The 55,888-nt window shown below is 59.2% G+C and overlaps 1 protein-coding gene across 3 annotated transcripts; it reads right to left on the minus strand.

Moving 5' to 3' along the window:
- Positions 1 to 7,569: 7,569 nt before the first annotated feature.
- Positions 7,570 to 36,322, minus strand: SPNS3 (SPNS lysolipid transporter 3, sphingosine-1-phosphate (putative)). 3 transcript variants are annotated; one of them, XM_055306098.1, is made up of 12 exons: positions 36,276 to 36,322; positions 33,453 to 33,518; positions 28,691 to 28,827; positions 28,044 to 28,195; positions 27,401 to 27,467; positions 26,671 to 26,819; positions 25,800 to 25,952; positions 22,018 to 22,207; positions 11,716 to 11,781; positions 8,864 to 8,962; positions 8,608 to 8,779; positions 7,570 to 7,824 (listed from the first exon to the last, which is right to left on the minus strand). In XM_055306098.1, exons 1-12 carry the CDS (start codon positions 36,295 to 36,297, stop codon positions 7,751 to 7,753), a joined length of 1,347 nt encoding a protein of 448 aa, XP_055162073.1. In that variant the 5' UTR covers positions 36,298 to 36,322; the 3' UTR covers positions 7,570 to 7,750. The 3 variants fall into 3 exon arrangements, with proteins under 3 accessions (XP_055162073.1, XP_055162071.1, XP_055162072.1); XM_055306096.1 differs by having other exon boundaries at positions 26,686 to 26,819; positions 36,276 to 36,308; XM_055306097.1 differs by lacking the exons at positions 27,401 to 27,467; positions 28,044 to 28,195 and having other exon boundaries at positions 36,276 to 36,308.
- Between the last annotated feature and the right edge of the window lie 19,566 nt (positions 36,323 to 55,888).

The raw sequence follows: 55,888 nt of genomic DNA on the forward strand, positions 1-55,888 counted from the left end.
AGGGGCTCCGGGGGCGCGCAGGGAGGGCCCGGAGCCAGTGTTCCCCATCGCCCCCCACTGGCTCCCACTGCCAGAGCGCGGAAGGGCTTGGGCGGACGCGGGGAGGGGCGCCGGGAGGGGCGCGGGGAGGGCCCGGCCCAGGGCGGGCGGCGGGCGGCGTCCGGGAGACCGGAGAGGGTCTCTGCGGGCGCGTGGGGTGCCTGCCCTGAGGGCACCCACCCGGAGAGCCTGAAGATGACCGCTGGGGGCTTGCCCAGTCCCCAGGCCTCTGCCCCGGGGAGACCCAGATCCAGCGCTGACTTCTCCCAGGTCCCATTCCTATGTGCGCTCTGAGACCCTCCCCAGGTTCCCGTGGGGGCCCCCAGAAACACTGCGTCCACAGGGGCCTCCCCAATCTTCAGACCTGCGGCTGCATGCCAGGGAAGGGACAAAGCCCTGAAAGGAAGACCCCGGGCAGACCCCTCACTCTCTCTAGGACTCAGTGCCTCTCCTGGGGTTGACAGGAGGCCAGGATTCAGTTGGGAAGCCTATGAGTGGTCACCACCTGCTATGGAGGAGGGCAAGTCTGCGTCTGTGGCTGGTGGTTGAGTAGCTTCTGTGTCAAGGGCCACAGTCCCTGCCCTCCCCCATCTCAGGGGTGCTATGGTCCTGTGTCCCCCTTCATCTGTTTGAGGCTTCGAAATTAAAATCCCATACAAAGGGACATCTCGGTGGCTCAGTGGTTGAGCGTCTGCCTTTGGCTCAGGGCATGACCCCGGGGTCCTGGGAACGAGTCCTGTATCGGGCTCCCCGCAGGGAGCCTGCTTCTCCCTCTGCTTGCATCTCTGCCTTGTTCTCTGAGTTTCTCATGAATAAATAAATAAAATCTTAAAAAAAAATAAACTCCCATACAAAGTGCTGAGGATAAAATGTCAGCACCATGTAGAGCCTGCAAACCCAGGGTTACCCCCATGTTCCACAGACCCATCCCAGGGCCCAGAAGATACCCCGTTGTGGACATGCAGCAGGTTGGCAGGGTTGGTGCTGACCTGGGGCTCTGAAGCTACCCTCCTGGGCTGGGGGTTCAGTTCCCATTGCAGGATGTTCTGTACCCAGAGTCCACAGGCAGGTGTGTCCCATAAAATTGCTGGTCACGGTCTCGGCATAGCCATGGGGGGATGAAGCACGAGGCATCCCTCCCTGCTGAGAGCAGAATTAATCCCCACACTGGTGTTTCTTGGCGCCTTGGAGGTGTGTTGGGTACAGCCAACGGTCATGGGGAGGCCAGGAAACAGATCCCATCCTGAATGTTCCTTGCTGCCTCCTCCCAGATGGCAGCCAGGTGAGGGAAGTTCTCGTGGGTGCCCTGGGACGACAGGTGCTCAGTAGGCCAGCACAGGCCTAGGAGCTCCACAGGCCTGGGGCTGGGCCCTGGCAATGCCCCTCAGAACTGCGGGGTGGTGCCAGCAAGGGGACAGCCCCTGCGGTGGGGCTCTGTCCAGCTGTGGTGGAGACACAGCCATGGCTCTAAGCTCAACCCCAGGGACCCCTTCCCAGTCGCCAAAATTCCTCCTCCATTCAGCCATAGCTCTGCCCAGGGAGACGGTTTCACACTTGGTCAGAAAGGGGGGCACTCCCTTTCCAGCTGCCAGTAGACCCAGAGCAGGGGAAGAGGTCAGAGTTTTCAAATCTGGTGTGTGCAGGGGGGGGGGGTTCTCTGAGCAGCTATTCTTACTGTGTGGGCTCTTCTGGGATTTTAACTCAAGGACAGTCTGTAGAGCAAGTCTCTGGATGGATCCTGGGCCACCGAGGCCGGGATGGCAGCCCTTTGTGACTGTGTGGCCCTGGGCAAGTCACTGTGGTCCCCCAAGAGTTTCTGGCAGTGTCATGGGACCATCAGCCCTAAGACTTGTAGGATCCTTATGTCCATCTCACCGGGGAAGAAGCCAAGGCCCGGGGCAGAGAAGGTCACAGATCTGGTCAATGGCAGGACTCACACAGAACCCTGGTACGCCTGCCCCTGACGCGGCGTGTCCTGTGCCACCCCACGACACTGCCCTGGGCTCTGCTGGGACTCAGCTTCTCAGCAGCCCCATCCGGGTGGCTCTGACCTCAGTGATGGCTAAAGGCCTTCAGTGTTCACTTGTGGCGCCTGGACAGTGGGCACCGGACATTACTGGCTGGTATTCCAAAGGCAAGTGTATTTAGGAAGTGATGGGACAAGCACAGAAGACTAGGCCTTTTGGAGCCTTGGGCCTGAGGGCATACATGGAGCGTCCTGGGAGGAGGCACAGGCTGCTGTGTCCCTGTGTGAACCTGACTGCAGCACATCCTGTGAGGTGTCTGGAGTGTTGCGACCCCCTCAGGAACACCAGCGTCCCCAGGCTGCCGACTGGGAGCTCAGGCCTCGGACTTTGTCCTTCTGGGGCACGCAGCTCTCAGCAACCATACCCGGGCCCTGGATGCCCCGACGTCCACCTCTAGACGTGCCCCCCCCCCCCGCCAAGGCCCATGTGCATGTCTCCCCCGTGGGTTCTCCCACAGCTCCCTAAACTTAGCTCAGTCGGAACTAAGGCCTGCTCCACCCTGCATCATTTATCTCTTGGCAAACAGCACTATCACCCACATGGTCACTGAACATGAGGCCACCTGAGATTCCTCCCCCAACAACCCCATCCAGGGCTTGTCCACTTTTTCGCTTTAGAATCCCAGGGTCCCCGTCACTCACTGACTCGGCTCAAACCTCTGCGGGTCTTAACCTTTGTAAAACTCAACACCAGCTGCCCCAACATCCCCCTCCCCATCTTTTCTCCATATTTCTGGCCAATAACTTCCTAAATCCCACCCATGACCGCATCAATACCTTGCACACAACCTTCCCACAGCCTCCCAGTGCCCACGGGGTAAAAATACCTAAACCTCTTAATGCCATCTGCAGGACCCATCATAGCCCAACCCATGCCAGTCTGCAGCCTCAGATCCACGCCCCTGAAAACAGAGCTCCCTGAACCCACAGGGATCACACTTTCTGGAGCTGGGGGGAGGGTGACGGGAATTGGGGTGCCATGTCTAGAGACCCTGCTCTCCCCACAATGCAGTGATGTTCAGGACCACGGAGAGCAGCACCCAGGAGCCCCCTCCCCTGCGCTTGGCCACCTCTGTCCAGGGGAGGGGGTTGGCCCAGCTCTCGCCTCCCACTGCCCCTCAAACACACAACGCAGCCCTCCTTGATCTACCTGAAAAATTTTCATTTCCTCCTCCGGCCACTTGAGCAAACTGGGCACGCCTCCTTCATGCCAAACTCATTGCGTTGATCATGTTTGTACATCAGCACCCCCACCCACCCTCCCCACCCACCATCCATGAGTCTTGGGGGGGCTGATCTATCTGCACAGCCCAGTGCAGGGGAGGTGCTCAGAGAGTGTTTGTTGATTGAATGAGTAAATGACATTTAGCAGGTGCTCAGGAAGTGTGTGCAGATTTGCATCACGTCCCTGTTGCCCCAGTGACTCAGAAGCCAGCCAGATTCCTCTCCTGGCCCCTCTGGAAAAGGCGTTTTGTCCCTGACTGCCTCCCCACGTTGCTTACCTTCCCCATGGGTCAGCAGGTCAGTGGCTGCTGGCCCTAGGGAGACAGCGCCCCCCTTGGGTCCTGCGCTCACCAAGCATCCCCTGAGCCTGGGTGCACTGTGTCAGTTCTGCTCCAAATGCTCCGTCCCTGCCTCTCCCTCCTGCTCAGAACAGATGGCTCTGGGTGCCCGCGAACACAGAAGTTCCTGTTCTGTCATTCGAACATTTTTTAACGCTTTCTGAATTAGAGAAGTGTCAGTCTCCTCTGATGGTGGACTCAGACTGATGGAAACAAAGGCTCCCTTCAAGGAAACTGAACCCGGTTTCTTCCTGGTCATGCCGCCGGGACCAGCCGCCCGCCCCAGCTCTTGCAGTGGTAACCGTCTTTGTTTTTGTCTGTTTTTCTTCCATTGCTGTTCTGTTTGGATATTCAGAGTCCACCCCCTTCCCAGTAGCACCCTGGCTTTCTGGGCCTGACGGCGCTAAAAATCCAGGCAGGGCCATCGGGTCCAACGGGACCCTCTTGTCCCAGGGTTTAAATCTTGAGGAGGGCGGCAAGAAGATACGGAGAATCACCTGGCACTTTGGTGAAGGTCCCCAGAAGACAGCCCCGGGTCTGGCCCCAAATCGGCATCATCCCCAGCAATTCTGTGAGCTCCCAACATGCTTCCAACAAGTCCCTCTGTTGCCCGAGGTGGCTACTCGGTGTCCTGTGCATGCAACCCCACAACCCCACAGAGTCACACAGGAGGAGTACATGGGGCCGGGCAGCTTCCTGCATGGGCTGAGCTTGGCACCACGGCCTCCCGCCCACTCGGTCCCTAAAGCTTGCGTTAAACCCAAAACTTCACATTCCCACTGTGCAGTGGAGGACAGATGGGCAGACGCTCCAGGGAGTGAGCCGCATCTGGTGCTGCGGGGGGATGAGCCAGGGCTAGAGTGACCCCTCCCCACGAGTGCGCTCCACCTTCCAGGCCTGGGGTCGGAGGAGAGCCCAGCTGTAACCACGGCTGCACACCCTCACACGCGGACTCAGAAGCAAGCACACTCGGGCACACCTGCATGCTGGGATGAATGCTGGGAGCTGGAATGCACGTGGCGTCTGTTGGGGAAGAGCAGTAAACATACTGAATGGGTGGGGTGGGCGTGAGGGCCTGTCCTGCTGAGCCGTGCGCCTGACATGCGGACCCACTAAGAGCATCAGACCTGGGATCCCTGGGTGGCGCAGCGGTTTGGCGCTTGCCTTTGGCCCAGGGCGCGATCCTGGAGATCCGGGATCGAATCCCACGTCGGGCTCCCGGTGCATGGAGCCTGCTTCTCCCTCTGCCTGTGTCTCTGCCTCTCTCTCTCTCTCTCTCTCTCTCTGTCTCTCTCTCTGTCTCTCTGTGACTATCATAAATAAATAAAAATTAAAAAAAAAAAAGAGCATCAGACCTGGGATCGTCGGCCGCCAGGTGTGATGCATGGACCAGCCTCCCCCTGCCACGGGGGCCTGCGCGCTGGGCCCTACAGGATGCACACCTGCTGCCAAGGGCAGGGGCTCAAGGGGCCGCCCAGCGAGGCAGGGGTGCTGGGAGCATGAGCAGAGCCGGGGAGCACCACTCACACAGCAGACCTGGTCTCTCCCTCCCACAGTCCACAGGCCCTGCCCTGGGGGAAGCGCCCTGGGAGTTCCTGGGTGTACACTGTGTCCAGCTGGGCCCAGTGAGCCCCACCCGGCCCGCCCAGCGACCCAAACACCAGGAGGCTGTGACTCAGGAGAAACCACCCTGGTTCCGGATTCCAGCCCCAGCTCCTCAGCCGCTCAAGCCCCTGGTCCCTGCCAGTCTCTCCTGCCCCAGAGCACACTCCCCTCCAGGGGCAAGGACACCTTCTGCCCCCCACACCTGCTCTTTGCTGGCTCCCCCCCACACCTGCTCAGAGGGGGCTCCTGGGGGGCATCAAGGGCTCCTGGGAGGTAGCAGGGACTCCTGGGGGGCAGCAGGGGCTTACTGGAGGCATGGAGGGGGCTCCTGGGGCCATGGGGGCAGGGGGCTCCTGGGAGACAGTGGGGGCTCCTGGGGGCTTGTTGGAGGCACGGAGGGGGCTCCTGGGGGGTAGTGGGGGGGCTCTGGGGGCCAGAACCCCTCCATATGCCCACAGCTGTGCCTCACTCAGCCTGCTGCTCTCTGCCCTGTGTTGGGCTGCGAGGTCCAAGGCCAGGGTCGGAATCAGAGTCGCGGCTCAGCACCTGATTCTGGAACCTGCACGTATGGGGTTTCTGACCTTTCGCCCCCTCCCCCCCCCTGCTGCTGGGCTCTGGGGTGGCAGGGGGAGTGGCTGTTCTGAGTTCTGGGAACCCTCGCCCATCTCCTAGGAACTGAGCCTGTCAGGGGTCCAGGGACCCTGGGGCAGGTTTTCTGAGGGCTGGATCCAGGCTTCGAAAACCCCACAGTGAGGGTTGGGAAGGCCACAGTCATCACCCCTGACACACAGCCAGTGGTGCTGAGTGGGACAAGGCATTCTGGCACCCTGCACAGACCAGGTGTCCCCCCAGGAGGAGCAAGTGTGGTCCTGGGATCTACACGTGTGTTTCATCATCCTTTTTTCATACCGAGCTCCTGAACCCCCAGAATGTCCTAAATCCTGGTACAGAGACCCCAAAAGTGTCTTTTGTTTGTTAGCGAGGTGGCACTGGGACCCCAGTAAGGGGGCTGGTGGCAGGAGAACCACCCCCGGTCTGCCTCCTGACCTCTGGGTACCGACAGGGGGCAGGAGGTCGAATCAATCACCTGCGACCAATGGTTTAATCAATCATCAATCGTGTCTGAGTAATGAAGCCTCAGTAGGAGCCAAGAAGGACAGAGTGAGCCCGGGGGGTGCTGGCCGGGCCCTGGGGAGGGTGTGGCGGCGCTGCCCCTTCCCTGCACCTCGTCCTGGGCATCTCTCCACCCACTGCTCCCAAGTCGTGTCCTCTTATAATAATCCGAGGATGAGGCCTATGATCTGCTCCCACTGACACATCAACCTGGGGATGCGGTCATGGGAACCTCCAATTTGGAGCCATTTGGTCAGAAGAACGGGTAACAGCTGACTTCCTCCTGGGGTCAGACGCAGGGGTGGAGGCGGCCTGTAGGATGGAGCCCTTACCCTGTGGACTCTGACCCTACCTCCACGGACACAGTTGAGGGCTGGAGAGCTAGCTGGTGCCAGAGGCCTGCTGGGGGTGGGTGGGAACCCCATGGTCATGGTTATAGGGCACAGTTCCCTTACCAAGCAGGCCTTTCCTTCTAATTTCAGGGATACATGGCAAACTGTGGGTGGGGGGCTGGTCCTCCTGGGGCAGCCACTCCTGAAGAAGGGCTGAAACAGGTTTAGGGAGCAGGGGGGTGCTGGGCGGGAGAGTCCAGCTCTGGGAGCTTGGCCATTCGCAGTCAGGGCAGGGAGGAGGGACGAAGCAGATAGGGATCCAGAGGTAAGCGTAAGCCTGGTGGCCGCTCAGCCCACAGCTGCAGGGAGGCCCCGGGGTGGGGGTGGGGGGGACACTTGTGCTCACGGCGTAGAGAGAACACGCTTCCCCACTGCTGCCCACCTGGACACTGCTGGGGCCCTGCAGGCCTGCTGCTCTGAACCCAGCAGGCGGCAAGTGTGAGTCCCACAGAGCCAGCTGTCCCCGTGCGCCCAGTGGGATCGGGTGTAAGCAGCGGTGGTGGGGGGCGGTAGGGAGCGAGTACCACCTCCTCCAGGAGCCCGTGTGGAAACCTCTGTCAGAGACTGCCGGGTGGCCCCCACCTGCCCCACCTCTTGTTTGGAGGGTGGCTCAGGCCAAAGGGCGTCCTGCGGCCTCCTGACCTGCAGGAGGAGGGATGGAGGGGCCCAGGGCAGGGCCTCCCAGAGACCCTTGCGGAGGAGCCACCCTGTGCCCCCCGGGGCTGCCCATCGCTTCCCCACCTGCCCCCACTCCCAGCAAAGACACCTTGAGGGGCAGATAACAGGTGGTGAAAGGCCAACACTCTTGCACTTTGCACTGACCACACTTTAATCAGACCCAGGGGCCAGTGGGCCAAGGACCCCAGACAGCGGACAGAAGGGATGGCAGGGACGGAGGGGACAGCTTTAGCCCCAACCCAGCCTCGGCACTGCTGGCTCCCCCAGGGGGCAGCAGGTGCAGCCAAAGGAAGGGGTGCGGCCTGGTGAGCACGGGCTGCGCAGGGGCCGAGGTCTCAGGGTGCCTCTGGGACGACCCGTGGGTGGGAAAGCAGGGCTCGGCTCTCCTCCTTGGTGCTGTCGGGGGTCCCTGTGGAAGGAAAAACACTCGGCCAGCCGCAGGGAATGCGCATGGCACCTTGGCCCCAGGCCCGCACGGTCCTCACCTCCACTCTCAAGACAGACTCCAGGACCGACCACCTCCCCGCACCTCGCTGGCCAGCACCCAGGTCCGCCCCCTACTCCCGGTGATGCCAAGCCTCCCGTGGCCCCACCGCCCTCCCAGCCCCAGTCTGCTCTCCACACAGCAGTCACATTCTAGATAAAATGCCCGGACCGTCTGCAGACACGACACATGGGCTCTGTCTCCAAGCAAGGCCGCAGTCCCTATAAGGCCCCGCGACTCCCTGCTGTGGCCCCATCACCACTGCCCTCGCCCCTCCCTCTGGCCCCACAATCCACCGGCCTCCCTGCCACACCATCACCTCAGGGCCTTTGCATTCACTGTCTGCTGGGAGCCCCTGCCTCACCTCCTCCCAACCTTTACAGCCCCACAGTCGGTCACCTGCATGGAGAGGACCTTTCGAATGCCACAAGCTGCTCCCATGCATTCCTTTTCCCTACGTCACGCCTCTCCAAGACCCTGGTCCCTGTGGACTCCCGTCTCTTGCTTGTCCCATCCCTGCTCTGGAGCACGCACCCCATGAGGGCTTGGACCGGGAGCCCTGTCCCGACACCTGACGCAGAGTGGGGGTGCAATGACGGCTTCCAAGGAACCAACACAGGAGCAGACCTCCAAACCGAGCGGCTGGGGGTGCATGTGCTGCTCCCGTGAGCCTGGGCATGGGGCCTGGTGCAGGTGGGGGCGGAGTACCTGGGCTGGGCCTCCGGGCCTGAGTCTGGTCCCTCTCCAGGTGCAGTGCGGTCAGCAGGAAGCAGCCACCACCCAGGGCGATGACGAAGGCGCAGCACAGGAAGCTATGTTGCAGGCTGAGGAAGCGCTGCAGGTAGGAGTCGGGGCGTCGGGCCCGAAGGGCACTGGACACCTGCGCAGAGAGGCTGTTGTGCCCCTGCTGACCTCACACCCATCCCCGCATCCCTGTGTCCCCGCAGATGAGCGCATCCCTTACAAGTCCAGTGAGATAGGGGCTGCCGGCATCCCCCAGGATGTGGCCCGCCGTGATCTGAAGCGCCTCTGCCGTCCCCCGGCACCGGGGCAGCACCACAGACTGCAAAACACAGGAGCACAGGGCACGAGGGTGCCCCTTCATGCCCCCTCCCTGGGGATCCACCCGCGATGCCTCCTGTATGCATTCTGTAGATCTCACACATACACATCGTGCACTCACTCAACCACTCCCAGGGAGGTATGGTTATCATGCCCATGTCACAGATGAGGAAACTCTATGGGAGGCCACATAACCGCCTGGGGTCACTCGCCAGGAGACAGCAAGGCTGGGATCCCACCCTGGGCCTACCGCTCCAGGATTGACCAACAACCCCTGCCACCATGTGTTACCTGCCCGGGGTGTGTGTGGGGGGGGGCTGCCTGGTGGTTCCCTTGTGTCTGCTCCCGAACACTTGGGAGACCGAGAAGGACCAGGAGGCCACCCTCGCTCCACCCCGCCCCTGGGTCACTGATGCACAGGGAGCCGAAGGGCACTGTGGGCGGGGACCCAGTGAGCAGAGCTGTGGAGGCCAGGGAGTCGCGGGGCAGGCCGCAGGGCCTAGGGACAGGCCTCAGTCCTGTGGCTGCTCAAGGACATGGAGCCACTCTAGCTAGAGGAGCTGGACCGGCCACCAGGCCAGAGCAGGAGCTGATTGTGGCTTCGCACCGTCCCCGGTGCTGGGACTCTGCTGTGAGGGTCCAGGGCAGCCGGCTCCCCAGGACTCTGCGGTGCGGGGACAGGTGGACCCTCCAAGGGCTGAAGAGGCCAGGCTGCAGCTAAGACCCTCGGAGTCAAGTCCCTGGGACCTGGAGCCCCAGAGCAGCCCTTACGGCCAGGGCAGGAAGTGCATCCCCAACCTGCTCATCCTGTGGCCTCACAGAGCCCCGGGTGGAGGCAGGGGTGGGGGCGGCCCAGCAGGTAAGTTTAGAGGGGAGAGGCTCTGGGCTCTATTCTGGGACAAAACACCTCCGTTCCTGACTCTCCTTCCTCACAAGAGCTGCTCCATTTACAGTGGGGAGCACGACCGGCACCACCTAAGGGCCTGCAGTGTGTGGGGCAGCGACGGCAGGTGCGCAGGCCTCCCTATGTGGCCCTCACATCCCACATGCGGGGGTGGGCAGAGCAGGGCCCCGGAGACCAGGGTGGGGGCGCCTTCGGAGGAGGTAGGGGGAGCCAGGTGGCTGGATGCTGGGACCCCACAGGACAAACCCATTTCTGCGCTGTTCCTGGGGGGCACAGGGAGCTCAGCCTGGGGGGACTCCAGCCCAGCCTACTGGGGAGCAGGACCCTCCAGGACCCTCCGGGCAGGGAGGTGTGTGCGAGGGGGGCCTGGGATGTCAGGAGGCAGGTGCTTCTCAGGGCTCAGGGAGCAAGCTCCCCATCAGGGGCACGTGGGGTCAAGTCAGAGTCCTGGGAAGCTAGCTGCCCTGGACCAATGTGTCTAGGAGGCCACCTCTCACCAAGAGGCTTCTGGAAGGTGGGAAGCTGGGGGAAGGGGGGGCAGATGTCCTCTTGGGAGGGAGGGCTCACTAAGCTTTGCTGCTGGAGGCCTGTGAGCAGGGGCAGGACCGCGGGGAGCACCTGCTGTGTGGTTCTGGACAGCTGCCCCACACAGCCAGGTATGTCCAAGCACAGCCAGCAGGCCCGTCCCCCCACTTGCCCTGCCCGGCCCTCAGCACACGGCTCTACCTAGAGCCGGCTTCTGTGGGTTCATCATTCTTGCACACGCAGTCCTCACACATTTGCGGGGTGGCCACGTGTTGAAGGTCCAGGCCGTGAGGGTGCAGGGACTACAGGGGTGGCTCTCCACTCCACCGAGGCCCCGGAGATGTGGGGGTACAGGGTAGCCAGGATCCCCAGGCCTCAACGTGGCAACCCCTGGGGTTGACCTCCTGTGCTCTGGGGCTCCCCTGCCTGCTAGCCTGCCGTGCACCCTGAGGGGCCAGGTGGGATCCCTCCTCCCTACCGACCAGGAAAAAGGACTGAGGCCCTTCATTGGTGTGGGACCCAGTCTGGGCTGGAGCCGGGGTCTCATGTCTGTAGGAAAGAGCAAGGAAGACCCGCCTGCCCTGCCGCTTACCCACTCCCTGGGCATCAAAGGGCAGCTTGTCCACACCCACTGAGCCTGGGCGGTCTACACAGGGAGTGAGCCCCCCATCAATGACAGTATTCAAGCTGCCCTTGATGGCTAAGATGAGGACAGCTCCCCCAGGAGCCAGAGGACAGGACCGAGGAGAGCCCTGGGAGGCGCCCCGACCAAACCCTCGTGCCACTCATTCCACACTCACGATAACCCTCAGGTATGTCCCCCTGTCGTCCACACGGGGAGACCAAGGCCCAGGGACACAGAGTGATTTGCCCACGTCCTGCGCAGCTGGCAGGTGGTGGAAGCCCATGTGAGCCTCCCACTCTGCACAGGCCCCAGGCTCCCCAGGTCCCCTGCGCAGCACTGGCAATGCCAGCCTCCCAGGAGGCAGGAGGAGGGCTCGTGGGTCCCCCAGCCCATCCACACACCCAGAGCACAGGCCAAAGGAAAATGCAGGCGAGAGAGGGGGCGGGCTGGAAGTGGGAGCCCTGGAGTCACAGTGCTTGGGCCTGTAGATGTTGTGTGACCTCGGGGCAGGCATCTGCCCTCTCTGAGCTGCAGACTGTAGGTGGACAGGGGATGTTGGAGCGCATCAGGAAGGTCTGGTCCCAGGTAACTGTTGAGTGAGCCTGGCCTCCTGCCCCCTGGTCTCTGAAGCGCCCCCTAGTCCTGACCTGGATATCCTTGGGTTCCCTCCGCTCCAGGGGAACCAGCCCCACACACCTACCAGCAGGATTTCGGCAACCACGGCCCAGTTGCAGGACAGAAGCAGCTCCCCAAGCGCCAGGAACACCTGTGGACAAGGGCGAGCGTCACCCTCCTTCCTGCGACCTGCTGTCCTGCCTGCAGAGAGGCAAGGGCAGCGTGACTGTGTGGGGGTGAGACCCTCAGGTCACCTCAGTTCCAGCAGCGCCCCAGCTGCGCAGACATCCCCGCCAGGGCGGTGGGGGCGGAGGGGCAGGCTGGCAGCCGTGACCTGAAAGACAGTGCCAGGCCTGACCCGGGAATGGCCCCCTCCCCGATGGACTGCCCCAGGCCCAGGCCTTGAGAGCTCTTGGGGGCCCAGGAGGAGGCGGCCTGACGTCCAGGCCACTGGGAAGCTGGGGAGACAGACTCCAAGGGACAAAGGCCCAGGGGCTGCAGAGCCCCTCCCCCAAAACCCTCCGTGTTCCCTCCAGGCCTGTGCATGCAAATGCTGCACCCGCTCTGTCCAGCCACCTGCCTGGCCTGGGCCCTGTCCCTCCCAGACATGTTTGCCTGAGATCACCAGCCCCGCCCAGGACTTCCAGTCCCCGTCCAGCACCAGCCCCCTGTGCTGCCCCAGTATCCGCTGGGCACTCAAGGCCACCGTGGACCCCTTGTGCCCAGAACCCCCTGCCTCATGCCAGGGGATTAGGACAATCCTCATTCCACTCACTCAGGAAGAGTTTACAGAGTAGCAAGAAGGGGAAAGAGTCACTTCTCAGAGCTTCCAGGAGCTTATTGCTGGAGAGGAATTAATCATTCCCACAGTCACGGGACCATGCCACAGCCCACGCTGGTTCCCCAAGGCCTGCGGACATGGGGGGAGGGAGCAGGGGGGACAGGGGGGGGCTGTCCACTCCTGCCGGTCTCCCCTCTGCGCCATGGGCCAGGCCCTCACACCAGCCATGTCCCATCCCGGGAGCCCTCAGGCCTGCAGCCCACCCTGCGCACCGAGTGAGGCCCGGAGGGAGGTCAGAGGAGAGCCCTGGACCCCCGTCAGGGAGGGCCTGGGGGGCGCTGAGCTGATCCTGGGGAGGGTCCCTCAGGAGGCAGGGAGCTGGACTGCAGGCGCAGGCGCGCTAGGCTGGAGGCAGCCGTGAGCTCCTCCCACGAACCTGCCCCCCCAGGCCCTCGGGCCACACGGACAGACGGAGGGAGGCGCTGTGCGGGCAGCACCAGGCGGGATCAGGAAGCCACCTCAGTTCGGTCCACACAGGCCTGCATTCCAACCCCACCGGGTCTGACAAGCCGCCTGGGGGGCGGGGCGGGGGATTGGGCCTGCCTCCTCCCGGCCCCCTGCACCCCTCTCCCTCCCCTCCCTGCCCTCCTTCCCCCCCTTCCCCACCCCACCACTTCCGCCTCCACCTGGCCCATGGCCCCTCCCTCACACCCGGGCCAGGGGCGGCGGTCAGTCGCAGTTCTGCATCCCCTGCCACCCACGTCCAGCGGACAGACCGGAATACACCTCTTCCTTCCTCCAGCTGCAGAGGGTGGATCCCAACCCGAAATAGAGCCCGCAGGCCCCGGGGATGCTGAGGCCGGAGAGCACCTGGAGACCAGCGCGGGCATCCTCCGCGGCGGCAGGGTGACGGCCCTGTAATTACACTGGCTCCCAAGGCGCCACGGCCCCAGGACGGCGCCCCCCACCCCCGCCCTGCCCCGCGCTGCCCCGTGGCCCTGGCTGGGTCACCCCTCTGGGCCTGGCTTCCCTGAACTGCATGGCTGAGAGCCAGGTGCCTCCCACGGCCTGTGCTTCTGCCCCCACCCTTCCCCGAGTCCCCACCCGAAAGGGCCTTGGTTTGGGGCCCTGTCCCCAGGAGGAGCGGGCTGGGCTGTTCAGAGCTGGGGCAGCCGGGCACTCCTGGATGCCCTCCCATGCCCAGCCAGGCCCCCAGCCCCTCTCCTGTGGGCTGGACCGCTGTGCTCACCCAGGGTGACCCCCACACAGGCAGGGGTCCCCCAAGCTGCCATCCATCCCGCAGCCTAACTGCTCAGATGGCCCCCTCCTCCTGTCCAGCCTGTGGGTGCCTCCCTTCCCTCAGCAGCAGGCTCCCAGGCCCCTCCCGGCCCCCCCCCGGGGGGACTTCCAGCGGGGAACTCTGTCTCTGTCCCCTCATCCCTGCTCCATGGGTGAGAGGGCCTGGGAACGCTGGGCGGGAGCCTGAGAAACATGGAGCCCCTCAGCCCCTGGCCCCCGTGCCTCAGATCTAGAGGATGTCCCCCTGGAGCCAGGGCGGCCACGAGGAATATTCCTGGCCTTAGTCACTCCAGCCACGAACAGTCAGACTGTGACTCATGCCCTCATACTCACATATGCTGCACAAGCATGTGGGCCCCCCACGTGTGCAGGTTCACACAGCACCTCATAACCTGGACACACAGCCCTTGCACACAAGTATATGCATGTGCAGCCAACAGGGGTGCCCCTCAACCTGACCACGTGTGGCAGATGCCAGCCAGCCAGCGGCACACACACTGTACGAGCCTGCAGAGTGAATGGGTGTGTATGCGTGTGCTCTCATGAGTCACACCCTCGTGCTCATGCACACACTCACCTCGCACACACCTCTCCTCAGGTGCACCTGCACACACAGGTGGGCGGGAGGGAGCACGGAGCACCCTCCCCAGAGAAGGCTCAGCCCCAGTGACGGGTGGTGGGAGGGGCCCAGGCACCCAGCCAGCAGGAACTCATCTCTGACCCCCTGGCCTGGCAAACATCCCCCCTGGGCCAGGGGAGCCCCGGACAGAACTCAGACCCCATCCTCCCCTTCCTGGGATCAACCCCATGCCCAGGGTGGCTGAGCCAGTCAGGACAGGCTCTGGCACAGACTGGCCGCCAGCAAGCTGCCATGCTGGCTGGCACACTCGGCCCCTTGGCCTGCCAACCGGTAATTTTAGGGACTGGCTTTAGGGCGTGGGGTACCACTCCAGTCCCTGGGGCTGGCAGCGTGGCGGCGGCCTGGTAGGCAGGCAGGTGGGGAGCGAGGCAGTGAGGAGGCTGGTTCTGGCGTCTGCCTGGAAAACTCAGCAGACTGCGGCCTCCTGGGTGGGCCTTCCTGCCCATCTGAGCAGAGACACCTGCTAGATCCTGGCAGGGAGGTACAGCCCTCAGGAAGGGCGGGTGGGCCTCCCTGGGTCCCTCTGAGGCAGCCCCTGGCAAAGTTAATCACCCCAAGATGTACGAGTTGAAGAAGCCCCCTAGGACCAAGTGGTAGGAGAACCCCCTCCCCCAGAGGCAGAGTGCCTGCGCAGCCCAACCATCTAGGCTACTCCAGGGGTCAGAGAGCAGGTGCCACGGCCACCCCGGGATCCTTCGCTGGCCCTGACCACAGCCATGGTGGGCACATGTCCTGGCCAACCTCTGGCCTCCTCACGAGTCCCCCATGGGCTCAGGGGACCTCTGGGCTGAGGAGAGAAGCATCCACCCCCAGAGACAAAGGCTCTGATGATGGCTGAGCTGGCTCTCTTGGCGGCCGGGGCAGGGGTGGACAGAGACATAGAACTAGGGTCTAGTTTGGGCTGGAGAGGGCCTCACAGGTCATCCAGGGTGACTGCTGTGTGAAGACAGAGGGCGATCGCATTGCAGACTTCCCTTCTCCCCAAAAGTAAAAAATAGTAAGTCAGAAAAAAACGGTTTTTCAGCAAAGAACAGAACAAAACTTAATGAGATGAACATTATGTTTGGCAGCCAAGGGAGGGGCCAAACAATTCAGTACAGACCTCGGCTTGCCTTCCCCACAGCCCCACAGCCAGAGGGATATAAGCTGGGTGAGCCCCATTGGAATGGAGATCCAATGGGATGGCTGCTGTGGAGAGATGGGGGAAAGTGGACACGCTGAGCAGTGACCCTGTCACTGGGGCCGCTTGGGGTCAGAGGGGTTCATCCTGGATCCAAGTAGACAGGGCCCTGTGTGTGCAGAGCCTTTCCTGCCCCAGGGGACCACAGGGCCTGAGGCTCCAACCAGCACTCCTCTCACCCGACCCCAACCCCAGCCAACCCTGACCCCAACCCCAACCTGACCCAGCCCCAGTGAGACCCCAGCCCCAGTGTGCAGCATCATCAAGGGCTGAGCCACCCCACGGTGTCAAACCTAATTCAGCACCGGACCAGAGTGGCCCACACTCCACGCTCAGGCCCAGCTCAGAGGACAGAGCAGGAATGAGAAGGGCAGAGATCGCCGGGACTCCCCTATCCATAGGTCCAGCTGTTGCCTTCCCCACCCACTGAATTGGAGGCCTGAGCTGCCCACAGCAGAGCCCCACATGGCGAGCTCCAGCAGCGAGGAACCAGCCACACACACAGTCTGCGTGACACCCATGGCTACCAGTGAGCTCAGAAGTCGTCCCACCTCATTGGGCCTTCAGATAACACCACAGACCCTGAACCAACACCGACCACGGCCTGGAGAGGCTGTGAAGTGGAAGGTCCACCCAGGCCCAGCCCAGCTCCTGACCCCAGAGGGTGAGACGGTCGTGTGTTGCCTTAAACTGCTAAGTTTGGGGATGACTTGTCTTGAGATAACTCATGCCTGGGACGCGCCATCAAATTTCAAGACTAATAACGAAATCTGTAGGTATCCAGATGGAAAAAAATGAGTCAACGGTAGGGATTTTTTTAAATATTAGGCCAACGTGGGGTGTCTGGGTGGCTCCAGTGGGTAAGTGTCTGACTCTTGCTGTTGTTTCAGGTCGTGATCTCAGGATCATGGGATCGAGTCCCACGTGGGGCTCCGGGCTCCTGCAGAGTCGGCCTCTGCTCCTCCCCCACTCACACTCGTGCATGTACACTCTCTTCCTCAAATAAATAAAATCTTTAAAAAACCAAACAAGGGGCAGCACGGGTGGCTCAGTGGTTTAGCATGGCCTTCGGCCCAGGGCCTGATCCTAGAAACCAGGGTTTGAGTCCCACCACATCAGGCTCCCTGCATGGAGCTTGCTTCTCCCTCTAGCTGTGTCTCTCTCTCTCTCTCTCTCTCTCTCTCTCTCTCTTTGTGTGTCTCTCATGAATAAATAAATAAAATATTTAAAAACAAACAAACAAACAGGGCAGCCCAGGTGGCTCAGCAGTTTAGCACTGCCTTCAGTCCAGGGCGTGATCCTGGAGACCCAGGATCAAGTCCCGCATCGGGCTCCCTGCATGGAGCCTGCTTCTCCCTCTACCTGTGTCTCTGCCTCTCTCTCTCTCTCTCTCTCTCTCTCTCATTCTCTCTCTTTCTCTCTCTCTCTGTATGTGTTTCTATGAATAAATAAATAAAATCTTTAAAAAATTAAAAAAAATTAAAAACAAACAAACAAACATTAGGCTAACTTTACCGTCTAAGGCATGTTTGATGCCAACAGACACCAGAACAAATGCAAAGCAAGGTAAAGAAAATTAGACCACATCAGATATCTTTCAAGGGAAGAGCCGCAGAGAAGACAGGCCATGCTTTCCCCCAGGGCCTCCCGTTGGCTGCTCCCTCCCCACTGCACCCTGACCTCAGCCCCTCAGCCTGAGGCAGATGCTCCACTACATGTTTGATTGATCACATACATATTTTCACCTATTTTGTTCAGTGTTAGATCCCCAGAGCCTGAAACAGTGCCTGGTGCACGGGACATGCTCAGGAAGCATCCGATGTGAGTGTGAATGTTTCTGCTTATCACTCCCGGGACCCTCAGGGCACAGTGGGGGTTTGAGGGTGAAGACCCCCCGCTAGTTCCCCGCTTGTGAGGCCAGAGGCGCAGGTGGGGCTAGCAACCCCTGGGGTGGCCCATAGCTGTGGGGCTTCACGGCCACGTCCCAACTCCTCCCTGTGCTGGAGCCCAGATTTTGTGTTCCCACCCAGCCACTGAGCATCTCCACCTGCTCCTTCAAGAGCCTGGGTCTCCCCTCAATTCTGAGCAGGCAGCCGTGGCTCAATCGAGAGACAGACAACGGCAGAGGGATGGCATGTGATGTTCGAGGCATCACCTTGCGCTCTTGGGACTCTAGTCCCTGGGGGCTGGGTATTGCGCTAGGACGAGGGCTGGGTCACGGGCAGAAGCCACGGGCAGAAGCCACGGGCAGCTCAGCCAAAGACCCAGCCCCCCACCCCCCGCCTTTGATGGGCCCCACCCCATGCTGCCCCATTGAGCTCAGGCAGAAAAGAGATAAGGGACTCACGAGCAAAGCAAATACTTCTGCTGCTTTATAGCACCCTGAGGCCTCACACCCGTGGCAGCGCCCCCGGCCGGGACTCAGAGCAGGAGCATGGCCTGATATGCCCCTCCTATGGCCCCAAAGTCCCCCGCCAGGGGGATGGTGGGCGCTCAGCCCATCCTCCAGCCTCCGTGCCTGAGGCTCAGCCCTCAGAGCCTAGAGCCTTCTCCTCTGAAGGGCGGAGGCTCCGGGAAGGAGGCCAAGGACCCGAGTGCGAGCCAAGGCCTGCTGTGTGTGTCTGGAGCCTAATTAACAGCCGAGAAGCCCACTGCGCCTGCCAAGGAGCCCAAAAGGAGGGAGGAGACGGAGGGCTGGGTGCCGGCAGGTGGGTCTCAGGCACAGTGCCCCAGAGGGCTCCCCAGACCCCACTGCACGGGCCAGGAACCCACTGCCGGTAAACATGCCACACAGCTTGGCTTCTCCAAGAAATGTGGGGGCGGCCCCTCCTCCCTGAGCAGCATGCCCACAGCCACGAGACGCCATGCTCAGCGGCAGACACGTGTGTGCATGCACATCCCACACACCTACCCGTTGCCCTGACACACTCATGTACACAGTCCCGTGTGCAGAGCAGCACACTCAGACACACTGCTACACTCCAGGCACTTATGGAATGAACTCACACGTGCCTACAATCCACGCTCGGCGAGACCACATGGGGATACAGACGTGAGTACACACTGGCACTCACGTGTGCATGCTAGTGTCTCTGGACTGGACCCCATTCGCCCCTGAATGCATGCTCACATGAGCTCACATGCCTGTAGGTCCATGCACCCTTCCTGGAAGTAGTATCTACCTCCCCCGGGCAGTGAGACACGGGGCAGGAAGAGCAAGTCCCTGGAACCTGAGAATGCGCAGAGATATAGACAGACAGACAGAAGGGATGCGACGACGCTTCCTACTGTGAACACCATTCTGTTTCTCACTCTTTCTGACACTGACCCAGACGCCCCCAAGCCTGATGATGGTCCCTCCTGCCCAGGCTGGTGTCTCTGTGTTCCTGCGCCTCCTCTTTCTCTCACACCCCATGTGGAATCATCTGGAAATTCCTCCAAGACACACCTGTGATCCACTCTCCGGCATCCATGCTGCAGCGCTGGCCCACCCCACTGCCCGGACCACCCTGCCCGGATAAGGGTGCCCATGTCCACAGAAGCCAGCCCGACTGCCCTAAATGGGGGCAGTATCAGAAGAATAGAGAAACTCAATAAAATCAAAGTTGGCAGCAAAATGGACAACTCCTTGGCGACACTGACCAGGAGGACAGGACAGGACCCTCGTCCCTGAAGCCAGGATGGAGGAGGCCTCATGGGGACACTAGCACCGCACACCCCGACCAGATTCCCCCATGAAGCCCAAATCCTTAGGAAGCTGCCAACCACTGCAAATGCCAGAGGAAGAAACGAGAAGTCTTCATGGATGCGTGACAAGTAGTGACCGGTTGGAACCATGGACCTTCCCTCAGAGGAGCCCAGACCCAGACGGCGCCACTGCGGATCCTGTTGCTTCTGTAGGGGACTTAACGCATGTCTTTCCCCAGCGTGGGATAGGAAGACAGACTCGTCAGCATGAGCCAGGGGGCGTGGCCCAGGTGCCAAGGCCAACAACTGCAAGGAAACCGCAGCCACGATTCCCCATGGACACAGGTGCCACGTCCCACACGCACCCGCGAGAATGTGAGGCCAGCGAACGACGAGCACACTGTCACCTGGACAGACCCCCGCCCGGGGCAAACCCCTCTCTCAGTAAAACCAGTCCCCATGTGCCCCGGCCCTACCACCTTGTCCCCCTCTCCATCCCTCTATGGGGTCCTGGTGGCTCTCCAGCGCGGTGTGCCTGCTGCTGCCCCGGGACCCATTCCAGCCCTCCTCCATGGGCTCCGGGACGGCCTCCAGGTGTTCACCAACACCTCCTCCTGGGGACCCCATGGCCCATAAATCTGCCCCACACACCCCTGATCCCTGGCACCCCCGTCCTGAGCTCCACATCACCTGAGATACCGTGAAGCATGTCCTGCCCACCCGCTGTCTCCCTCCACCAGGCTGCAGACACTGTAGCCTCTCTCACCCACCGCTGTATCCCTGAAGTTCGAACCAGCCCCCACCCTACGGGTGCGAGTGTTTGTTGAGTGACTGAACGGTGTGGCTTTTCACACAGCTGTCCACTCTGCATGCCGTGACCCCACGTGTCTGGCAGTGTGTCTCAGGCCAAGAGCCAAGCAAGATGGGCCCCACCCCAGGCCCCATCTGGGTCAGAGGAGTCAGAGCACAAGTAAGGGCACAGGCGGTGGACCCTCAGCCCCAGGGCACCGCAGTCAAGAAGGGCCCCAAGGAGGGACTGGGGGGAACAGGAGGGGTGGGGGGAGAAGCCGGGGTGTCAGGATGGGGGGGCAAACAGCTGCAAAGGCCCTGGGGAGGTCCAACAGGGGCTTCGGGTGCCTGCAGGAGGAGCTAGACTGGCCCCAGAAGCACAGGGAGCCCCCTCTGTGTGGGAGACACTGCAGCGGGTGAGGGTAGAGCCAGGCGCCCGCGGGGACACATCCTGGCGCCGGTCCTGGAGGAAGGGGAGACGCGGGTGAGCCCAGGCCTGGGGCTGCAGCCTGGACCTCAAGATGGAATGTTGGTTGGACCTGCGAGCTCCAGAAGCCTGGAAGGCGGGGCCTGGGGGGTCAGTGCAGCCTGACCTCGGCCTGGAGGGAGCCGCTTCCCAGCAGCAGAGGAGGGACGCATCCCAGGCCTGCCCGCTGTCCTGCCTGCCATCCTGCCCCCCTTGCCCCTTGCCCCGACCTGCCCCTCGCCATCGCCCCCTCACCATGTCACTCCTTGCCCCTCACCCCGTCGCAGGCCCCCAGAAGGGTTTCTCTGGCTGCTTTGCCAGCCGGGGCGCAATGTCCTTTCCAGATGAGCCATCCGGCCCTGGAGATGGGCCAGGTGGCAGAGGGGGGACAGCTGTGTGCCCAGCGCGCAGCCAAGGAGCCGCTGCCTGGAGCCAGCGGAGAGTGTGGCAGACGCAGAGCTGGCAGGGGTCGGTGCCCAGACATGGAGGGACAGGCCTCCAGGAGCATCCGCCGCTGCAAGGTCAGGTAGATGCTGCCCTGCAGCCTGGATGCTGTTCCTGCCGTCCTCAGCTCCCCCAGCCAGGATGTCAATGTGCATCCAGGCCTTTATTAGCGCCTACTGTATGCCACGGGGACGACAGGGTCAGGACAGCATGAAGGACACAGACTCGTGTCGGTTTCGTCCGCCCCACAGTCCATGTGGCCCCCTCCAGGCCTCAGTCTTCCAATCTGTGTGCCGGGTGAGATGCACTCCCCCCCGCCCCTGGCGGGGCACTGTGAGGCCTCAGGAGCCATCTGTTTGCTGAGGTCTCTGTAGATGCCCCTACTCAGGCCGAACACCCGGAAGGAGCCCCTGCGCCAGTCCTGCCCTCGGGCCTGAGGGAGACCTGCGGTGACCTGAGCACCCCAATCCCCGCTGCTAGAGGGGCGCCCTAAGGCCAAAGCACAGGCGCCAGAGAAGCCCCACCCACCCCGGTGGCCCCGCGACCCCAATGTGAGAAGAGCCCAGGCCGGTAGGGTGACGTCCCGCGGGAGCGTGGAGTGTTCCAGAAAGGCTGGAGGAGCCGTAGCCTTGGAACCTGGCCGCAGACACGAATTAGGGATGCGGGGCAGAAGGGGCTCCGCGGAGCGCGGGAGGCGCGTGTGACCCCGGCCCTGCCTGGGACGCCTGCCTCTCCTGGGTCGTCACCCTTACGCCGGCCGGACCAGCCCGAGCCCCAGCCCGAGCCTCTAAGCCGGAAAGAACCACCCTCGGCCCCCTGAGCCCCCGGCGCCTCCAGGAACACCCGGTCCCTCGGTCTCCACCCGAAGTGCTAACCGGCCATGCGGAGGACGCACTCAGGGTCACAGAGGCTCGGGCTCAAAACCCCGTTGTGTTCCTTCCCAGCTGTGCTACTCTGGGTAAGCCTCAGTTTACCCGTCTGTAAACCGGGAACGGCAAAGTCCACCTGGAAGGAGTGGTGGACATAATGTGGAGACGGGTGCGGTGTCAGCCAGCATAGATAGGGCCGCCCGCCCGTCCCCCGTAGGGACCCCGCACTTACGTAGGAGACGGTGAAGGTGGTCCGGGCCAGGAGGAGAGCCAGGTAGAGGCAGGGGGCGGCAGCCAGCAGGCTGCAGGCACACACGAGGGGCTCCGCCCGCGGGTTCACTCTCTTGAACCGCCTCGAGGCCTCTGCCCCCAGGACCACCCCAATGATGCCGGTCACCACAGTGAGGATCCCGAAAATCAGGCTGATGTGGGAGATAAGAGGGTGCAGCGGTCAGTGCGGGGCTCAGCTCTGCCTTCCTCGTGACCTCACTCCTGGGTCCTCAGGGCCCCGGAACCCCCTGCTTGCCACGCCGTCTTGCCCACTGTGGGGATGGCCCTGGCTGTGGGGGTGACCAGCCCAGCTAGCCTCAGCTCCAGGGACTATCCCCACACTCAGTGTCCCACAGCCCCACAGAAATCTTAACCATCGCACTGCACCCAGACCTGCTCACCTCCTCGTCCCCCTCACTCACAGGATCGTGGGCAAGTGAACCTCTGGTCACTGAACCCCCACCCCACACCTGGGGTCACCTGGCCGTCACCTGGCCACCTGGCCCTGTGGTTCCCCTCGGCCCTGCACGCCCCTCAGGTGCCCCATCCTCATGCTGCTTTTCCCTCCTGCCCCTGCCCCTGCCCTACCCTGCCCCTGCCCCTGCTCCTGCCCCTGATTCTGCTCCTGACCCAGCCCCTGCCCCTGCCCCTGCACCCTGCCCCTGCCCTGGCCTTGCCCTGCCCTTGACCTTGCCCCTGCTCCATCCCCACCCCTACCTCCACCCCCAGGGAAGGCCGTCTGTCCAGAACAAGACCTAGACAGGCCCCCAGAGGCTGCGTTCTCCAGTACAGACCTGAGCATGCCACTGCCCAACCCCTACCTGGACGCTGCAGCAGCCCTTGGGCCCCCACTTCGGCATCCGTCTAAAGGGCTCAGAGGGACACGGATGGCAGCCAGCATGAAGCCCCAAGTAGTCAGGGCCTCGCCCACCCCAGGCAGCCCCTGCATGATTCAGGCAAGCCCCCTGCCAGCACCGAGAACCAAACCTGCCACCCCCGTGACGTCCATCCCCCCTCCCAGTTTATAGGGGAGAATGTAGGCCCAGAGAGGGCAGGAACCTGCTGCAGGTCCTGCAGCACCTCACTGGCACAGCCCAGCCTTCTAGCCTACGTGGGTACTCCAGGAACCACCCCCACACACAGTGTTGCAAACTGTGCAAGGCTCCGGCTCAGCCTACCATGGGTCCCCAGGTCCTGGATGAATGCTTCCTGCCCTGGAGCCCTGGCAGGCCCTGAGACCCCTGTGACCCTTAGGGCTGGTTGTTCAGACAGGGCCACTGCACTGGCCCCTGAGCAGGAGATGTGGCCAGAGGATGGATCTGGCCACCCAGCCACCCAGCCTGCAAGGCCTTCCCAGAATCCGACTCTCAGAGCCAAGATGATCTATGCTGATCCTCTGCACACCAGACCTGGCAGGCATCTGTCCACCTCCTACTCACGTGCCCCAAGGGGTGGAAAGCTCACTACTGCCTGCGCAGCCCCTTCTGTGTGGGCCAGCTCTGGTGTCAGAGGTTCTCCCAGGGGCTGTGCTGGGATCCTGGGTCCTGGAGCTTCCTGCCTTTGCCGCATCCTCGCCCTGGGGCTCACCCCAACCATGGAGGGTGGGTTAATAGCCAAGGTGGGTATATAACACCAATGCCAGGACCTCCCTCCTACCTTGTGGCAGGCTGAACAACCGCCCCTCCCAGGATGTGTATGTCCTAATCTCCAACACCTGAGACTGCTCCCTGGATGGCAGACTTTTTTTTTTTTTAAAGATTTTATTTATTCAGGAGAGAGACAGAGAGAGAGAGAGGCAGAGACACAGGCAGAGGAAGAAGCAGGCTCCATGCAGGGAGCCTGACATGGGACTCCATCCTGGGTCTCCAGGATCAGGCCCTGGGCTGAAGGCGGCACTAAACCGCTGAGCCATTCGGGCTGCCCTTTTTTTTTTCCTTTAAAAGATTTTATTTATTCATGAGACACACACACACACACACACACACAGAGGGATAGCAGACTTTGTACACATGATTGCGTTCAGGGTCCTGAGGCTGGAGAGGCCCCACTTGTGACCACCATGTCCCGGGAAGAGGGAAACAGAAGGAGGCACCAGAGAACGAGGCAGCTGACCGTGGACACAGCCACAAGCCAAGGAGCAGTGGCAGCCCTGAGGGGAAGGGGCAGGAGAGACAGTCCCCAGAGCCTGGATGGGCGTGCAGCCTCCGGGCCCCTGAGAATACTTGTGTCACTGTGAGCTACACGTCTGTGCTGCCTGCCACCCGGGTTCCGTGGAGGAGCTGAGTGGAGCTTCCAGGCTGCTGTGGTTCTGCAGAACCTCCAGGGCTCTGTCTCACTGGGAGCCCTGGCCAGCAGCACAGCCCCATCAGAGGCATTCCTTCACGCCTTCCCGGCGCCTCCCCTGAGAACCTGCTATATACCAGAGGCTGCTCCCAGCTCTCCTCGGGGTGTCCACATGCACCAGCCATTGTAGGTGGCCCTGGACACACCAGGACGTGGTGTCAGGAGTCAGATGGGTTTGAGTCTGGCTCTGCCACTGGGACAGCTCAGGGACCCTTGCTCATCCTCCCTCTCCTTGTGGGTAATGCAGGAATAATGGAGTTTGTTATCCTAAAACCTCAGAGGGGCATTCAGGTCAAACGCTCTTTGTGGGGCCTGAACTCCCATTAATGTTTCAGAAGTGATGATGGGAAGAGGGAAGGGGCTGCAGGCAGAAGGCCCAGCTCAGGCCAAGGCACAGATGAGTGAGAGGCCATGGGCCACTCCGGAAATCACATGAAGGCTCTCTCTGGGCCAGGGAGAAGGAGGTGGACACCGGTGGATGTAGATGGACTCAGGTGGATGCACGGGTGCAGGTGAATGCTGGTGGAAGCAGGTGGACACAGGTGGATGCAGGTGGACACAGGTGGATGCACAGATGCAGGTAGATGCAGGTGAACACAGGTGGATCCATGGGTGCAGGTGGGTGAAGGTGGATCCAGGTGGACAGACAAAGGTGGATGCATGAATGCAGGTGGATGCAGGTGGAAGTAGGTGGACACAGGTAGGTACAGGTGGACACGGATGCAGGTGGAGACAGGTGAATGCAGGTGGACAAAGGTGGATGTAGGTAGATGCAGGTGGAAGCAGATGGATGCAGGTGGACACAGGCACCTGTGGCGGCACAGACCATGACGCTGAGCCACAGGGCAGGGCAGGAGCCCGGGGGGACCGAAGAGTGAGGTGGAGATAAGGAGGCTGGAGGGTGTGACAGGGTGGGGGTGCAAGGGTGTGGGGCCTGAGCACAGTGCAGGAAGAGGTGGGAGTGGGAGCATGTCGCCTTCTGTGAGGCTCTCTCTCCCTCCCCAACATCTTGGCAGCTTCCCCAGGGCTCCTGGCCCCACAGCAGGCAGAGAACATGTGAGGGCACGTGCGAAAGGCTGAGCCCTGAAAGGAAGAAACATCCCAGAGCCTCGATATAAAATGTAGAACGGGCTGACCTCACACTGCAGGTCCCATCACCCCACAGGCCCCACGAGGCCTCGCTCCTCTCCTGAGCACCTTCTGGACCCCCACAGCAGCCCAGGTGCAGGAGGCCTGGGGCCCAGCGGCAGGAGGATGCTCGCCTATGGCCACCTAGATCCCAGGAGCTCAGCCAGAGCTGGAACCCCAGTCCTGGGTTCTTCAGAGACACGGAGCTGTGGGGCTCAGAGCCACCTAGGACCTGACCTGGGCTCAGGGCCCAGGCACCCGCAGGCCCCTCACCTGTCCTGGTTGCTGCACGGGTCCGTTATGCAGGGGAGCTGCAGTCCATGCACCACACGGGCTTCGAACAAGAACTTGGGAACCCAGAAGCTGAGAGCTCCAGTCACAAAGGCCATGGCAGTCACCCCCAGGGTGGACCACACGAAACTCCAGCTGCAAGAAAAGGCACCCAGCTGAGCAAAGGGCTGGGGCTGCAGAGCCATGGGCTCCCCCCCCACCCCCACTGCTGGACCCTGTCCACTCGGGTGCTCAGATGCTTGGCAGGCTCAGGTCCCAATCCTCCCCGACGCCCCCCCCCCCCGGGCCTCCCCTCTCCTCACTGCAGGGCCAGCTCTCCCCATCCCAGAGGGCCTGACACCAGCAGCACAGGCTCCGGGAAGCTGCCCCGCTGCCCTGCTTCCTCCAGGCACCCTCCAGGGTCTCATGGCTCCATGTCACATCGTGCTGGGTCCTGCCCGCGCCCCATGTTCCCATTAGTCATGAGGTCTGGGAGTGCACGGACCACCCCCCAGCCCATGCCTGGAACAGGATGGATATGCTCCCTAAGGCTGGCAGAGGTGACTGATTAACTCCCAACATCCTCCAGGCAGCCCTGAGAGGATTACATCCATTGAATACATGAGGGGAACAAGGTTCCAAGTCTCAGGTCACTCGGGGATAAGGCAGAGTTGGTGCCGCACTGCCTCCCCCTCCCTCCCCTGCTGCCCCTGTGCTGTCACAGGGTGAGGGCGGAGCACCTATGCAGGTGAGGGGGAGCTCAGGGGAGGAAGACCCTGAACACTGGGGCAGTCAGGATGGGTTCCTTGGAGGTGGGGGAGGCAGGTCAGTGGTGCTGGGGCTCACGGGGTTCTTGGGGGGGGAGGACACTCACTTTGTCCCCAGGTACCTGACATCTTCACACCAGCTGCTCCTCCCAGCCCCCATGGCCGCCTCCTCCTGCTTGTCAGCAGCTCCCCGGGGCGGGTCTGGAACGAGTGTCAGGAGCAGGATCAAGCCTGTGACTTCCAGGCACGGCATGACCTGGGCATGGGGGGTGGGAGGATGGGGGAGGCTCAGGCCACACTGCAGGCCTGTGACTGGGGAGACCTGCGGGCCTGGGGTGGGGCAGGGGCCTCCTTTCTGGGCTGCAGATATCAGAGAGCTTGACCTAGCCTCACCCAGGGGGTTCAGCTCCTCTGAGGAGCAGGGTCCCCTGGGGACTTCCGTTAACATGTCCGGTGGGCACTACTCCTTGGGGCCCGCAGGCTGGCAGCTAAGGACCGGAGCCTGAAGTAGCCACTCAGCAGCACATCCACCCATGGTGCCAGTTCTGCCCTGGGATGTTCTCAGCCCCAGCCACCCTCCTAGATTCCAGAGGAAGCGCGTGCTCCCCTGCCCCACGTTACAAGCCACTTGCTGGAGCTCCCCCAGCTCGGGAGCCCCGAGGCCAGCCTCTGACCAGGGACGCGACCTCCACGGCTCATGTTCTGCCGGGTTTCTGAAGCTGCCAAAGCCTGACCACCCCCCGTGGCGCCAGCTGCCCTGCCAAGTGGCTAAGGTCACCGGAGGCTGGAAAGCCCCTGCTGGCCCCGGCAATGGGGGGGGTGGGAGGCTGGACTCACTCGGAAGGTCCAACGCCAGTCCCCAGTCAGCTGCAACACGGCCGACCCCAGCACATAGCCCAGGCCACTGTGACAGAGGGGCACGGGGCACAGTCAGTGGGGGGGGGGGCAGGCCCAAGGTTATGGGGCCCAGCCCATGCCGGGACATCCCCCCCCCAGGACCCGACTCTTTGCTGCTCACAGTCCCATCACGGGAAAAGTGAGCCACGTGAGGCCCAGATGTCCACTGCCCTTGGTCAAGTCACTGGTGACCTTTGGCTGTGGGCCCACCAGCATTGCCCGTTGCCGCCTTCTGTGAGGACCCAGGGCCCTGGGCCTGAGTCAGGCGGTTCCAGAAAGCCTGGATCAGAGTCAGGGGCCAGGCTCTAAACCCCACGCTGATCCACCCGCCTGCCCCCTGGCCACCTGGCCCTCCGCACACACGTCCCTGCACAGCCCTTCTCAAGGGTCCTCAGGTAGAGGGAGCACCCTGACACAGCCATTGGCTGGTGTCCTCCCCCACCTTTACAGAGAAGGAAACTGAGGCCCAGAGAGCCCAAGGGGGGTGCCGAGGAAGGAGGAGGGCTGGGATTCAAGTCCTATCCCCTGGTTCCTTTGGCCCTCAGGTCTACCAGCTGAGGACATGGGTTCTGGGGATACCAACCTTCCAACAGGGATAAAGATGTAGAAGATGGCCAGCACCCGGGTCCGCTGGTCCCTCACAAAGAGGTCTCCCAGGACGGTGGGCGCGATGGTGGAGTAGCTGGCGGAGCCCATGCCCACCACTCCCCGGGACAGGAAGAAGAGCCAGGAATGCTGGGTACACAGGCACATGACCCCAGTGAGTCCCGAGGTCACCCAGGGGGCATGGACAGGAGGTTGTGTCAGAGGCTGAGCTCCGGATGACACATGCCCCCAGGGGACGAGGTGGGGTCAGGACTAAGGACCCCTGGCCTTCCCCCCAGGCCAGGTCCCTGACATCACAAGGGTGCCCCCTGCTGGTGCCACAGCCACCGCCAGCCCCAGGCCCAGGGGAGCCCTCTTCCTGGGCCTCTCACCTCTGCCAGCCGGGCCAGCTCCTTCAGAGAGTGGAGGTCACTCCCAAGCCCCCCAGGCAGCCACGGGGGTGCAGGAGAGGAAGGTTCCCGATGAGAGCATTTAGGGGGTCCTCTCGGGGCCCTGGAAGGCACCCCTGCAGCCTGCCTGGAGCCCCGAGGGGATGGAAGCAGGCCATGCACCTTCCCCAGGGAGCCAGCAGGGCAGGGGGTGGGGGCAGGTCCCTGGAGGCCTTGCAGGGGTGAGGGCACCTACCTGGGGGGAGATGAAGGAGCCGGAGAGGCCTGCACCTGACCAGAGCAGGATCCCAAAACTCAGCGTGGCTTTGCGGCTGTGCCGGTCACCCAGATAGCCAAACACAGGTGCGGACAGCAGCAGGCAGCAGATGAAGACTGGAGGGGACAGGCAAGACCACATGCATTCCCTGCCCAGGTGGGTGGGCAGGCAGCCTGCAGCCCACACACAGGATGGGCTCCAAAGCCATAGGCTGGCACCCGGTGGTGGGTGGAAGCCAGGGGGAGATCAGGTAAGGTGACCCCCTGCCATGCCCCTAACACATAACCCAATGCCCAGAAGTCCAGAATCAGGGGGACTGGGGAGGGGACTGGGGGGCTGGGCTTGCTCATGTGCCCCCTGGACCTGCGAACTCCACCCCTCTGAGCCTCCCCTGGCTTGTCTGGGAGGCTGTGATGCAGAAGTGAAGGTGGAGGCCAGTCTGGGGCTGTGCGTGGGGTAGAGTGTGGCGCCGACAGTGGGGCAAAACATGTGGTAGAGCATGGGGCAGGCCATGGGGTCGTGCATGGAGCCATGCGTGGAGCAAAGTGTGGGGCCAAGCGTGGGCCCGCTCATGGGGCAGAGCATGGAGTAGAGCATGGCAGCCCATGGGGCCGCGCATGAGGCCGGGCATAGGGCAGGGCCTGGGGCAGAGTGAGGGGCAGCCCATGGGGTCGCACAGGCAGCCGCGCAGGGGCCCTGTCTTCACAGAACGTGTCCCTCCCCACGCCCGGCCCGGTCTGGTTTTGCCGTCACGTCCCTGCTGGGGGCAGAGGGAGGTGGGACGCGGCCCAGCAGGATTTAGAGAGAGGGGATTGGTTCTTCCAAGTAGGTAGAACCTTCCTCCTGCACTGTCAGATGTGTCTCCCGTTTGTACAGTGAGCCCTCGGAAGTGGTGGCTGGATTAAGGAAAACGTCCACGACCCCGTAGGGACAACAGAGCTGCATGTTAGTGCGCGACTCTGCCCCACGCACCAGGCCCGCGGCTCCGGTTCCTCCCGGGAGAGCGTCCACGCCCGCGGCAGGTGGAGGGAGGCGGCCCGGACCCGCCTCCAGCAGAGACCCCGCCCCACGCCAGTGTCCATTCGCTGGGCGCCGATGATGGACACTGCCTGAGCCTATGGGCGCCCAGACTCCTCCCATCTCGGGCCCCAGCCCCGCCCCCTCCCCGCCCCCTCCAGTATTGGGCTGAGCCACATGCGGTGGCAGAAATTAGGCCAGTTTTGACCTACAAAACACTGGCAATTTAATATGGTTCGACCTAATACTCCGCAGAGAATGGTCTTTGGTGTCAGCGGCATTTAGAATTTTAATAGCTACCGCCTAAGTAGGCCTCGAGAAGGCTGTGCCCATTTACACTTGCGCAGAGGTACGTGCCAGCTGCCTTGCTGACATTTGATATGATCAATCATATTATTTTTGTTCACTTAACGGCTGGACAGCAGACGGTGTCTCGCTGATGTTTTAATCTGCATCGCCCTTATGTCCAGCGAGGCTGAGCAGAAGTTCCTGTTCTCACATCCTCTGCCCATTTTCTGTGGGGCCCCTTGTTTGCAAATCGTTTCTCACGGTCCCTTATACTTGTTTTAAGGATTTAAAAATGTAAATCCTGGAACTGAACTCCCTGGGCTCACATCCTGACCCAAAGATTGCCTGGCTGCGTGACCCTGGGGCAAATTCCTTAACTCTTCTGTTCCCCTTAAATCGATGATATCATAAGATAGTAACTGTGTTTCCCACAGAAGGTTATGGAGAAGACAAATGAAATAAAGCATATAAAAGGCAGGGACTAGCTTTATGTAAATGCTTAAATGTAATCCATAGTTGTTACTAACTGCATTTAGAGTTTCAAGCACGGTCATACACAATGTGCTCTAACTGTATCAATCTTCCTCTAGTAGGGGACTGTTTCTTGTCTTTTTTCTTTTTTTAAGATTTTACTTATTTATTAATGAGAGACACAGAGAGAGGCAGAGACACAGGCAGAGGCAGAAGCAGGCTCCCAGAGGGGAGCCCGATGTGGGACTCGATCTCAGGACCCCAGGGTCACGACCTGAGCTGAAGGCAGACGCTTGACCACTGAGCCACCCAGGTGCCCCGTCTTATCTTCTTAACATATATCCTCTACACCCAAAGGTCATAAAAATATTTCCCTAAATCTTCTAATACTTTTATGAGATTTTGGGCAGGAATTCTTTATAGGATGGAAACAACTTAGCCCTCAGACGCCCTGAGATGGAGAAACCTACCCCCAAGGGGAAGGCACACACACGCACATGCACTCCTTTACTCCCGGCAGCTCCAGATTCAGAGGACATCTGTGACACAGTGAGAGGAAGGAAGGAGCAGCAGGTGCAGAGAGGACTCTACAGATAGCTGTGTGACCTTCAGCAAGCCCAGAGCCTCTCTGTGCCTCAAGTGTGTCATGGGTTAAACCGGAACAAGAGTGATCCCTGCCCCGAGAGGTTGTTGTGAAGGGTAAAGGAGTGATTACAGAGCACCTGAGACAGTGTCTGGCACATGGTAAAGGCCACATCAGTGTTGGTTTTAAATATTATCATCAACGGACCGACTGTGGCACCTCCCTGTCCCATTGGAAGGAGGGTTCTGACCACAGCTAACCCTGCGCTCTGCCCCACTCTAAACTTAGCCAAGCCCTTCCCTGTGGACAAACTGCTGGGTCTTAGGGCCATGGCACAGTGACCCAGGAAGGTGAAGCCTCTCCCGAGGTCATCGACACTGGGCAGAGCCGGGTCACCAGGCCTCCAACACCCCCACACTGTCCACACTCCCCTCTGGGCAGCTTCACAGCATCCATTCTCCCTTCGCCCACTCCACACCCAGCCACACACATGCACACGCTGCTCCCTCCACAGCATTTCATTTCCGGGGGCCTTGCAGCAATGATGCAGCTGAGGTGGGAACTGGGGAAGGGGGACCATGACTCAACCACCGTTATCTGTTGGTGGAGATTGGATGGTCAGCACCCACTGCTGGCCTCAGCTCTGAGACAAGAGCAGTTGGGAAAGACCTGTGGTCATTTGGTGCTTTAAAAAGGAAGATTATGGAACTATGTCACCCTTCCCGTGTTTTCAGTCGACATTTAAAAGGTTTTCATCTTGGGGATCCCTGGGTAGCTCAGTGGTTTAGTGCCTGCCTCTGCCTCACATCGTGATCCTGGGGTCCTGGGATCAAGTCCCGCATCGGGCTCCCCACAGGGAGCCTACTTCTCTCTCTGCCTGTGTCTCTGCCTCTCTCTCTGTGTGTGTGTCTCTCATGAATAAATAAAATATTTAAAGAAAAATTTTTTTAAAAGTTTTATCCTAAGTTTAAATAGTTGCAAAGGATGCAATTTCCATCATTATTGTATTTTTTCTAACTATAGTTTCATCCACATCCTTGGGGCTGCAGATCACATTCACTCCATTTATGGAAATGTCTCTAATGAGCAAAACCAATCCTTATTTGCCAAATCAATCCAACAAATCAGACCGATCGCCGGGAAGAAAGATGTTAAAAAGCTGACATCGGGTTTGTTTTGTTTTGTTTTTACTTGAAATAAACCTCTTGACACCCACCCCTGAGACAACATCTCATTTCTGAATTCTAACTCATAGATAAATAGTGGACTGTCACAGCAGCAGGACAGCCCGATAAGGCCTGGCCCATTGCGGAGGGTTTGCGGCCCGGAGGAAACACCCCTTGGGTTTCTATGGACTGTTTCTGCCTGGCTCCCCTACAGATGCCAAGCATCCGCAAGGGATCCCCTCTGACTGGTGCCTGGGCTTTCACGCCCCAGGGCAGGGCAGCAAAGAAGGGGAGGTGGGAAGAACTAAAGGCTTTTTCCCAGGCAGATCCCTTTTAAGAAAGAAAATGCAGGGGATCCCTGGGTGGCTCAGCGGTTTAGCGGCCGCCTTCGGACCAGGGCATGATCCTGGAGTCCTGGGATCTAGTCCCACATTGGGCTCCCTGCATGGAGCCTGCTTCTCCCTCTGCCCCTCTGCCCCTCTCTCTTTCTGTGTCTCTTATGAATAAATAAATAAAATCTTTAAAAAAAAATAAGAAAACACAGGCTGGAGTGTGTGTAAGTGGATTCCCTCAGAACTCTGCTCAAGTGGCTTCTAGAATGCTGTTTGTTTCCCCAGGCCCCGCCCCCCCCAGGATAAGAGGCTCCTTCCGAGGTGCTGGGGGTAGCAGACTGTTGGGGAGACCCGCACAGAGGACCCGCCCACATGCTCAGTACACGTGTGTGTTCACAGGTGCGTGCATGACCTGGGGCAGGAGGGATGGCTGATCTCTACCCCGCTGGACTGTAGGCCCCATGGGTCCCAACCCCGTGTGAACCCATGTGGGAAATACAGGTCTGTCTGTGTTCCGGGGGCCAGGTTTTTCAGGTCAGGGCTTCTTGGCCCCTGCCAGCCACAGGTGCCAGCTGAGCTGAGCAGGGACGAGTGGCCCCCGCCAGCCCCGCTGCCATGATCTGGGGCTCAGAAGCCTCTCCCAGCCCCATGGTCCCTGCTCCTGCCACAGCATCTACACTCCAACCCGAGGGGCCTGCCCAGGGCCGAGCTCTCCCCTCCTCTGACCCCCAGTGGCCCTCACCCCGACAGCATATGCCCTCCGTGCCCCTCCTCCATGCCAGGGGATGCACCTGGCCCCCGGCCCCAGCAGCCCCAACTGGACATGGAGCAGGACCCCAGCATGAGCCTGGGCCCCAGCTCCAGGGTGAGGAGTCTCTCCTTACCCGTTTGAAGCAAACCGGCATTGCTATCACTGATGTGAAAAAAGTTCTGTACATCCAGCAGCATGCCTGCGGACAGACGGACAGCACTCAGGAGATGGGAGGTAGCCTCCTGGGGCTCTAAGAGCAGCTTCCCCCCATTTGGGACAGGGTCCCGCTGACCAGCACAGGGTGTGCCTCTGGGGCCCACATTCTCTGCACCCCCCACTCTCACACGGGGAGCCTGCACACAGACACTGGGACACATCAACACACACAGACACACAGACCCCAGAGGCCCAAACATGTGCCCACCGTCCTGGACAGGCATCACCCCAGGGCCTGCGGATCCACAGACATGCACACAGATGGGCCTGCCCAGGGAACTAGCCTCACAGAGGCACAAATACACCCTCCTGCGAGAGCCCCCACGCCACAGCCTTGCCTGCATATGCACACAAGCCAGGCTCCTGCTCACACCATCACCAGAGCAATATAGTGTGCAGAGCTGCATAGTGTGCAGCTCACTCAGACTACGGTGTTAGTGGAGGTCCCTGGGACAATGCAACACAGCAGCACAGCTCAGAGACACACTCCAGACATTCATGGGTGGATGTTCATGGACTCACAAAGATGTACGTGCCCTGGGCTGCACATGTGCACACAGGCGTGCTCTTCCAGGGTCTTCCACACAGACACCATGGTGCCCACAGGGGCTGCAGAGACAGGTCCCCTGGGGTACAGCCCCAGCCTCGCCTCCCTGAGGGTGGCAGGCTCTTGCTCCACACCAGCTGGGCCTCCAAAGTCCCCCCAGGATCTTCCCAGGCCATAGGCTAAGGTAGCAGGCACTCAGCCTAACACACAGAAGACACAGGCCCAGACACCTGACTCCGCTCCCCAAAGTCCCCCCAGCCCCTGGCAGCACTTCAGAAAGGGTTAGTCAGAGTGAGGCACCTGCTTATCTGCACTGTGGGGCTCAGACCCTGTCATTAAGAGCAGAAGCAACTGTTCAATTATGAGCGAGCAGAGGGCCTCTGAGCTGGGCCCTAGGGTTGTCCCCCTGGGTGGCAGGGACTGTCTGCATTCCCCAACACAGATGAGGAAGCAGAGGCTCCAGCCATACCCACAGGCGTGCTGCTGGGATTGGGGAAACAGGACGGGGGTCCCAGCTTGAGGCAGCGCCCCCCCCCCCCAGCACAGGGGACCTGGGGATATCACAGAGGGGAAGAAGCCCCCACAGCCACACCTCAGAGACCCGCCTGCAGGCCAGGATTGGCCAGGGAATCTGAGAGGCAAAGTAAGAGATTTTTGTTCAGGCGTTTGCTTTGGGCCTGAATGCACAGCATCCAGCAGCCTGTGGGGCTTTCCTTCCCTTTTCACGTTTCTAATGACACGAATAAGACCCATTTGCTGTAGAGAAAAGAAATAAACATAAGCAAAGTAAAGAGCTCCACAGAAATCCTGTAGGCTCACAGGCATCTTCCCTCCTTGGGAGGGAGGACTGGTCGGGTGCTCCCTGTGCCCGGGCTTCCCCTTGCCCGTGGAGCCGGCCTCCTCCGGCCTCCTCTGGCCCCCTTCTCCCCAGAACACTCTAGCCGCTCTGCAAACCGTCTGCCTCCTGCAGCCCCAGGTGCTCGCACCTTTCCAGCCTCATTCATCCAAGCAAGCACCCTTGGCCTGGCTTTCCCCCGGGGAGAGGAAGTCCCAACAGGAGAGGGCCTCCTGGGCCTGCTTGCCTGGCCTCTGTACTGCTTCTCCCTGGGCCCGGGCCTGGTTCGCTGTCTCATCCTGCTTATACTGACTGTGGTCCCCACCCCAGAAACACTGTGTGTGGCTCCCGTTGTCTCAACAGAGAGCCCAGGCCTCAGCCCGGCAGCCACAAAGCCTGGGGTCCACCCCAGAGACCGCTGCTCTCTGCCCGCTGGTCGCCTCTGCCCGGAGCCCACACTTCCACCCATGCCCCTGGGCCTGCACGGAGCCCTCACCTTGAGCCCTCCCCTCACTCCACTTCCCACCTTCCACACCCAACCCCTGCACCCCTGTTCTGAGTTCCTCCAGAACCTCAGCCACCATCCTGGGGCTGCCAGGCTTGCATCCAGCCCACTCCATCCTGTGGCAGAATGTTCCTGGGTCCCCGCGAGCCACCAGGTTGGACTCGAGGCCACAGCTCTGAATCACGGGGGTCCTGCCCCAGGGCTGCTGCACATGCCTGCAGACACCCCCCAGGCCAGCCTGTGCTCCCCTCTGCCCCACCAGCCAGGCATTCCTGAGCTCAGGAAACTGCAGACCGACAAACACCCCCCACCCCCCCACCCCCCGTCTCCAGGCCCACAGGTCACGTTTGTTCAGTCAACCCTGAATGAATCAGCAATGAAGAGAGGGGAGAGTTAAATCTTGAATGAATGAATGAATGAATGAATGAATGAATGAGTTAGTGAATGTGTGAGTAACAAGAATGGGGCATGTTGAGCCCTGGGCCTCCAGGAAGGAAGTCGGAATGTGCAAGGTTTGCACACAGCACTGCCTCAGAAGCACCCGGCGAGCTATTTCTGGGCCAGGCCACCCTGCACACCATGCCTCAGACAGCCGGGCTCGCAGAGCTCCAGCCGCCCCCTACACACACCAAGTCCCCACACCTGCCTGCTCCTGCGGCTGGGGAGGCCCCCGGGGACTGGCTGGAGAACTCCACCTCCCTCTGCGGGGCTTGGCTGGAACTCCCCCAGGGATGAGAAGATGGTTTGCAGGACGGAGGCCACCATCCAGGGTATGCTGTGTGCACATGGGGCTGGTGGCAGCAGGATGGCCCGTGAGGGGAGCAGGTGCTTCCCCAGTGCATCCCCTCCTCACCTGCGACGATGAACCAGTTCATGTAGTTCAGCAGGTTGATGTAGCAGAGCACAGCAGCAGCCACGCTCGCCCTCCAGCGGGGCAGGCTCCAGGGGGTGGATGCGGTGGGAGGGGGACACTGACCTGGCCCCGAGCCCCCCGAGGGCCCACCCAGCCCTGGCTCCCCACACTCTGTTGACATGCCCCAGCCTCGCAGCCCAAGCTCCTGTCCCGGGACAGAGGCACATCGGCTCTGTACCGAGTCATTTCCTGTGGGCTCTCCACCTCCCGACCTCACAGTGGCGGCCCTAACTGCTGAGCGTCTTCTTGCAGGTTCCTCTACGCCCACTGCAGGCTGGCTGCCGAGGTTGCACCACCCCAGGCTCTGGAGCCCACGGGGGGCCCTCTCGGGGTGACCGGACACAAGGGGCCCCTGGACCTCGCCTGCGGCTTCCTCAGTGGCTGCTGTGAGGAAGAGAAGCTTCGGGGGACAGGAAATGAGCTGAGTGTCTCCAAGAGAGGGTCTGGCCGCCCACACAAGAGGCAGGCTGTGGGTGCAGGACGTGAGGCCAGTCAGATCGGGAAGGCTGGGTGCCGGCAGCGAGGGCAGCACCTACCTGCTCGGTCTGGCGCCCCACCTGGGGAGTTGCGGAGGTAGAAGGGTTGCCCACAGGAGGACTCGGATCCAAAATCCAGGGGTTGATCTTGATGAGGGGCAAGATACTGGCCTGGTCTCAAAGCATCTGCTGACAGAATGTTTACTGGCAGTGGCATTGGGGGCAGTAACCACACAGTAGAGCAATCGGGCAACGTCTAGACCAAGGATTAAAATAAACCAGCAAGGGCAGCAGGTGTTGTGCGTCCTCCCGAGGCTCTGAGCTGGCCACATGTCACCTAGGCAGGGTTCCAGTCAGAGATGCACCACCCAGATATGATAGAAAGCACCAGACACACCCAAATTGAGAGATGCTTTTTTTTTTTTTAAGATTTTATGTATTTATTTGGCGGGGGTGGGGGGGGTGGAGAGCACCAGCAGGGGATGGAGGGGATCTCTACACTGAGCAGAGCTTGATCCCAAGACCCTGAGATCATGACCTGAGCTGAAATCGAGTCGGACGCTTCACCTACTAAAACCATCCAGATACCCCTTCAAGAAACTGTATTATTCAGAAATATCAAAGTCCTTTTTTTTAAAATCTTTTTTTTTAATTTTTAAAAAATTTTTATTTATTTATGATAGTCACACACAAAGAGAGAGAGAGAGAGGCAGAGGGAGAAGCAGGCTCCATGCACCGGGAGTCCGATGTGGGATTCGATCCCGGGTTTCCAGGATTGCGCCCTGGGCCAAAGGCAGGCGCTAAACCTCTGTGCCACCCAGGGATCCCAGAAATACCAAAGTCCTAAAAGACTAAGGAAAACCCAGGGATTGTTTCAGAGATGGAAGAGCTGTGATTCTTTAGCTCAATGTGGGCCGCAGACCGGATGGCGAGCTAGAGGGAAACACGTGTTACTAGATCAACTGGTGAGGTTGGAATGCGGATGGTAGACCTGGAAGACTGAGGTTGATGACAGTAACGCGGCTGCGTAGATGAAGCCCTCATACTGAAATATTTAAGGGTCACGGGTCACCGTATTTGCATCTGACCCTCAAGTAGTTCAGGGGAGAAAAAACTAGAGACAGTACAAGAGCAAATGGGGCAAGACATGAAGAGTGGAGGAGAAAGTCTTCAGGTAAAGACTGTGTGGTTGTCCCTCTACCATATTGTCATTTTTCTGTAAGTTGGAAATTATTTCAAAATAAAAAGACAAAGCACAAAACGACAAACCACCCAATTAAAAATAGGCAGCGGCCTTGAGTAGATGTTTCTGTGAAGATGTGCAAATGGCCACCATGTGCTTGAAGGGCTGCTCACCCTCACTGGTCACTAAGGGAACGCAGATCAAAACCACAGCAAAGACAGGCTCCGTGGTGACTTCTCACACATTCTTCCTGGACTAGAACAAGAAGAGATGCTTTGCCTCCCGAAAAAAATAACACGACGAGAAACCAGTTCATCTGCACTAAGATGACTACAATTAAAAACTTTTTAAATTAAAACAAAACAAAACAAAACACAGATAACAAGTTTGTTGAGGATGTGGGGAGACTTTGACACCCTCATACATGCTGGTGGGGACACAATGTTTCAGCCTCCATGCAGAACAGGGCAGGTGTCCCCCGAGAGGTCAAACTCAGAATTACACCCCCACCAGCAATTCCTCTCAGAGGTGTATACCCAGAAGGGCCAAAAACGGGGAGTCAGCAAATACTTGTGTGTGGATGTCAATAGAAGCACATTGGTCATTGCCCAGTGGTGGAAACAACTTGAAAGCCATCAACTGGTAAATAGGCAAAACAGGGCAAACTTGGGTCCCCTTGCTCTTCAGGACTTTTGTACTTTATCATCCTATAAACTCTTATCGCTCAATAAACTGTGCTTTGCTGCCCACCAAAAGCAAAGCAAAACAAAACAACAACAACAAAAACCCGGCAAAGCAAATGCAGGGTGTGCATGCGCAGGATATCATTCAGGCACAGAATGGGTTGGGGTCCATGCTATACCTGCTGACCCTCAAGACATCATGCTACATGACAGACGCCACACACTCTGTATGGTTCCACTTATACAGAATATCTCCAATGGTTAAGTCCGTAGAAACAGGACGCAGATGCGTGGTCACCAGGGGCTGGAGGGAGCAGGAAACCCCATGGTTGGGGTTTCCTCTGGACCAGTGGGAACAAAGCCGGGGCCCAGGAGGGCAATACCATCAGGGATGTTTGGGTAAGCAGCTGGGCACCAATGCTGCATAGGCACCAGCACCACACATCCCTCCCTGGGCCTTAGCCTTCCCTGTTGGAGCATGAGTGGTCACGGTGGTGGGCGATTGGAGGTCACAATGGAGGGCGATTGGACAGCCCTAGAAGGTCCACCTAGCTACCCAGTCAGTGTGCAAGTCTGTCTCTTGGCTGCACTGCAGAGTCCTTCTGGAGTCCCAGAGCTGACCCCAGTCATTTCCGCAGTGGCCACCAGGCAGGTACTATCACCTTCAGGCCTTCCATGCGGGAGCCAGGACCCAAAAGTCCTGCTCCTCAAGAACAGAGGCATTTCCACGCGCCCACTGACAGGAAACACCGCTGTTTGATGTATGGGAGAGAACTGTGTGCCTGACCTGCAGCCCCCAGTCCCAGGGAGAGGCTGCATCGGCACATGCTGGCTGCGCACCTTTGACCACCCCGTGCTGCAGGGCAGTCCCCTCTAGTCTATCTGGCCCTGCACAACTCACACTTTTTATGGATTGAGGTGTAACATGTGCGAAGTCACTTTGCCAGAGAAGTAAGCATGCACTTCAGGGCGTGAACCCAGAAGTCTTGAAAGCAGGGCCTCAGGCACATGTGTGCACGCTCGCATTCTCAGCAGCACCGTGCACAATAGTGGAGAGGCAGAAACAGCCAAACGTCCACCAACCGATGAACTGATCAATGCAGCCCATCCGGACGGTGGCGTCTCACTCACCCTATAAAGACAGGGTGTCATGACATCTGCCACAGGGAGGATGAGCCTGTGGGACACACGTGGCTCAGAAGACAAACACCTTTTGACCCCACTTAGGTGAGGAACCCAGAGTGGCTGAACATAGACACAGAGAGACACAGGTGCAGGGTTGTTGGAGGGGATGTGGAACAGGGGCCGGAGCGTCAGGCTGGCAAGATGGACAGTCCTGGACCCAGACTCTGGTGCAGGCCCCACGGCCCATGGGCTCAGTGCCCCAGGACTGAACACTTACAGGCAGTGCAGCTGTCCCATCTCAGGAGATGCGTGTTTTACCACAATTAAAAGGAGTGAACATGGGAGCACCTGGGGGGCTCAGGGGTTAAGTGTCTGCCTTGGGCTCAGGTCGTCACCCTGAGATCCAGAATTGGGTCCTGCATCGGGCTCCCTGCATGGAGCCTCCTTCTCCCTCTGCCTGTGGCTCTGCCTCTCTCTGTGTCTCAGGAATAAATAAATAAAATCTTTTTTAAAATTTTAAATAAATCCGTGTCTCTTTTTAGAAACAAAAGCCTCACAGACCTCAAGGTGACAGACAGTCACACAGGAATCCGTCCATGGAAACGCCCAGTTCATGTGAGCCCTGAGGATAGGCCAGGAAGGGTGCTCCCGGCCATAAGCCCCTGACCCAGGGCAGGGACCACATCCCAGGCGGGTTGGGAGGCAGGAGGTTCCAGGTCACCAGCCCTGCAGCCTCACTGCGCAGTCCTTCCCCTCTGAGGCCCCCACAATGCTGGCTTTGGTTACCGCCCTCTGGCTGCACAATCACCCCAAGACACTGCTTTAAATCACAAAGTCATTTATTTGTCATTGTCTCTCCTGGTTTTGGTGGGCCCAGGGTTCGGGGGCTGTTTAAGGGAGTCCCGCTCAGTGTCATCGTGTGGCCACGGTGAGGGCTCAGCTGTCAGGGGCTGCACATGACCACGGCTTGCCTGGGGCAGGAGGGTCCCCTTCTTTTTTTTTTTTAATAAATTTATTTTTTATTGGTGTTCAATTTACCAACATACAGAATAACACCCAGTGCTCATCCCGTCAAGTGCCCCCCTCAGTGCCCGTCACCCATTCACCCCCACCCCCCGCCCTCCTCCCCTTCCACCACCCCTAGTTTGTTTCCCAGAGTTAGGAGTCTTTATGTTCTGTCTCCCTTTCTGATATTTCCCACACATTTCTTCTCCCTTCCCTTATATTCCCTTTCACTATTATTTATATTCCCCAAATGAATGAGAACATATAATGTTTGTCCTTCTCCGATTGACTCATTTCACTCAGCATAATACCCTCCAGTTCCATCTTGAAGCAAATGGTGGGTATTTGTCGTTTCTAATGGCTGAGGAATATTCCATTGTATACATAGACCACATCTTCTTTATCCATTCATCTTTCGATGGACACCGAGGCTCCTTCCACAGTTTGGCTATTGTGGTCAACTAATATTCGATAAAGGAGGAAAGACTATCCATTGGAAGAAAAAGAGTCTCTTCAATAAATGGTGCTGGGAAAATTGGACATCCACATGCAGAAGAATGAAACTAGACCACTCTCTTGGACCATAAACAAATATAAACTCAAAATGGATGAAAGATCTAAATGTGAGACAAGAGTCCATCAAAATCCTAGAGGAGACACAGGCAACACCCTTTTTGAACTCAGCCACAGGAGGGTCCCCTTCTGAAGTGGCAAACTGAACATCCTGGCCATGGGGAGGTAGCTTCCTGCAGACTGAGCCATCCACCAGGGGCCGCAGCCACCCTGACGGGCCTGGTAGGAATGACCTGGGGCCCAATCACCCCCTGGCGGTGGGGGAGGGGGCTGCACTAAGGCGGTGACCAGGCTGCAGGCGCCCTGCACCAGGAGGAGGATGTCTCCTGAGACTGGACCGGGTGTGTACTGGGGGGGCGTCCTTCCCACAGATGCCCGGTGGGCTCGCCCTCAGGACCCACTGGCTGCAGCGTTGGTGCCTGAGGACAGAAGTGGGGGCCGGGGTTAGCCAGCACCTTCCACCGCCCTCCAAGCCCGGCCCCACGACAGGGAGCCAGGGAGGGGGTGTGAGTGGTCGGCCCGCCAGGCCTCACGCGGATCCCCATGGAGGAAAGACCACCCCGTTTCAGGCGTGACAGGTGCCACAAACTGCCTCCCCCTGCGGCTCCGAAAGCTCAAGTCTCCCCCACCAGCAGGAGGGTCCCGGGAGGGGCAGCTGCTGAACACAGATAGCTGCAAGCTTGGGGTCTCCCCCAGGGGGCCCCACCCAGTGTCCCTAGTTTCAGAAAAGCCCAAGAGCATTCTTCCCCGAGGCCTGGGATGGGGCCGGGGGGGTTGGGGCTCACCCTGATACTGTGTGGCCGCCAGGAGCCACCACAGGCATGAGCCCCACCCCCCCAGCCCTCAGAGCCAGGGGCACATGGGTCATCAGGCTAACAGGAGGGGACACAAACCAGCGAGGGCCACCGTGGGGGAGTAAGCACTGTGGCTGCGTCTCCGGGTGCACCTGCTCATGCACCTCGTGTCCACACTGGGCAGAGCGGACCACGCACCGACAGTCCTGTACGGAGGACGACAGGTGACGGTTTCCTACCCGCTCTTTCTTTCTCCCTCTGCCCTGTCCTGTCGTCCCAGCGGCAAATCCCGGCAAAGCCAGCTCTGCCGTGGTAGGTGTAGGGTGGATGGGGCGGGACGACCATGTAGGCCTCTCGGAGGGTCTGGTCTCCCAGCCCAGCGGGACCCTGTGCCCTGCCCGTGGGTGCCGGTGTCGGGGCTGCTGGGGTTCGCGGGGACGAAGCCCCAGCAGCAAAGCCAGGACGTGGTGCCTGCAGACGCCCCTCTCCCTCCACCCCAGGGAAGCCTGCAGGCTTGGCTGAGTGTTTATTTTATCCTGATAAGTACTGCTGGGTCCTGGGGTTTTCTGCATCCGGCATCCTGCAGAGGTCAGGGAGCCCTTTAAGGGAGAGGCAACGTGTAAGCCCTTCCTGCGGGAGGGTGGGGGAATGGGGGGGTGGGGGATGGTGGTGGTGGTGGTGGCTTTGGCCAGAGCAGAGTGGGCACACAGATGTTCTGAATGACTGAATGAACCTGCCTTCTCAGGCCAGCAGGTCACCAGCTGGAGTATGACTAGGCCCTGCTCCGTTTCAGCAGAGGTGTTTCTGTTACTCTAGCCTTTACCTACAGCTCTCAGGTTCTGTTTTATTTGGTAATTTTTAAAAAAGATTTTATTTATGCATGAGACACCGAGAGAGAGGCAGAGACACAGGCAGAGGGAAAAGCAGACTCCCTGTGGGGAGCCCGATGTGGGACTCAATCCCAGGACCCAGGGGTCACACCCTGAGCCAAAGGCAGACACTCACCCGGCGAGACCCCAGGTGCCCCAATGGTACATTTAAATAAGTGAATTGAATATCAAGTGAGTGATAATTCAGTAAAGTCATTAAAATGTCAATAATGAGCTCTCGAGCTTCCATGGCCAGGAATGGAGAAGCGCTTCCTCCCCACGGCTTCTGTGACCCCGGTTACCACCCCCAGCACATCTCCAAGCATCTCCTGACCAGCCCCCAAGCCCTCCAGGCCTGGCACATGCACCCAACAGACATCCTGCTTCCTTCTCTCGAATCCCCCCCACGGCACTGTCATCCATGGGGGATGCCCCTGCACAGTGAGCCTCTGCCTCCCCCAACCCATTCTATTATCCATGGCAACCTGCCTGGTCCTGGGCTCCCTTGTTGCTCGCTGGCCTCCCCCTCCCCTGCCCACAGCCCATGACCTTTGTAAAGTCACTGCCCAGCTTAGGGCACCTTTTCCCAGGCCATCCTCTTGGGGCAGGAAGGTCCCTTCCCTGGCCTGCAGGCCCCTTATCACATCCCTGTCCCTGACCTGCTATCTTGTCCCACATCTCATCGCCCCTCCGCTGCTTCTCCACCCCCTGCCCCTGGAATGCTGCTCCTCAACATCTCTGCAGACATCTCTGTGCTGCAGGCTTCTTCTGATTGATAGCAGCTTACATGTGGCCTCCTCTCGGAAGCCCTCCCTGACCACTCCGTTTGAGGAGGTGACCCAGTCCCGTTCTGTCCACATCACTGATGTTTTTCCTGTTTATTTCTTCATTTCTTTTCCTCCAGTGTCTGTGGTGGGAGCCGCAGTACCTGGTGCGGCACGCAGCCGTGGAGGGAAGAATGAACCGCTGCATGGCTTCGGGGGGGCTGGTCGGGGCTGGTCTCTGTGACATGGAGTCACCTGCTGGATAAGCTCTTTGCTTCTGAGAATCAGTGTCTACTGGACATTGGCGCGGGGTGGCCACGGGGCCACCAGGTGTCGCCAAACACCGGGAGGAGACGCGAGTTCGCGCCCCGTCGTTCCCTGCGGGGCCCAAGCGTCCCCGCGGTCATCTCACCCCAGAGCCGGTCCCCAAGGGCACAGCGGCCGGGTGGCTAAGGGCCTCGGTCTTCCCATCTGCCCGTTGGGCGGGGACGGGTTCAGACCCCTCCCCTGCGGCAGCGGCAGGCAGGAGGGGAGAAGGGTCCCCGCAACCCTGTTGTCATGGGGCAGGGCTGCGTCCCTCCCCGGCTGCGGCGGGTCAGCGTGGCCGTGGCCGGGGAGGTCTGCTGCGGGCGCCGCGGGCGGCCGGGCGGGGAGGGGAGCCCGGGCCCTGAAGCAAGCCCAGGGAGGCCGCGCAGGGCCCCAGGACCAGGACGCGCCCGCCCGCCGCGGTTTGCAGGCTCCGGCTTAGCGGCCGCTGGGTCCGCGTCGGCCCACGGGCGGCTGGGCGCGGGTCCTGGGGAGACGGGGCGGGCGAGGCGTGAGCCGGGGCGGGGCGGGGCGTGAGTCGGGGCGGGGCGTGAGCGGGGCGGGGCGTGAGCGGGGCGGGGCGTGAGTCGGGGCGGGGCGGGGCGTGAGTCGGGGCGGGGCGGGGCGTGAGTCGGGGCGGGGCGGGGCGTGAGCCGGGGCGGGGCGGGGCGTGAGTCGGGGCGGGGCGTGAGCGGGGCGGGGCGTGAGCGGGGCGGGGCGTGAGCGGGGCGGGGCGTGAGTCGGGGCGGGGCGGGGCGTGAGTCGGGGCGGGGCGGGGCGGGGCGTGAGCCGGGGCGGGGCGTGAGCCGGGGCGGGGCGTGAGTCGGGGCGGGGCGTGAGCCGGGGCGGGGCGTGAGCCGGGGCGGGGCGTGAGTCAGGGCGGGGCGTGAGCCGGGGCGGGGCGGGGCGTGAGGCGGGGGCGGGGCGTGAGTCGGGGCGTGTGGGGGCCACGCCCGACCCGGAATCTCCTAGAAGTCGAGTCCCGCAGGCCCTCGGCGTCGCGGCCGCGCTGGTGCGTCGGAGGCTGCGGGCCCCCTGGACCCCGCGGGCCCCCGGGCCCCCGGCCTCACGCAGACGGGCGCTCCTCCAGGGGCACACTGGACCCAGGCTCGCAGAGGCGGGGACGGCCTCGGGTCCGGGGCAGCACCGAGGGCGAGGGCGAGGGCGAGGGCGAGGGCGAGGGCGAGGGCGAGGGCGAGCGGCGGCCCTCCTGCAGACCCGGCCGGCAGAGTTGGCGGCGGGAACCGTGGCCCACGAGCCGCGCACTTTCACCCCGTCGAAAACACTTAAAGATTTTATTTATTTACTCGAGAGAGAAAGAGAGAGAGCACAAGCGGAGCGGGGGTGGGGGGCAGAGGGAGAAGCAGACCCCCCTGCGCAGGGGCCCGCACGTGGGGCTGTACCCCAGGACCCCAAGATCACCACCTGAGCTGAAGAGAGACTTCACCCACTGATCCGCCCAGGTGCCCCTTCCCCCATTTTTAAATGGGGTTGTTTTTATCGTTTTATGAGTCCTTCATACAGTGTAGATAGAACTCCCTAATCAGGGCACCTCAGTGGGTGAAGCGTCTGCCTTCAGCTTGGTCACCATCTCAGGGTCCTAGGATCCAGTCCCACGTTGGACTCCCTGCTCCCCGGGGTGTCTGTTTCTCCCTCTCCCTCTGTTGCTCCCCCTGCTTGTGCTTTGTCTCAAACAAATAAATAAAATCTCAAAAAGAAAAAAAAATCCCTGATGAGGCACATGATTTGTAATCACTTTGTCTCGGTGACATGGGCGGTGAGTCCACTTTGGATCTCTGCCTTACCTTGCAAGGATACGTCATCAGGTGATGCAACCTGAGAATACTTTCATCTTCAGGCCCATTCCTGTCTGTAATCATGAGGTAGGCCCTCCTGTTTTTCCCTCATAAATGTTTTCTGTCTTAAATAACATCTAGTGTGTTCCTTTTTCCTTTTTTTTTTTTTAAGACTTTATTCATGAGAGACACAGAGAGAGGCAGAGACACAAGCAAAGGGAGAAGCAGGCTCCCTGCAGGGAGCCCGATGTGGGATTTGATCCCAGGACCCCAGGGTCACACCCTGAGCCAAAGGTAGACACTCAACCCCTGAGCCCCCTCGGGTGCCCCCATCTTGTATGCTCCTTATAGAGGCACACCAGCCTTCTTGGGGCTCTTGTTTTCTACTTACTTTCAGCCTGCCGTATCCTAGCTTTAGATGTTTCTCTTGCAAACAACATGGATCTGGACTCTTTCTAAATGCAATCCGACAGTCAACCTGGCCAAGTGAGCGCAGTCACCATCATGGTGACTCAGGCTAATCAGAGGTGCTGGCCATCTGTCACGCACTGGATGGGAGGAGGGGCGAGAAACGGCCGTTTATCAGCTGTGAGTTTTGTGCCAGCCTGTGCTGTGTGTATCCCACAGGTGGCCTTGCTCTACATTCACACTGCGCCAACATAAATATCATCACTCCTGTTTCACCGAGAGAGAGGCCGAGGCTCTGCTCAGGCACGGACCTGGTAGGCAGCAGGGTTGGGGCTCTCCCTGGGCTCAGACCCCATTCCCCCTATCCTGACGGGGCAGCCAGGGACCCTCCCAGGGTGGGCGGGAATCCAACGAGGCCTGGAAGGTCAGGCTGTTTCAGAGGAGATAGGTTTCCAGGCAAAGGGAAAAATCACAACAGACGCCAAGGTGCATGAAGGTCAGAAGGGTGAGGCCCTGTTCCACTTAACCCAGTCCGCCTGCGGGTGCAGCAATGTCCATTTCCCGCCCTGCCCCCTGCCCAGGAGGTTCACCTGAGAGCTTTTTTTTTTTTTTTTTTAATTTTTTATTTATTTATGATAGTCACACAGAGAGAGAGAGAGAGAGAGAGAGGCAGAGACACAGGCAGAGGGAGAAGCAGGCTCCATGCACCGGGAGCCCGACGTGGGATTCGATCCTGGGTCTCCAGGATCGCGCCCTGGGCCAAAGGCAGGTGCCAAACCGCTGCGCCACCCAGGGATCCCTCACCTGAGAGCTTTGACACAAGTCTGGGGAATATTGTGATCATGTTCCTGAGCCACTGGTGCACAGCAGGAGGTGTTTAATGCCCCACAGAGTGGGACTGGGGGTGTGGCTGTGCGATGACTACTCCCACCACTCCCAACACCAACATCACCAAACGCACAGACTTGGGAAGATATGCACCCAAGGCGCTCTCACGAGCCAGGAGCCGCCCACTCCAGCCATCACCCTGCTGACCTCCTCCCAGACAACTCTGCCGAACAGAGTGGGCACTGACCCATGGGGTCTATACCCATGGGGTTTAGACAGATCATGCTCCTCCTCCCCCCATCCTCCTCCAGGCACAAAGGAGGGAAGACCCTTCAGGTACAGGTGTGTAGATAGGGAGATTCAGAGGTAGAGAGAGTGAGGCCTAAAGAGAACCTGCCCAGTGAGTACACCCAACACCACTTGTGAGTGTTCATATGTGTTGAGTGTTCTTATCACCTGTGATACCTGCACATCCCCCCTTATCACTTGCACCCATGAGGCCCATACAGTGCCCCCCATCATCTGCACCCGTGATACCTGCACAGCCCACCACGTCACCTCTACCTGTGATGCCCACACAGCACCCCAGTCACCTGCACCTGTGATGCCTGCATATTCCCCCCTCCTTTCACCTGCCCCCCCGCCGTGTCCTGTCCATACCTGGGCACACAGATCTGAGTCTAGATATGCATGAACACACCCATGCGTTTGGGGCCATTCTTGTGGTTGAAACAGAACACAGAAGACCTGTAAGTGGTGATTTTTCAAAAGTGATGTTTTATTTATTTTTACATTTTTATTTATTTAATTTTTTTATTGGAGTTCAATTTGCCAACATTTAGCATAACACCCAGTGCTCATCCCGCCAAGTGCCCCCCTCAGTGCCCATCACCCAGTCACCTCAAACCCCCACCCACTTCCCTTTCCACTACCCCTTGTTCATTTCCCAGAGTTAGGTGTCTTTCATGTTTTGTCACCCTCACTGATATTTTCACTCATTTTCTCTCCTTTCTCTTTATTCCCTTTCACTAATTTTTATATTCCCCAAATGAATGAGACCATATAATATTTGTCCTTTTCCGATTGACTTATTCACTCAGCATAATACCCTCCAGTTCCATCCATGTTGAAGCAAATGGTGGGTATTTGTCATTTCTAATGGCTAAGGAATATTCAAATGTGATGCCTTAAAAAAAAATACCCATGTGTTAATTATTCCCACAATTGTGTCCTAGGCTGTTAATTACAAACAGCTTCTCTGCCTCAGGTCTTCTGAGCCCCTCCCACTTCTGTCCTCATGAGCATGGGAACTTTGTCCAGCATGGGCCCCACATATGGCCCTAGACATACCTAGAATCCCACAGGGGAGGGGTATGTGCTGTGTCAGGTGACAGTTCACTGGCTGCAGCTGAATCCTCCGGGGTGGGCGGGTGGGAGTCATGGTCAAGGAGGGCAGCAGGTGGGAGGAAGCCAGAGGGCGGCGGCAGGCTGTCAGCAGGAGGTAGGTCAGGTCAGGTCAGGTCAGAACATCAGTGGCAGTGCTAGTGGTTCGGGGAGAGGAACCACTTCATCCCTGCAGCCCCCTTAGCTCCCCTGCACAGGCTTGTGGGAGGCAGTGGATGGACACCTGTCCAAGTCTCCACAGAGGGACCAGTCTCTGCCAGCAACCAGCTGCTGCCATCAGTCAAATTGGCTCCAAATATGTTTGTTGATGGACAGAGCCCCAGAGAGAGGCTTGATCCTAGTTACCAGGGGAGGTTGAGTTCCCAGAAAAGGAAGTGGGGATGCCGGGCCTCTTGGTGTCCCCAGATGCAGCCCCGTCTGTCCATTTGCCCTGTCCCTGTGACTCCCTCCTCTTACCTCTCTGCCCCCCCCCCCCCCGCACCTTGTTTCCCTGCCCAGCTCACTACATCCATCACTGGTCAAAGTTCTCCCAGAGAGTTGTTGGCAGCTAGGTTCCTGTGTGTGTGTGTGTGTGTGTGTGTGTGTAACTGAGCGTTCACGTGCATCTGCCCCGGGTGTGCCTGTCTCTGCCTGTGCACACTCGTGTGTATCTGGATGTGCAGAAACACACCTGGGTGTGCCTCCACCTTAGATCCTCCTTTCCAGGCATTACTATGCCAGTATTCCAAGTATCACCACATGGAAGATTCCCTTAGAAGGCATTTCATTCAATCCTACTGGTCTTCTCCGAGGTCATCATTGTGTCTGGGAAGAGACAATTCTTCCTCAATGGGACCAACACCCAACCCACGGCATTAGTCTCTAGTGTCCCCAGTCCCAAAAGTCCCACAGGCACAAAATGTTAGCAGCACCCCATGTCGTTGTGGCGACCATACGTGCCCTTACATGCTTCCAACATGTCACGGAGCTGGGGCCGGAGGTTTCCAGGTGAGGATGCTACAGGCTGCGTCAGTACTGAGTTTCCTCCACGGGATCTCTAGAGAGGCTCTTGCCTCTGTGGTCAAGTCCCCGGGGTGGTAGCTGGCTGCCTCCTGAAGCTACTTGTGTCCTCTTCAGTTGGTACCACCTGAGGCCAAGCCCTGCCTCACCAGTCGCAGGCCCTCCCTGGGGACACCCAGGGCTGACCCCATCTGTGCTCCAGCAGTGGGAACTGCTGAGTGCTAGGCCCACAAACCGAAAAGATGCAGGCGTGTCAGGTAGGCAGGTAGGGCCCTTGTAGACTCCCAGCCCTCACCCCAGGAGAGGAGAAGCCTGTCTGACCACCCAAAGCTGCAGGAACAAGTGCAGAGCTGTGAGCTTGGCCAGGCTGCTGCTCTGGCCCACAGCTCTGGATGCAGGAGGTGATCGCAGCTCTGGATGCTTGCCACCTGGCTGCCTGCCTCTCTGCTCAGGAGGCTGGTATGCTGTGCAGGGCGCGGTGGCAAGGGCATGGATGGGTGCGTTGCCTGGAGGGTTGGCGATAGTGCTGTGAGTGGCCCTGTGTTGGGGGGCATGGGGCCCCATGCCCTCTGGGTGGTTGCCGAGGGGCACAGCTGCGGATTAAGGAGCGGGCTGCCTGCAGCGTTGTAGATACTCCCCAATGTGGCGTGTGGGTCCCCACACCCTCGCCCACCCTGCTGGACAGCAGGCCCCAGCCTCCAAGGGCCTCCAGGTGCCTGTGATGGCGGAGACCCAGGGGGGCAAAGGTCAGTGCCTCCTCTCCTAGGTCAGGCACTGAGGAGGGAGCCCCGGCCTCCTGCACCAGCTCTCCTGACCACAGCACCTGAGGAGCTATTAGTGGACTTTGTCGACATGCGGACTTTCTCTGGAAGTTAGATTCATGCACAAAACTAGCTCCCTCCTGCCAAACAGGCTAATGATGTTCGAAATCCAGTCTGACGATGATTATCTAATTTTTTTTTCACATGAAAAGTGTCTATTCAGGCAGTCTTTCCACGAAAACTTTCCAAAGCACCTCCCTTTGCAGCAGCTGTGAAATAAAACAGTAGCTGGTGGTCATACCAGTGTTTTCTCATTTCACCGCGGCTACGCCCTCCCTTGGGGCCACAAGAGGCCAGAACCCAGTAAGAAAAAGGCCAAGTTAGCAAACACAGGTGGTGCCAGAAGGTCACCCACAGCTGCGAGGCTTTTCAAGCTTGTCGCTCATCGCTGGTCATCGAGAGCTTCTCAGTCGGGTTTCCTGGCTCCCGGGCCTGTGTGCTTCACACACCCCACCGCACCCCAGCTGCCCACGGCCGCTAAAAGAAGAAACAAGACTCAAAACTCAACTACTTAGCAGCTTCCACCGCTGCAGGTGAGACACTGAGGTAAAGTTTCTGAAAATAAGGTTCAATTGACTTAAGTCTCATTCTGACTGGATTTCTTGGGCCTTCCCCCCATATCCCTAACACCTAGTTAGTGTCGCCAACTGGGGGAATACCCACTGGGGAGTCACAGGTGCAGCCAGGAGGCCACCCTCTGCAGGAGTTGGGATCCTCGACTCCCAAGAGCAGGGAAGGGGGGGTTGGGGGGCAGCTGAAGTCTCCACACAGGGAGTGTTTGGAGGGCTGGGGGCATAGGTCTGTACCCTGGAGGCTAGGATGGGGGTAGGAAGGGGGTGCAGGTCTGTACCCTGAGGTAGATGCTCCCCCACTACTTCCCTGGTTATTCTCACCAAGCCCAGGACTCCCTCGGTCATGGTGGGGGGCTGTGAGGGACCGGGTTACTACCCAGAGGTGCTGACTTTCCAAACCATCTTTAATGCCCCAGCACAGTGGCTATGTGGTCTGCGCAGGGCCTCAGAGGGCTCACCTCTCGCTCCTGCCTCAGTGGCTGTTGGAACGCTGGCCGTGAGCTTGACAAAACGACAAAGACAACCTGTCCTGGCACAGGTGTCTGAGAACAGGCACCACCTCATGTTATCAGTGGGGAAGTTATCGGCACAACAATCCATTTGGAGGGCAAATTGGCAATATCGACCAAACAGTTAAATAAACCAACTCTAAATAAATAAATAAATAAATAAATAAATAAATAAATAAATAAACAAACAAACAAACAAACTCTGTCCAATTCCAACTCCAAATTCCAGAAATTTACCCTGCAGGTGAACGGGTGCCCACACAGTATGCACCAGGACCTTCACAGAACCATTGCTCTTGATTTTGGAACCTAAATAGGAGGCTAGTTAAGTAGATTGTGTTCAGGTCATACAGTTAAATATTATGTTTTATTAAGAAGAATGAGGCAGGGATGTGCTAAAATTGAATGATAAGATTAAGATTTGTTCTGTGTAGCAGTTACAGCCGCACACACAGTTTGTGCTTTAGAATAAACTAACCGTCAGAGTCGGTCAAACAAACAAACAAACAAAACTGCTACGGATCCAGTGGTCTAGGCTGGTGCTGTGGAGATATAGCAGTAGGAGAGAGATTTTGGTGTGTGTGTGTGCCTTTTGAATTTTGCGAAATACTATCAAATTAACCAAAATATTATGAGATTCGTATTTCATAGATCTCTGTCATGTAGGAGTGTATAAGATAATTTATTAAATGTTTATTATATATTTATATTATTATTTATTATGTATTGGGTATTATATATATTTATATTAAATAATATAAAATAATTTAGAAAGTAGGTCACTTTTCTACCACAGTGTTCCACAAGAGAAGTAAAATACTGGGTGGCTGTGGGGGGCAGTAGGCCATGTCCCGTCTGTAGGTGGGGGTCTGGGTCCTGCACCTTTCCTAAATCTGGCGGTGAAGCCACTGTGTAAGCACTGGGGACGGGGTGGAATGGCATCAGGGAAACCCAGACGCAGCCCCTATCAGCTGCGGGACAGGGTCACCCTCTGGCGGCTAAGCAGGTGACTGTGGGCAGAGCTGGCCCTGCCTCCCTGGCCGGGGGGAGCTGCCCTCCCTGCAGATGTGGGTGCCCCTGTGGCAGGGCTGGGCGGCCTCTCAGCTCCCCTCCCCTCTGCCCACCTGCCTCAGGAGAGGCCCAGGACCGCCGGGGAGGAGCTAGAACAGCAGCCTAACAGGTTCTGTGGGGCGGGAGGCACTGGCTTCCTCTGACTCAGGTCCCAGCTTCCCTGTGGCCCCCTCCCTCCAGGACTACCAGGCTCTGCCCCCCTCCCTGCCACCTCCCATGCCCTCCTCACTCCGCCCTGAGCCCTGAGGAGGAGGCCACTCTCCTGACCTGACCCCCCAGCTCTTTCCTCCTACGAAGGTTGCCTGTGGGGACAGGGAGGCCTGAGGCGCCTGGCCCACTGAGCCTCCCCGGGGAGGTAAGAGGAAGAAACCCGAGCTCACAGGCCCCATTTTCTTAGGAGGCTCCTGCCAGGGTCAGCCCAGAGCTTTGCTTTACTTTGATGGATGGATCCATTCCTGCCCAGCATTCTCTCTCCTTTCTGCCTGGTGTCAGAACTGGAGGCCCTGCGTTTCCGTCGCAAGTCAGCCCTGGCTTCCTGACGAAGTTGCTTGGTGGGCTCCCAAGTCCACCTGCAGGAGCAGGGGCGTGGACGGCCTGCAGGTCCCGGAGCCCCCGGGGTCCTGGTGGGTCCTGGTGGGACCTGACGCAGGCGGGGGTGGACCTTCTTGTCGAGTGGTCCCAAGGGAGAGATGGGGCTCACAGACACTGAGCCACTTCCCGTGGTTGGGCAGCTGGGCCTCACCCTGCGGTTGGAATGGTCTGGGAGCCGAGGCGGTGACAGGGCTGGGGAAGTGGTGCCCCCCCCGCCCCCCACCAGCCCATGCCCTGGCCAGACATTGCCCTCTCTTTGACCCCATGGGAGCACCTTGTCACAGTCAGGGACCGGCTGGTGCAAGGAGCAGAGGCGCCTGCCAGGTCAGCCACAGAGGTCACAAGAGGTGAGTCACATTTCTCAGGCCCTCGCCCCTTGGCCCTCTGCACAACAAGGGACTGCCACAGTTTTGTCAAAACAGAAACTAGAAAATCCAGAAAATCCACCTGGTGTGCCTCCTGGTGGAAGTCACCAAAACCACATATGAAGGGGTCTCAGAACAAACTGGAATCCAAATCGGATCAAACCTCTAGATCTGACCACGACATTACAGAACATAGAACGGGAGGATATGTGAGGTGATACTATGATGACACGATCAGCGAGACCCAGACCTCGGGAAGCTTCCTAGGAAGAAATGATCAAATGTCTTCAATAAATAAATTGCAAGGAAAGACCAAAACAGAGGGAGGGGAGCCCATCAACTAAAGAAGACTTGAGAGGCATGAAACTGATCAAAATGTATGGATGTTATTTAGATTATAACTCAACAAACCATAAACCAGTAGTTTACAGTTTTATTTTTTAAGATTTTGGGATCCCTGGGTGGTGCAGTGGTTTAGCGCCTGCCTTTGGCCCAGGGCACGATCCTGGAGACCCGGGATCAAATACCACGTCGGGCTCCCGGTGCATGGAGCCTGCTTCTCCCTCTGCCTATGTCTCTGCCTCTCTGTGTGTGTGACTATCATAGCCAAAATAAATAAATAAATAAATAAATAAATAAATAAATAAATAAATAAATAAAATATTTTAAAGATTTTATTTACTTATTTATTAAATATTTTATTTATTTATTTGACAGAGAGAGTGAGAGAGAGCACAAGCAGGTGTAGCAGTGGGCGGAGGGAAAAGCAGACACCTTGCTGAGTAGGAAGCCTGATGCGCGACTCGATCCCAGGACCCCGGTCACACCCTGAGCCGAAGGCAGACGCTCAACCATGGAGCCACCCAGGCGTACCATGGAATTACAATTTTTTAGATGTAATAGTAATGTTACGGTCATGCTTATAAAAAAAGAATCCTTATGTTTTAGAGATGTTGAATACAACAGGTGAAATAATATATTTGGGTTTTGCTCTATGGTAATTTGAGGTTGAGGCAGGGAGGTGGCTGGGATGAAACAACGCTGGAACCTGGCGGTGAGCCGGTAGTTGTCAAACCTGCTGACGGGCACGTAGGGGCTCATTATTCTACTCTGTTTACTTTTGTGCATGTTTGGGATTTTCCACAGTAAGAAGTTACAGACCTGCAGCGAACATCACCTCACGGTGATCTCTCAATCCTCACCCCAGCTGGAGATGTGAAACCCTGTCTCTACCTAAAAGAGTCAAAACTAAAGTGATGAGGGGTGCACCGAGTTTCCATGAGGTTCACGAAGAGTGGGAGGAAAGAAGCCTCAGAGTTTGCTGTGAGGCTAGACTGTTTTACAGGGTGAGAGGCAGACTATTTCTGATAATGAGCATCAGTTGGATTTCTGATACCTGACAGGTGCCCCACGTCAGTTTGCATCTGCCCGGGAGGACCCCCAGGCCAAAATTTCCATGTCTGGTGACCCGGGGTTACCTGTAGAGGGAGGGGACTCACAGCGAGGAGTGAGCACAGGCCAGTAAAACTATGTCAGGCAGGGGCTCAATCCCAGGGCTTCCGGGGCTGCTATGGGGCATGCCCCACCCCCAGAGTCCTCCTGCCTGGGAGGTGACTCCCGGCTGTGGATAGAGGAGGGCTGGGGCCGGAGAGTGCCCATTGGTGCCCTGCACCTTTACTCTGCGGAGCTGAACTGGTGAGGCCCAGCCCAGCAGGGGACGAGGAGATGCAGTGGCTGGGGATACGGTAACTCCCCCAAGAGCCCATCATAGACTGGGAGCCTCTGCAGCACTTCCTTTTTTTTTTTTTTTTTTTAAGATTTTATGTATTTATTCATGAGAGACACAGAGAGAGAAGCTGAGACACAGGCAGAAGGAGAAGCAGGCTCCCTGTGGGGAGCCAGATGCGGGACTCGATCATCATCAGGTCATGCCCTGAGCCAGAGGCAGATGCTTGGCCGTAGAGCCCCCTAGGTGTCCCTGTCTGTGGGACTTCCTTTTGGGAGATCACTTCCTGCCAGTGTTCTGACAGACAGTTGAGGAAGTAAAGCCGAGCGAGGCAGCCAGGTGGCTCACGGGTTCTGGAGAGCGACATCCTAGTGTCCAGTGTCCAGTGATCACAGCCTGGGCTTGTTGGTCTGGGATTCTGGTCGCACCCACCACAGGGCTGCAGTGTGCGGGGTCACCCGCCAGGACCAGTCCTGCAGGACCCAAGGGAAATCGCGCATGGGGCAGGATCCTCGCGGCAGCCTGGTTTTCCTCAGGGGTGATGGGCTCTGTCCAGTGGGGCAGGCGTGAAGGCTCCTCACCTTGCCCTGGTCTCTGGCACACCCTGAACGAATGCATGAGAAGGAAGTGAATGAATGAATGAACACGCTGGTCTGAAAGGTGGAGAGAACAGTTACCTGTGTTG

Source organism: Nyctereutes procyonoides, unplaced genomic scaffold (genome assembly GCF_905146905.1).
Source record: "Nyctereutes procyonoides isolate TBG_1078 unplaced genomic scaffold, NYPRO_anot_genome, whole genome shotgun sequence".
Classification (NCBI taxonomy): Eukaryota; Metazoa; Chordata; class Mammalia; order Carnivora; family Canidae; genus Nyctereutes; species Nyctereutes procyonoides.

Coding starts and splice junctions, on each gene's coding strand:
- SPNS3 (XM_055306098.1), bottom strand. CDS start 36,297: ATGAACTGGTTCATCGTCGCAG. Junction 8,780..8,863: donor GCCCCTATCTCACTGGACTT/GTAAGGGATGCG, acceptor CTCTCTGCGCAG/GTGTCCAGTGCCCTTCGGGC. Junction 7,825..8,607: donor GGCCCGGAGGCCCAGCCCAG/GTACTCCGCCCC, acceptor TTCCTTCCACAG/GGACCCCCGACAGCACCAAG.